Source organism: Sarcophilus harrisii, chromosome 2 (assembly GCF_902635505.1).
Source record: "Sarcophilus harrisii chromosome 2, mSarHar1.11, whole genome shotgun sequence".
NCBI lineage: Eukaryota > Metazoa > Chordata > Mammalia > Dasyuromorphia > Dasyuridae > Sarcophilus > Sarcophilus harrisii.
In genome coordinates, this window is record NC_045427.1 from 642131245 (window position 1) to 642203333 (window position 72089).

The window sequence follows — 72089 nt, forward strand, 5'->3', positions numbered from 1 at the left end:
CAGCCTCCCCACAGGAGTTCCCATATCTCTAACTTTGTCCATTTAACCTTGCTCTTGTCACATGATCAGCCCTCTTTTCTGGGTGAGTGTGTGTGTGTGGTGATCGAGCGTTTGTTTACATTTCTTCTTCCTAAGTTTTGATAACAGTGAGGTGATACTGCTCCCTGGCCCAGAGGATCAGGACTTGTGAATGGCTTCCTGATGCAGTGATAAGAGTATTGGGCTGGGAGTCTACTTCCACTCCCCAACCCCCCTTTCCAATTCCGAATCTGAGTCCCTACGAGTTTAGAAACCATGACGATGATGATGATAACTGAAGCTTCCTCCCCTCACCCGGAGATGCCAGAACGTGTCCTATATCAGCTCCTTTCAAGTCTCAGAACAGCTGGATGAGGGGAAGTATTTCTTTCCTTTGGGGGTTGGATCAGCCATCGTTCTGCAGCTTAAGTCTTAGTCTTGCTGCCCCATTTTCCAGATGAGGAAACTGAGGCTCCACCGGGTCACTTGTTTCTGGGCGGCCGGGACTAGAGGTGGTCTGGGTCGCTATGGCCCGGGTAACCTTGGGCAGGTGGCCTTCCCTCTCTTGGGGGCTCCGGTTTCCCGGCTTGGAAATAAGGGGGTGGAGCGAAGTCTTGGTGCCAGAGCCCAGATCCTGCGAATGCCCAAGGGGAAACTTTGGGCGGGCTGCGGGCGCGGGCGCACTGGGCATGCTCCGTGTCCCGGCCAGGTGTCCCGGCTGGCTGGCGGCCGGCGCCGGGCAGGGGGCGGGGAGGGGAGGAGCTGGGACAGGGGAGGAGAGAAAGGAGGGAAACGGGGAGGAGGAGGAGGAGAGGAAAGGCAGCGGAGCGGAGCGGAGCGGAGCGCCGCGGGATCCCGGGCGGACTGAGCGCGCGGAGCCCCCCCTCCGGGGCCCTACCTGTGCTCCCCCGCCCCGCCCCGCTCCCCCCTCAGTTCTCCTGCCTCCCCCTCCCCGCCCGTGCCCCGCCCCCTCACAGTTCTACCTGCGATCCCCCGCAGCCCCCCTCCCAGAGGCACGCGCCCCCGCCGCCGCCGCCGCGCTCTCCGCAGGACTGACCGGGCACCTGGCACCTGGCGACCGCTGCGGGCGCACCTCCCCAGCCGGCCAGGCACTGCCAGGCGGGAGCCGCTCAGCCCGAGCCAGAGGCGGGAGCGCGGACTCCCAGCCAGCCAGCCCGGCGGCCAGCCGGAGCGGACGCACGCCGGAGAGGAAGAGCCCGCGGCCAGCTTTGCCTCCCGGCGCCCGGGCTGAGCCCGTGCCCCCCAACATGGCCTCCGCCGCCGCCGCCGCCGCAGCCCCGGGAGCCCAGGTGAGCCGCCCGCCCTCTCGCAGGCACTTTGTCTGCTTACCTGTTGCTTCTCGGGGCGGGCAGGGGAGGCAGCCAGCCGAGAGGGGCAGGGCTGGGAACCGGGGCAGAGCCGGGGCTCCGGGGCGGGGGGCGGAAGGACCAGGCGGGACCCTCAAGTGCCAAGCGCGCCCAGTGCCTTCCGAGAGCAGGGGCAGGGCGACCGGGCAGCCACAGGGGCGGGGGGGCATCTCCCGCACTCCCGGGAGTGAGCTCCCGGACAGGTGAGGGGGGAGGAGCAGGACTGGACCCCTCCCCATCCAGGGAGCATCCTGGGGAGAGAGGAGTTAGCGCGAAAGGGGATCTCCGTCCACTATTTGCAGAGCAGAGACGTCCCTGGCGTCGGCCTGTTCCCAGGATCGCAGATCTCGCAAATAAATGGCCGAGCTGGGATTCGAACCCGGACCCTTGGCTTCCCGAGCCAAGACTCTCTCTTGGGAAGATAGATGGGTTTAAATGTCTCCGTCTTCCTTGCTGTGCATCCCGGGCTTCCCGGGGAGAAATGAGAAAGGGTAGCCCAGAGTGGATTTGAAGCCTTCATCTGCCCTGTGGCATCCTGCCTTTGCCCCCTTCCCCTGCCCCCTGGGCCAGATCGTGCCCTGTGTCAACCGGCGCTCCCCGGAGCCGCAAGCTGCATTTTAGGGGGCGCGGGGGAGGAGGGAGAGTAAAGAAAGTAGAAGGGAGACCTCCCAGTTTAGGAGGTTTCTGCGTACAGTTTTTGGGAAAATGAGCTAGCTGCTGCTTTCTCCTCCTCGGAGAAGAGACAGGCAGTTTTCAGAAGGGCGCCTCTGGCAGCGTTGTTTGCAAGCACCCCGGCTCGGGAGCTCTTATGACCTTCGGGAACTGACACAGTTTACCTTTGACTGTGGATGGAGCAACTCTCTTTTTTTAAAGCCCAGTCGCTGAGGGATGGTGTTGGCACTTTGGGAAGGAGCCATTCCTTGCTGTAGCTGTTGATAAGAAGAATTAACTTTATCAATTAAAAGATGCGACTGCCAACTGGTTACTTCTATTGCTACTTTGCTTCTGATACAGCCCCTCTGGTTTTGACTCTGTCGAGATCTGGCACGAGCTGACATATATATGTATATATATATATATATATATATATATATATATATATATATATATATATATATATATTTTAAAGGTTTTTATTTGTCAAAACATAGGTGTGGATAATTCTTCACCATTAACCCTTGCAAAATCCTGTTTTCCAATCCCCCCTCCCTTCCCCTACACCTTTCCCTAGATAGCAAGTAGTCCAATATATGTTAAGCATGGTAGAAATATATACTAAATCCAAACTATGTATACATATTTATACAATTTATACAATTATCACAAGAAAAAAAAAGAGAAGCAAAATAAAATGCAAGCAAACAAGAAAAAAGCAGGAAGATGCTATTTTGTGATGAGCTGACTAATTTTAAAAGAAGTGATTTTCCTCCCAAAAGGCAAAACAAATCAGTTAGTATGAGGAAATAGCAGATATGAACAGAGAGCAGGGTTAATTAAGTAAGACAGTGGAAGAAGAATGTTCATTAGTGGATTTTAGAGAGCATCTGCCTGTACTCCTTGTCTCATACTTTTAGGGAGAGCTACAAATAGCAGGGTTTGATCCCAGGACAAACTGGACTGCTCAGGGAACTGCTGTTAGGGTTTGGGATGTGGTGGTTTTGGTTGTGGGGGCAGCTGGGTGGAGTTGGTCTAGGGAAGATCTCACCTGGGGTGTGTCTTTTGAGATAGGAAGAAAGGGCTGGTAGATCTTTATTTTAACTCATTAGTTTTGCTAACTAGGTGCTTAGCTCTGTTTCCATAAAGAATTGTAAGTGATGTCAGCAACCCCTGCCCTACCTAGTTGTGGCCCTGTCCTAAGGAGGAAGGGATTTTCTGGACTGCATGTAAATGGAAACACAATAAAGTATCCAAAGAAAAGGAAAAAAAATCAAAAGAAATAAAAAATAAATGAGGAACGATAAGTAATATGAACATCTCTAACTGATCCCTGTATGTCTGGAAGTTGGGGTTCCAGTGTGTCTTTCCCACTCGAAAGAGCCAGTAATACTCTGCTGAAAGTTGGCTAGAAACTATCTCTTGGCTCTGTCTTGTTGAGATTCTTGTTTTACCGCCACGAAGAACAAGCAAGAGGAGAATCATCTTCTCTTGGGCAGAATCACAGAATGCTACACAAGCACCAAAGTTTCTGAAGAATCTGTTGAGGCGAAGTATGTCGACACTCTGCTCATTTATCACATTTAATTAGTCTCAAGCTACTTCTGGGTCTTCCAGATGTCTGCACTACAGTGGGAAACATGCCGACCACACATAAGCAGAGGTGCTTTGCTCTAGTCTTGAAAACTCTTGCTAAGCAATAAAGCCCATGGGACGTGCTTGAAAGAAGACCAAATTTGGCATTTTTCTAACATGAAGGGACCCTGGAGATCACTAAGTCTGGAAGCAGTATGGTTCCATTGTCAGTCAGAAGAGGTGGGTTCAAATTTCTGATCTTTCCTCTCATATTTATACATATATAAATACACACACACACACACACACACACACACACACACACATATATACACATATATATTGGATTGGAAAAATCACTTTCTGGGTTACAGTTTCATTATTTGTCTAATGAGGAGGTTGGACTAGATGGTGTCAAAGACCCCTTCCAGCTGTAGATTCCATCATTCTATTTAGTGTAGCCTTCTCATTTTACTGATAAGGAAACTGAGGCTCATAGAAAGGAAATATTTTGCCTCAGGTCAAAAGGTTGGTAAATAGAGCCAGGCAAACTTCCAATGATGTTGGGATGGAGAGAGCCATCTACACCCAGAGAGAGGACTGTGGGAACTGAGTCTGGATCACAACACAGCATTTTTACTCTTTTTATTGTTGTTTGCTTGCATTTTATTTTCTTTTTCACTTTTTTTCCTTTTCGATCTGATTTTTCTTGTGCAGCACAATAACTGTAAAAATATGTATACGTATATTGGATTTAGCATATATATTTTAACATGTTTAATATATATTGGATTACTTGCCCTCTAGGGGAGAGGGTAGGGGGAAGGAGGGGGAAATTTGGAACACAAGGTTTTGCAAGGGTCAATGTTGAAAGATTATCCATGCATATGTTTTGAAAATAAAAAAGCTTTAATTAAAAAAAAAAAAGAGCCAGGAAAGACAGTACTAGGACAGAACAACTAGGGTTCCATCCCAGGGGACTGAAAATACAGAGGGTGCTGACAGCACTAACATTCCTTCAGCAGTGGAGAAACAACTGAGCTTTGCACCTAGTTAGCAAGAATAATTAGTTAAAATAGAAAGCTACCAGATGGAAGCTTCCTCCTCGCAGCTGCACCCAAGGTGAGCATTTCTTTTGGCCTGGCCCTGCCCTGGCCCCTGTTCCTCATCCCTCTTGTGGCCTCCATGGACTTTCAGTACAAGATTATATTCCAACATCCTTTTTTGCACGCTCCCTTTTGTTCGAGGGCATCTCCTTCTACCCCATATATCATTTAAAAAAAAAAAATTACAGGAAAGAACTTCTTTTGTTGCTTGCACAAAAACATTTCCCAGGTCTCTAAATTGTTAGTCACAGCTTTGAAATCAGGATTTGAACCCAGCACCTGTGATTTACAATTGAGTGTTCTTTTCAGTCTACAAGGGCTTCCTTCTGGGTTTATAAGGAACTGCTACTCAGGAAAAGACAGAAATCGGTGTGTTCTTTTCTTCTTTATAAGATTTCTGTCTGTTCTGTTGGCAAGGCAGAAAATAAATATTTGTTTCATAAATGTGCACAGTAATACATTATGATGAGAACTCCTAGCTGCTCATGGGACACAGTGGCATTAGTGGGAGGCAGATGGGCATTTCAGAATGCGCAGAAACGGGCACAGGACATGTCTGTTTGCTGTTTTGGGAAGTTTCCAAGGGTTTCTCCTTTACCTTTTAGAATATCACAATAGTTCTGCAAGGTTGCACTCTGGATACCGGGCTGACTTATTGGAAATTGAAAGTGAGAAAGCCCTTTATTCATAGTGTGTCCATAGACACAGTGTTTTCTTACTTAGTGGCTCAGTTCGGTTTAATTCTGGCATCCTTTACTAAGTGCTCACTATATACAGGGACACAAAGATGGAAGCAAAGTCATTCCTGTCCTCAAGGAGCTTCCATTCAACAGACACAGGGGCCAGAATGTATGTATCATGCAACCAGATAATTCAGAGTCATTTCTGTAGGGAGAATCATCATTAATAAATAGTAATAAATAATTCATTAATAACTGGGCAATCAGGCCAGACCTCTTATAGGAGGTTGTGGCACATGTGCTAAACACTAAAGAGAATGGAGATTTTAAAAGGCAAAGGTGAAGAGGGAGGGAAGTCCAGGTGTGAGGGCAGGCAGCTTGTGTGAACAAAGGTGTGGAGGTGGGAGAGGGAATATCATATAAGCGAAATGAAAAGTGAATGGTTTCTTAACTCTGATTTTGATGGTAACTCTAGAAAGTCGGCCTTTAGACTGACTTTAAGCAACAAAAAGAGCCATTCAGATCTTATTCTAGAGTTGATATGTGGTCGCTGACAATTCTCCAACAGGGGAAGGATTTGGGAAGACTTCCAGGACTGATCTAGTTGACATCTAGCCAATTTGAGTCGGGGAGAAGTGAGCTGAAATATGGCTTCAAATGCTTATTAGCTGTGTGATCCTGAGCAAGTCGTTTCACCTCTATTTGCCTCACCTCATCTGTAAAATAATAATAATGATATCTATGAGATGATGATATATATGATGATAATAATAGTCTACCTCCCAGGATCAAATGAGAGGAGATTGTAAAGTGCTTAGCACAATTCCTGGCACATAGTAAATGTTATGTAAATGTTAACTATTATGACTGTGCTTTAGGAAGATTATTTTGGCAGCTGTGAAGTAGGTGTATTAGAGAAAGGCGAGAACCATTAGTCCAATAGTCCACAGAAGAGGTGTTAAAAAAAATTTAAACTAGAGTGTTATCTGGGTGAGAAGAGAGAAAATTCAGCGTGGAGAAAGGTGACCTTGGTTTCTCAAACACACTGCCAGTTGAATGAACTCTCTGGCAGGTTCAAGGAAGCTGGAAAGACTTCTAGGACTTTCCCCCATGAAGGTCAGATTCATCTGTTGTCTGAGACACAGCCCAAGTTCAGAGAAGTTTTATCGCTGTTTTTGCTGTAGGTTGGTGACTTTTTTGGACGACGACTATCTCAGAAGTTGGAGAAGTATTGAGGAAAATAAGTACTCGTGCTGACAATATTAATAAGTTATATTTACATATTGCCTTGTCATTTACATACTCCCTGGGAAATAAGGTAATAAAAATGATGGATATCCTTCTTTTAGAGAGGAGGCAACTCAGTCCCTACAAGATATGGGAACAGTTTATGGTCCTGTAGATGATAAATATTGGAGGCAAGTATTGTCTCCAAAAAAGTATTGTCTTTTGACTCCAAAGTCGATCACATTACTTCCCCTGGATTTTTGAGATACTGCAGATTTATTTGAATACCCAGCAAAATAACTATTTTTCCCAGAAAGAAATAATATTTACTATGGGAAGGTGGCTATTCTATGGAAGAGGGATCATACTTGGTCTACTTGATCCCAGAGGGAAGAACTGTAGGTAGATAGTTTGTTTTCTTTCATCCTATGCAGAGAGGTCTTTGGGAAGAAAGCCACTGCAGGTCAGCTCCTTTTGCAGCTTAACACAATCCCTGGCAACCAGCCAGAATTTAATAAAATGTTGTTAACAGACGGATCTTCTCTGTATCTTAAAATCTTAGCAAGTAGCTCGGGGCAGTGAGAAGTAAAGTGACATGTGTGACAGCATACAGCTAATGTGTGGGAGAGGAGAGTCTATCCACTAGACCCCATTGCCTCTTGCCTGCAAATAGGCAAACTGAAACACAATTTAAGGAAGCAACTTCACAACTGATACTTGAGACCTCCCCAAGAGGTCAAAAAACAAAGGCCCAATGAGCCTGTGATATGAAAGATTTCAGGCCCTAATTGGACTGGGGTACCTTGAACTCTGACATCTTGTGATTCTGTCCTTTGAGGTCTTCTAAGTGCTCCACTGGAAGGGAATTCTAGCTGAGGCAGGGTGGCCTTTGTGAGCACGTTGAATGTGTCTGAGCCTCTGAAGAGACCGCACCTGTGCTACAGTCATATAGAAGAGCTTTTGTGGGTTGCGAAACTTGGCCACCTTGCATTATTGAAGCCTCCCTTTCAGGAAAGAAGTAGGTTACTTATGATTTAATCAGTGACAGTGACCTTTCCTGGTAAACAGCTCCGCTGTCAGGCACAGAGACCCACACTCAGGTCTGAGCAAATCGGTGGCCAGCACGTTCTTGCTGATTAACTCTGTGGGACCTGAAAAGAGGGTCTGGTTTCCGAGATGCAATACTTACACAATGAAATTATGAGTAAATTGTAACTGTTTCATGTTTTATTTATGGTCTCTCTTTAGGATTAATTTTGGGAATTGCCAGGTTCCTATTTTTATGATTGAAAGGATTGTTTCCCTGCTTTCATGTGCTTCTTTTTCCTAATCCATTTTCTACAAAGCTGACAAATAATAATGGGCAAATGTGACCATGTTTTCTCCCCTCCCCCAAGAACCAAAACCAAAACCAAAAAAAAAAAAAAAAATCCAACAACAGACTTTAGTAGTTTTGAAGTAAGAAATGCTAACACCTCAGCTGGAATTCCAGATCCTTTACACTTTAGTCTAAACCCGACTTTTTATTTTTTCCTTAATTTCTTAAATTGCTATTTTTTGTTTTTACATCAACCTCCATTTCCTGTTGTTCTTCTTTCCTCCCAGTTCCTACCTGAAGGATGTCCTTATAAGAAAGAAGAAAAAAGAGGGAAAAAAAATAACTTTTTTTATTGGTGAAAGTGGGAGTCAGAAGGCCAAGGTTCCCACCTTGCCTCTCCTGTTTACTCTTCTGTGAATCTCTCTGGGCCTCAGTTTCCTCCCCTATAAAATGCTTGGGAATTGAACTAGTTGGCCATAGATAATATGCTCTATCCTAAAAAGAAATACATTGTACTTGGTATTCCATATCCTTGGAATTCTGCAGAGCAGAGAACGGGCCATGGCACGTTGGGGCCATGGGTGCCATGACTTCCCAACATTCAACTTCTCCTTTATGGCTCTTCTTTCCTTCTATTTGGTTGCATTCACTATCTGGCCTTATTTCACATGACTCCCCTTTCCACACAGGACATACCAGCCCAATTGGCCTGTTAGGTGTTCTCCTACCTCACCTGCAAATCTCATTCTGAATTTTTCCCACCTCCATGTATTGATGCCAAAAGTCTGTCATGCATAGAAAGCAATTCTCCCAAGCCGACTGTTGAGATCCTTCTCTTATGGATTTTAATAAAAGCTGTAATGCACCAAGCTAATAAGGCAGCCAAGTGGGTAGAGCAATCAGAAATCAGAAAGATTATGTAAATTTTCTACCATGTTATGTTTCAGAATTTCATTTCTGAGAACTTGCCGCCATCTATCTTGGGTCAACCTGTGTGTTAGGATGTCTTCCCAAACCAACAGTTCGGATGGGTCATTAACTAAATTCTTAAATACTTAATAGTTGTGTGATTCTGAATGGCCTCAGTTTTGCCATGTGTAAATTGGGGATCAAACTCACAGCTACAGTTGTGTAGATCATCTGAGATAAGTCTTACTGGCACTTAGCTCAGTGCCTAGCACACAATAGGTGCCTATTAAATGCTTAGTCTATTCTTTATTCTTTCCTACTCCCACAGTGGAAATGAAAAAAATTTAGGTTAATGACCTATCCGAACTATTGGTTTGGGAAGACATCCTAACACGCTTGCAAACAATACAAGCAGATTCTCCCTGTGGCTTTGATAATTCTGAGGGAAGCAGATTTCTGTGTTTTAAAGAAGCTTAGTAGAGTTTTCTCTGGGCTCCACAACAGACCAGCTGATTTAATTTCTGTACTTGCCTTGCTGTCAATTTTGTTCTTGGAAAGGTCAATGAAGTGAGATGGAGAGCACCATTTAGAACCTGCTACTTGACAATAAATAAGAAACTGATTGCTTAAATGATGAGAGATTTGGGGGGAGCAATGGCTCCATATTGGAATCCATCATGAGAAAGGAGAGCTGGGAATAGTCTGTCTAGGGCCTTTGGAATATTCTGAGACAATTCTTTATGGCAGGTTGACCCAAGACGGATGATGGCAAGTTCTCAGGAATGAAATCCTGAAACACAACATGGTAGGGTGGAAATACCCCTGTGTAGAGAGCCAGAACTCTGGAGAAGCATAATTGAAACAAGATGTTAACTCAGTGGAATTGATGAGATGATGGTTCTCTAGTTCACATATATACGTAGTATGATGATGCAATGGTTCTCTAGTTCATACATACTCAGCATATTGTAATGATGTAATTATATTAGGGTATTTAAACTGGGGACAAAATCAGACAGAGAGGAAGACTGGTTGAGACTGGGTCAGACTATGATAGACACAGACTGTATAAGAGACAATAAAAACTTTGGACTCTATTCTTGTCCATTCTTGTGGTGTCTATCCTGCTGAGATCAAGGTCCTTCAGGAGGACCTCGAGAAAGTTAGCCGGAACATTACACCCCTGGATTTGGAGTAAGACAACAAATCCAGTTCTTTATATGTATATACCCTTAGAAAATTTATAATCTTTCTGGGCCTAAGTTTCTCCTCTACAAAATAATAGGATTGGATAGGTGACCTAAATCCTCTGAAATAATGTTGCTCAGGAGGAGGAGGAGATACTTTATATCATCAGGGCTGGGAGATCACTTCCCAGATGACCACTTGGTTAGGATGTAGAGGGGATTCTAATTAGGGTTTTGGTTGGATTAGGTGGCCTAGAAGTCCCTTCCAACTCTGGAATTCTGTGAAATCTGGATACCATCCCAGAAGATGAGACTGACTTCACCCAAAATACAACCCACTATTTGCTGTTGTGTTTTTTTTAAAGACATGTTTAATGCAAATTAGGTCTTGATTCTTTCTCTTGAGAAGCATTGTTTGGATTAATTAGCCACTCTCTTCTGAAACTCAAAGAGAGAGTAGGCCTATAATAGCCAAGTTTTATTTTCTTCAGTTGAATGTAGCTGAGGATGACATCATTTTCTTTCTTTTTTTAAATCATTATTAGGGGATGGGGGAATTGTTCCTAGCACTTGTCTAAATGTATATTAGTAGGAACTGGTGATTAAATAAACATATTTTTGGAGCTTTGTACAAATATAAGATGTTGAATGTATTGTTGGTATTTTGTTCATCATCAAGGATTGCTTAGCAACCAAGGTTTTGAGACTGGACTGTTGTAACAGCTTCCTAATTGGACTCCCAGGTTTCAGAGTCTTCCTTTTCCAATCTGTCCTCCACATAGTGGTTAAAATCACCTTCTGAAAACCCAAGTCTGATTATATAATTCTCCTCTAAGATAAAAATAAAATCATCTTGATATCAATGTATTTACTTCTGAATTCCAACTTTATTATCTAGTATTCTTCTTTTTTCACTCTACCTTTTTGGTCAGACCAGCTGACTTGTCTTTCCCAAACTTGGCACTCCATATCTTTGGGCTCTGTGCCTGGAATGCTCTGCCTCTTCTTCTCAGAGAAATCCCTGACTTTTTTCAGGGCTGAAGTTGTGCCATTCTCTTTGGCAGGAGTTCTTTTTGTTTATTTATGGGTTTTTTTCAGTTGGGTGAACAAGAGTTTAATGCTGCACTTTCTCAAACGCTTGGATTCAGTTCCACTCAGGAACCATTTATTAAAGGCCTATTTTGTTTTGTTTTGTTTTTCCTTTTAAATAGTATTTTAAAATTACATATAAAACATTTTTTAAAATCTTTCAAAATTTTTTGAGTTCCAAATTTTCTCCTTTTTTTCACTTCCTTTATCCCTAAGACAATAAACATTTCGATATAGGTTACATATGTGCAGACATGTAAAACATTTCCATGTTAGTCATGTTGGGAAAGAAAAAAAAAAACAGAACAAAAGGGAAAAATATGAAAAATTAAAGAAAGTGAACACAGTATGCTTTGGTCTCTTTCATACTCCATCAGTTCTTTCTCTGGAATTGTATAGCAACTTTTGGGCTTGCCTCCAATCATTGTATTGCTGAGAAGAGCTAAATCTATCATAGTTGATCATCACACAATATTGCCGATATTATGTACAATGTTCTCCTGGTTCTGCTCACTTGCTTTGCATCAGTTCATGTAAGTCTTGCCAGTTTTTCTGAAATCCATCTGCTTGTCATTTCTTATAGCATGATAATTTTCTATTACATTCAGATACCACAATTTGTTCAGCTACGCCCCAATTGATTTGTCAGGAATTCTTAGCATAGGCTCTGTGGATTTGTTTAAATTGTTTTTTAAAAATCATCATGTTTTAACTTAATTGGTTTTATTTGTATCCTGTGTATTGTATTTTAGACAATGCAAAGCAGTATTCTTAGAAGGGGTACCTAGGCTTCCTTAGACAGCCAATGAAAGGAGTTGATCTATGACATACAAAAAAGTTAAGAATCTCTCTTATGGGATCTATTTGCTGATCTTATTAGGGTTTAATATCCTCTTCCTTCTCCAATTAATCAAAATTATATATCAAAATACTTATTGTGCTTCCTACTTTGTGATAACAAGTACCCTGAATGAAGCAATCCCTACTTGTATGAAACTTCCATTCTAATGGGAGAGATCTGTTATCATATATCTGATTATATACATAAAAGTAATTGTCAGGCACATTATCATATATTTAGGGATATAGTGTGGTTTTGTAGAAAACCGCATTGGAGTTGTAATCAGTTGGGTTTGAATCTTGATTTTTCCACTTATTACTTGTGTGATTTTGAGAAAGTCATTTTTTACTTATCAGTCAATTCTTTCATTTGTAAAAATGAAGCTATGATATTTCATTGATTTCTATAGAATGGAAGCTTTTTGAGAACAGGGACATCTGCCTAATGAATTTTTATTGGCTTAGCCTAGTTTGGTGACAACACTAAAAGCTGAAAAAACTGAGAATTTTCCTGGAGTCTGTATCCCCTGGGCAGATGTGTTTAGCAGTGTGTATGTTTGAGGATAAGGGAAGAACCCAAGTTTTTTGAAATGCTGTTGTCTAATAAGGAGATCTAGCACCATATGTTTCTGAACTTGGAAAGAGCTTTTCCTCAAAGTGTTTGGAACACAAAGGAACTATTTCATGAGTAACCATTTCTGTCTGGCAGACATCTGTCTGAATCCTGGCTTACCACAGTGAAGTCCTTCAGACGTTCAGCCTGGACACTTGGCAGATAATGTACTCTACCCCTGAGTGTAGCCAAGGCTGGAATACTCAGATGAGAAGGCTGGAGAATATCTTTCTCCTTTTCTCTCCTCTGATCTCATCCTGCTCTTTTCTCCTTCCATGCCTTTGTTCAGTCCTTACCCTCTAGTTGCTTGAATGTATTTCCTCTTCCTAAATATCTTCCTTTTAGTTCAAAGTTCAATTCTAGTGATTCTTCTTTTTCCCATGACTTTGAAATTTCTCTGTCCTCAAATTTTTCTTAGTAACAAGTTTAATAATGCTCTAAAAGTTTTTTGAAAAATTTGCTATTATTTCCAAATATCTCCCACCCCACCCTAGACAATTTGGAGTTTGAAGTGAATTGCACATTTATATATAAGTGAATATATAATAGAATTGGATGTCTAATTGGGCCAACTTCTTATCTGTGTGACCTTGGGAAAACTATCCTCCTTTGGCTTTTCTTCTCTTGATTTTGAATGAAGTGTTAGGCTGAGATGACCTCAAAGGATGACTACTTCTCAGGTGATAATGGACATTCTTTTTTATTATTATTATTATTATTATTATTATAACTTTTTATTGATGCCTGGTTAATTTTTTACAACATTATCTCTCGCACTCACTTCTGTTCCGACTTTTCCCTTCTCTCCCTCCACCCCCTCCCTTAGATGGCAAGCAGTCTCATACACATTAAATATGTCGCAGTATATCCTAGATACAATATATGTGTACAGAACCAAACAGTTCTCTTGTTGCACAGGGGGAATAGGATTCAGAAGGTAAAAATAACCTGGGAAGAAAAACAAAAATGCAAACAGTTTACACTCATTTAATGGGCATTCTTTTTGCAGTTGCTGGGTTCTTTCCTACTTTTGGATACTATAGTCTGTCCCTTTTGACTCCAAATCTTTGATCCTACCAACTTTAAAGTGCTATAACAATCAGTTAAAGCAAATTTATGCCCTGACAAAATTATGCCTGACAGCACAGACATTATTCTGTACCCAACTTTTTATTGAATGCACCTTGGAGACCATCTGGCTCAACCTTTCTAATCTAGGGTGAGCAAACTGGAGCTAAGTGACTTTCTTAAGGATATACAAGTAGTAAGCAATAGGATTGTGATGAGAATCCAAGTCCTTGTGCTTCCACTCTCCCTTGTACCATACTGCCTCCCCTGTTGTGGCCACCTCTGACCAAAAGGAGGGAATGTGTTTCATCATCCAGACTCTAGGCAGGGGTCCTTAAACTTTTGAAATAGGGGGCCAGTTCACTGTCCCTAGACTGTTGGAGGGCCGGACTATAGTAAAAACAAAAACTTTGTTTTGTGGGCCTTTAAATAAAGAAACTTCATAACCCTGGGTGAGAGGGATAAACGTCCTCAGCTGCTGCGTCTGGTCCATGGGCTGTAGTCTGAGGACCTCTATAGAGGATATGGTCATCAGTCATCACATCGAAGTGAGCATTGCTGTCATGGTGTATTGTTTTCCTTAAAGTGCCATTAAGGTGTGATGAATGTAGTGCAAAAAATGCTGGGTATCAGAAGACTTGGATTCGACTCCAGACTATGTTCCTTCAGAGCTACATGGACTTGGGCGACTCAATTTGCCCCCTAGACCTCAGTTTCTCTTTTTGTAAGATGAAGGAGTTGGATCAGCTCTTAAAGATCTCTTCTGACTTTATGAACTTGGGATTTATAAAGTCTCTAGGCTTTGAAGTAATCTAGTGATTACTGTGCAAAAGGAAACAATAGAATAATTGTTGGAGTTCTGCCTCTTAAAGTATTGTGTCATTTTGTTGGCTGTCCCCGAATAATTCCAATTTAGCTAAAGCTACCATAACAACCAATCACCAATATGTTTATTTGGATGCTTCTTATATACAAAGGCCTGGATTAGATGTCATCCCTGGAGGTTAGAAAGATGAGTATGAGCCTGTCTCGGTCTTCAAGGAGAGAGGTCTGACTTGTAAATACGGAAAGATCACTAACTCAAGGAAGCAGCAATGAGCAAGGACCAAATGTGGTAATATAAATATAACATGTGTTTCAATTTTTTTTTTGTTTTATGATTTTACTAGTGGAAATAGAAATAAAAAGTAAGTAATAACATTTACTTTTCCCTGAAACCATGGGACTTTTGCATCTGACATAAGAGTTAAACCTCTCATATATGTTGTCTCCCCCATTTTAATGTACTCTCCCCAAGGAGCAGGGGAGTCTGAGTTTTCTGTTTGTATTCCCAGCTGGCATTAACACAGTGCTTAGAACATTAACAAATGCCTAATAAATGCTCATCATTCATTTATTCGTTCCTTTCATTCGTTTTGGAATTCAGAGGAGAAGGCTGTGGTTGTACTTTGGTTCTATTAGGGGAAATACTCCAGGGGAAGTGTACCTAAAGCATTTCCTCTTGAATAAAGAAAAGGATTTCAATGAGTGGGCAAGAGCCCGCAGGAGAATGGTGTGGACAAAAATTGGGTGTCATGGAAGCTCATGGTAGATTGGTGAAATTGTGAGGAGCCCTATTTAGCTGGAGCTGAAGGCTTGCTTTGGGAAGTGAGAATGGTATAAAGCTAGAAAGAAGAGTGGGGATTGATTTGTAGAAACTTGGAAAGCCAGAGTGGAGTTAGGATTTTGTCTTCTAAGTTTCCAAATAGGGGAATTTACTTACTAGAGGGGGGACAGATGTTGGACTTTGACATAAGACGCCCTGGGGTGGAGTCCTAATTCTGTCTTTTATTGCTTATGTGAGCCTTTGGGGTTTAATTTCCTTGGCTATAAAGTGAAGGGGCTGGAGCAGAAGATGTTTGAGATCTCTTGGATCTGTTATTCAGTGCTTCCATCATGCTATGATTAAAAAGGTCTATCAGTTTTTATTTTTAAAAGATAAATCCTCAGATTGTGAAAGATCTAAGCAATCCTATCAGCTGAGAAGAAATGAGGAAAGCTTATAAAGGCTTAGGACTTCTTTTGACTACGGGGTGCCCATTCAGTCTAGGGTGATGCTCTGGGAGAACAGGTAGGTCTGGAAGGTCATTGCCAAAGAGGGCTTCTGTTCTTACATTGAATCAAACCTTCAGCCATTCCCTGAAATGAGTATGATTTTTCTACCCCCAACCCCCAATCACCCCTAGCATAGTGTTGCACGCTCAGCCTGAGGTGTTTAATGGAGCTTTACTTCAATGCTGGCTCACATATCTAGGGAGTGACTAGTACAAGACCAGTCTCCTGGGATCCAAGAGCAAAGAAAAACTCACAGGGGAATTCACCCTTTGGCATTTGTCTCACTCTAGGATTTGCTTTTCATTTGACTTGAAATATAGTCTAATGTGAGAAGGGAACAGAGCTAGGGGCGTGAGACAGGATTTAACAAGTTTGTGACTTTGGAAAGCAATTCTTTGTGGGATTGAATAGATGTGTCCATAATTTATAGCCCATGTAGACACATTATGGCCACGCTACATAAACAGCACTGTTTGTTAATTCTGTAGAGGTGAAATTGACCTTGAGCTCTATTCTCCTTCAAGCCAATCACCCAGAAAGGACTTTTGTATACTCTGTTTCATATTCCTTTACTTCTTCCTCCTCTTCATCCTCCTTGTCCCCTTCCTCATCTTCCTCCTCCTTTATTATTCTTTTGCTTTGACAAATAGACTTGCTAAAACATATATACACAACAACAACAACAAAATTTTAAAATCATTTATCAAACATTTTATTCAGTGTATGACATACTGAGTTAAGGAAGTTTCAGTGAGAAATTATACAATCATCCCTCCCCTTAAGAAACAATTGGTACAATGTCTTTGTACCAAGCTAATGAAGTTTATTCAAGGATAAATACCTTTGTATTTATCTTTGTACCAAGATAATAGAGGTTATTCAGTCCAGTGAGGGGCTGGACTCTTAGTTTCATTATTTTAGGGGAACTCCTAGGTGAGGAAACTTCTTTTTTTACCAATGTAGATTGAAACTGTTCTGAAATGTTGACCCAGAGAAGTACTTTGAAGGCCTAGGTCACTGAGAAATTGAATGATTTGTTTAGATTACACAGCCAATTCATGACAGAGTCAGAACTTGAACTCAAGTCTTCTTATTATTTTACATTACCACTCTTTGGGGCATTTACCAAAAATAAATTTGCTCCCATCCTGATGAAGAAAGTACAGAAAACCAAGAAGTAAAGGAATATGAAACAGAGTATACAAAAGATGCAACCCTAATCCAGACAACAAAACATAAACTTAATTTTTAAAAGTAGGATTCAACATGAATCATCTATTAACAAGTTCACAGATCCACCTGACTATTGAGTATGGACAATCCACTTTTCTTCAATCTACTTTGTTACGGTGTTCCACTGGATTGATCCAACAAGTGGAATTTACCTGGCCAGACTTGATCCAGGACCTGGTACCTGAGGTTCAAGATTAGAATGAAACAACATTTAGTCATAGAAAGGACATTAATTTAGCAACTGCAGGAAAAATATAGTTGTAGGGGAGATAGCCTTGAGTCAGTTGAATAAAACTTTTCCTGGTGAGCCAGTCACAAATCTGAAGGGATTGCTCAAGCTCCCTGTGTCCAGGCTATTTTGTATTTAGGAATCAGGAAGCTTCCTTGATGGTCTGTATGACTTCAATATAAGAAGAAGAGGCAGCTATGGTCCAGTGATAGGGAGCTGATCTTGAAATCAGGAAAGCCCTGGGTTCAAATTTTTTATTGAATCACAGAATCTCAGAATTGAAAGGACACTTTGGTTCATCTAATTAAATCCCAAAATGAACGAGAATCTCTTTTACAATATTCCTGAAATGTTAACATCCAGCCTTTAATTAAAGAACTTCTTCATAGGGAATCTGCTTTTCCAGAGATAGCCCATTCCACTGGTGGATAGCTTCAATTTTAAGGGGGGTATCCTTACTGGTAGTGTGACCTTGAGCCAAAGTCTTAGGTCCTCAAATTGTTGCTGTGGTGTCAAATTCCCAGGACTGCTAGAACCAGATTAAAATGTAATTGGAGGATGTTTAGCAAAATGCACAGAAATACGATGCAATATAGATAATGCTAATCTGTGGTCTTCTAAATCAATATGCAGACAAAAGGATTCATTTTTATTTGAGTGGGGGAGAAAATATCAGGCTGTATTGATAAAAGGAATTTTTCTCAAACAAGTTTCCTTTATCCATGAAATCACTATCTAGTTTCTATTCTTTTTCTTAAGGAAAATTATTCACCTAACCTAGCCTACCTGACGGGCAACTCTTGAGGGCAATTTCTCCTATAACCATAAGGTAATTTAAGGAGGAAGAATCCTTATGCCTGGGGTAAATCAAGTGAGATCAATCTTAGCTTTACCTTTGCGAATGTCTGGCTTTAGTCCTTCAAGAAGATTATGAAATCTTAGATGGACTCGTTTTCTTGAACAGATTTTGAATCCAGAATTCATTTTAAATTCGTTTATAAAAGTCTAAGTGGAAGTGAACATGACACACTTTTCCATGCTTCTTAAAAAGTGCTTCCATCATGCTATAATTAAAAAGGTCTATAAGTCTTTATTTTTAAAAGATAAATCCTCAGATTGTGAAAGATCTAAGCAATCCTATCAGACTCCATTTCAGCTGAGAAGAAATGAGGAAAGCTTATAAAGGCTTTTTATCATGCTTTTTAAAAGGTTCAGTGAATGCTTCTATTTAACTTCTTGGCTTTCTTTCACATCCCAGCAAAAATGCCATGTTTTATATAAACTTTCCCATCCCCTTTAGTTCTACTTCCTTCTCTCAACTATCTCTTAATTTATCGTGTATGTTTTGTTTGTAAATAGTTTATACATTGTCTCCCTCTTTAGACTTGGAGCTCCTTGAGACCAAGGACTAACTTTTGCCTTATTTTGAATCCCCAGCATTTAGCACAGTGCCTGGCACAGGTTAGCTCCCCAAAAAATGCTTATTGGCTGACTGGATGATTATTGGTTTGGTTAGGGAATGAGGTATAGGACTGTAATGGGCAGGATAACTAAAGCCTCAGGGTACTGAACTAAAGGAAGGCTTAGGGCACTTTCAGTACTCCTTCTGTGCAGAAATAAGAGAGCTTAGAACCTAGTTAGCTGAGTAATTAGTTACAATAGAAAACTACCAGATGGCAGGCTGGGATGACCTCCATTGCTTTTGCCAGGTGCATTTGAGGCAACAGAAGAAGGGGAAGCAGATGGGAATATGAAGGACCCTGACAAATAGAATATCCAGAGGAGGAAAAGCAAGAAAATGAAGGACTTTGAGATTGCTGTATGAAGGGCTTTGAGATTGTGTTACAAAGAAAGGCTCAAAGAACTTAGAATGTTTAGACTGAAGGAGGGAAAAGGTAGGGGGTACTTGATATTGTCTTTATGAAATTGAGGAAGTACGTATGGAAAAAGAGATTTTTCTGCTTGGTTCCAAGATAGAACCAGGAACAGCCAATGGAAATTACAAAAGGACAAACATGGGCATGGATAAAACTTCCTAAAATTCAAGCTATCCATCAGTGGAATGGGCTGCCTCTGGAAAAGCAGATTCCCTATGAAGAAGTTCTGTAATTAAAGGCCAGCTGTTGACATTTCAGGAATATTTCAAAAGGGATTTTAATTCATATTGGGTTGAATTAGATGAACCAACGTGTTCTTTCAATTCTGAGATTCTGTGATTCAATGAAAAATTTTTTTAATTGACACCTGTGAACTATAAAAACAATCACTAGTTTTCAAGGAATTGGAATAAAATGAAATACATTTCACATCCAAAGAATGTTGCCTAGACTTTAATCCTTCTGTGATGATTCTGATGCTTGCATTGCTTCAGGGTCATTAATAGGAATACCAATTATAATTTTACTATAGATTTATGGAAAAGCTTTGCCAGATGAGCTTGTTGTCTGAACGTCTGCCAGATTAGCCAACGTTTATACATAAATGCATGTACACATGTTCTTCCTTTCTCTCCCTTGAACTGAATGGAGAATGAAGGTAGGAGGATAATAGTTTCTTGTTAACCCCTTATCTGTTCAAAATCAGTAATATTGACAATCTCTGGAATGCTGAAGAGAACAGATGAAGGAACATGAGAGCTAAAATTAGGCACTTGAAAGTCTTCTGGCTCAGAGATTTAGAGTTGGAAGGAACATTAGAGATCTGGCATGTGGAAGAGAGGGAATAGACATGTTCTGTTCAGTCCCAGTGGAGAACACTGGGAGCTCAGGGTGGGCAAATTTAGTTTTGATAGCTGGGAGAAACACCTTTCTAATTTTTAAAGCTATCTCTAAATGGAGTGGGCTACCTGAAGAGGTAATAGGTTCTTTCTCCTTGCAGGTAGGCAGGCAACAAGCACTTACTATATGTCAGGCACTGTGTTAAGCACTAGGGATAAAAACATAAAAGAAAGCTAATCCTTGCCCTCAGGGACATTCAGTGGGGCAAGATAATGCATAAAAATGAGTTGAAAAGGAGAAGGAAGGAGTAATTATTTGTATAGTATCCACCATGTGTCAGATGCTGTGCTAAGCATCTTTTTTTTTAATCTCATTTGATCCTCACAACAGCCGTCCACGGTAGACACTTATTATTATTCTCATTTTACAGTTGAGGAAACTGAGGCAAACAGCATTTAAGTGACTTGACACCGAAATCTTGATATTCAGTAATGCAATAACAGCTACTCTACTCATTTGCCTTTGCGTCAGACCAGCTGAGATGACTAGTTACTCACAGAATTGGACAAAATATTTTAAGATTTCAGTTTCAGTGTTGTACTGATTATATTAAAATGATTTTGATGAAGTGGTCTTGTAGTTATACTCAACTGTATCTAAGAGGCATCCTCTAATTTATTTGGGGGGCTATCATTAGGTGTGTTATCCAAAGGGAGATCCTGCACAGTCCTGGATTCCCTTCCATTTCTTACTGAGAGGACTAAGCAGTTCTGGAATTAACATCAGAGAACATTGAATTGGATCTGAACCTCTGAATTTGATTTTGCAAAGCTTCCTACTGAACTGGTCCAAACCTTTGGTTCAGGCTGGAAAATTGACCTAGATCTTCTACATAGGAACCCAAAGCTTATGCATTCTGGTAATACATGTGTTAAGCCATGACATTCATTCATCAATCATTTCTTTATTAAGTACTTAACTGTGTTCATAGAGAGCATTGTGCTTGGTTTTTAGAGTGGACAAATTTCAGATAAAATTTGCTGAATGTTTGCCAGTGTGGTAGTTTCCAGGACACTCCAATGTCATCAAAAGGTGGTTGTGATATGTAGTACCAGTTAGTGGTTAAGTTACTTTGAATGCATATTTAAGTTAAGATTTTGAAAATTTGCCAATAATCTGGCTTCAGGAGGGGAGGGTATATAGAATAATTATGCCCTGTATAGAATAATTATACCCTCGGTGTCTAGGCTATTTTTAACTTTGGGGAAGTTTTGTATTTTTGACAATTCTGTAGTTTTTCAGTATGTAGTGACTTTGTCTTGCATTTAGGATATTTGTTTTTAGTGTAAATGAGAATGAAAAAAAAATTATCTTGACTTTTGATGACCTTGGTATCAAAGGACTCACCCTGTTTTTTATTCTTATTTAGTTGCCACAGAGCATGGATTTCTCAAATAAACATCTAAGTACTGTGTCTGACAATCCTTTTCTTCCTTCCCTTCTTTTGTCACAAAAAGGTAGGACTCTGTTTTAGATTCATGGTTATTTCTGAAGTTTTCTTTGTTTAAACAAAAGTCAAAAAAATGCTCTGGATCATTTCATTTGATCTTTAGATAGGATCTGGTTTTCCTCCTTCTGAGTCAATAGCTAATGAAGCTCATAGAAAACTCAGTGAGAAATTTGTCCACAAAGGGAAGAAAAAAAGATTGTGTCTGGTAATTTGATTTCATGTCATCTGTCTGTGAGCTAGAACAATATTATTCTCTTTTCTCCAATAAATGTTTCTTGTTGTAAAAATGATCATTCACAGATTCACAGTTGTGAAAATTCTCTTTCTATAATTCAGTTTGTCATTCAATTGTTTTCTTTATTCTTTTTTTTTTCTAGGGAACTTTAGGTTTCCATCCTAAACCATGCATTTTTTTTCTGATTTCATAGCTTATCTCATATCATTGGATGGTTTATCTATTTCAGACCCTGAATTGATCCCTTTGATAAGTTGTATTAATTATTTGGCAAGTTGTAGAACTGACATCTCAAAACTTATTTTTTTTTTATTATAAATTTTACCTTCTTTCGATTTCCCTTTCTTTAGAACAGTGAGAACATATTAATAGCATAAAGGGAATTTCTCATTTGAAACCCTGAACCAAGAATATGATATTTTCTATTGTGTTGCAATAAAGATATAAATTTTGTAATGATTTTTTTCTGGATATTGATGTAATCCATAATCATTATTGCTCCTTGTGATAATAACTAGAAACATATACTGTTCCCAATAAGATTGGAGCAAACATTCTGTAGTTGCTTTAGGTGATTCAAAGGGGTTTGTAAGTTGTTTTGGTGAAGACTCGTCAAATTCCTCAACAGGCCCCCCTCCATAGACTTCAGTAGTGATCATATAAATGGCAGCACCCAACAAAACACGTGTGACAGAAATGTTGACATAAGGAAACTCCGGGCCATGGACAAATGAAAGACCTATATGTGTTTGTACCACAAGATATAATACTGTATCTACTGTATTGATTTCAGAGGGGGAAAGGGAGTTTTATGAAGTGAGATTTACAGATGTCGCCCTTTATAAACTTTCAGTTTCATTTGTTAGAAATGGTTTCAAGGTTCTTCAGGCTGGCACCATTAAGATTTATGATTATATAGTCCGGACAACCTTCTATTAGAGAGATTATTACATGTGCTACACTATGTGAAGTCATACTGCCTGGGATCAGATTCACTAGCAAAATCACTCAGTGTCCTGAGAGCCCGCCCCACCTCCCCAGTGACCAACATCATCTCTAACTCTAGGGCTGTTTTCTAATTGCCAATATAGATTTAAGGAGCTTAGTCTTGAGACCTCAGAAGCTTCTCAATATAGATTTAGCATTTTGGTTACTATATGTAGATATTTATTGATGAAATGTAGCCTTTAGTGTTTTAATTGAATTTGGAGATGCTGTCCAAGAACAATGGACAGAGCACCAGCTTTAGAATCTGGGGATAGGATCTGAATTCTTGTTCTGCACCTTGGACAGGTCTAGGATTGATTTTTTTTCTTGTAAAGGGATGGGGGTGGTAAGAAGGGGAGAGAAAGGAGGGTGATATTAAGTAGTCTTAATACTCCTTTATTACCAGCGTAGTGGCTGGTATAAGATGATACTAGAAATGCTTTGCTATTCCTGCCGCCTGCAAAATATAAAAATGCTTTAGAAATCCACTCCTCCCATGATTCTCTGCGAGATATGAGAATAGTATGTACTACATTGTTCTATCTTGTTTAAAACATATGTACACACACATAAGCTCCCCCCACATACATGTGATTACTTAAATAGCCTTAATCACTAGGAATGGGAAGGTGGATGAGTCAGAGGATTGAGCCGCCTTAAAAAAACGCTGACCTCTTTTCCTCTATCTCCTGCATCTCAATTTCATTTTAATAGTTTAAAATGTGAAGTCCCAGTTACTCAGAGAATTGCAGGGGCAAGGCAGGGGGGCTGGTTTTGAGCACTCTTATAAATCAATGTCTGGGTAACAAACTACTTTTTAAAAAAATGTCTTTGTTATCCCTGAAACACTCAGGGGCTCAAGTTACAGCAGGGCTTCTGTTATTAAGCCTTGTTTCTCAGAACATTTTTCAGCTCTTGTCTGAATGGGCTGCCAAACCCAGCCAAGCTGTTCCTTACCACCAGAGCCCATTTTGTTCTTGCTGCTGTTGTTATTGTTTTTAACATTAATTTTCTCTCAGTCAGAGATATTGTAGCTTAATGGATAGCCATACTGTCTGTCATGAAAACTCATAAAAAAAAATATCAGTTAAGATATGAGGGAGGAGATGGAAGTGGCAGAGACTTGTGGAGAGAAGAATAGTTTGGGAAAGCCTTTGTGAGGAATGAAATGGAATCAATTAAGGAGGAATAAAAGAAATATCTTACTTCGGTGAAAGTTCAGTTGAAATTAGAAAATAAGGATTATATTATAACATAATAAAATTTATATAAGAAAATATAATTTATAAGGATTTATAATTTATAATATATAAGAAAATTTAAAAAATTCTAATTAAGTACGGTTAGGTGACCTCCAATTCTGTTCAGCAACATGGGTTCAGGAGCAGAGGAGATAATTTAGAAGCATAATCCTGGGCTGAGATTTGGTAGGTAAAGGACAATAGGACAAGGGATCAAGAGATTCAAGAGTAGAAGGCAGTAAAGAGTTGAGATGGCAATTATGAAGTCAGGATTGGAGAAGAGGAATTGAAATGGCAAGACAAGGGATAATTACCTGAGAAAGTCCTGAGGAAAAGGATTGGAACTTTTGGTGAAGGAGAAGAATGAATTTAGGAGGAATGAGGGCTAAGGAGTGATAGAAAGCTAAAGAGTTATTGTCAGATAGAGGAATATCAGAAGTTTTCATTAGGATTAGCATGAACATCTTTATGTGTGTCTGAGATATAGTTAAAAAGTCAACTATGAGATTTAAGGTGACAAAAATCAGGAGTGAATTTCAGCATGGATGCTATAGTGTATTAGAATAAGGACAGGAGTCAGGGAAGAGGTAAAGGATGGTTTAGATCTATGTGCTTAACTCCTTGAGGAAAAAAAAAAAGAGAAAATGGTTTGGCAGCTAACTGGACTGGGGGGAGGAGAGGTTTGAGGTTTTTGATACTGGGAATTTCAAAGGTGGGAAGATTGCTAATTGATGGTTATAAAAAATTGATGCTAGATGGATCAGTAGGAAGCAATGAATATTCTGATCCAGTATATTAGGGGTATGGGTGAAGGTACAGCCTGGAGAGGGCAGCCAGGAATATGGCATCCTCAGCAAGGGGGTAAGTTTCAGGGAAGGCTAGCAAATAGAAGGAGTATGGAGATAAAGATGATCCAGAATGAAAGGAAGCTTGTATCACAATATGAAATAGGAATTCTAGAGGGCACGGTGGGAGGAGTGGATATATTCCAGAAGGGCGGTAGGGTGGAACAGGTTGGGGGTATAAAAGCAAGATGTGGGTTTGGGGATGGAGTTCTTTTCTGTGGTTTGGGAATGGAGTTTTCTTCTGTGGGTGTTGACTCGTAATACAGGTAAAGGGAAAGAAACAGGTGCTGGGAGATTGTTAGCTTTAGTGATTGTAGTGGGTGGTAGATGATAAAGTTTCTTTGCTTGGGCGTGGACCTTTTCTTGATGATCCTTGCCAAACCTCACTCTCATTGGTCTTCCCAAAAGCCTGCTCTCAAAGTCTTTCTGGCCTGACCTTCCAGAAGCAGCACTTCTGCTGGCATTGCCTTTGTGAATTTAGGGACCTCTCCAAGTATGTGAATGAGGCCCCTAAGGATTTCTTCGCTAAAGACTTCTTTAAATGGCTCTGATATCTGACTTTTTTCTTTGTCCCATTAGTAGGATAGTAGATGCTTAATAAAAGCTTTTTTTTTTTTTTGTTCAAGGAAAGGTACTGAGTTGAAGAAATGAGGGACTTTCTAGGTATGAGGCACAGGCAGGGCAAAGGGAGATTGACTGGTGGTTGTGATCAATGGCATGGGGGGCAGTGTGGCTTGATGTGTGTGTGTGTGTGTGTGTGTGTGTGTGTGTGAAAGAAAGAGAGATAGAGAGATACAGAGACAGAGATAGAGAGACAAATAGAGAGAGACGGGGAGAGAAAGACGGAAACAGAGAGAAAGAAACAGAGATAAAGACAGAGACAGAGAAACAGACAGATGAGGCTAGAAAAAGTAGTAGATGGTAGGTTATGAAGGGCCCAGGTAAGTCTGAGGAGCTCCTAATGGCAATAGTAAACATTGACAGACTAGTTGGAAATTTCCAAGTTCTCAGAGCACTTCCTCTGTGTTCTCTCATTTGGTCCCAGCAGCTCTGTGATGAAGATAATTTACATGTTAATTTATTCATTTTACAAAAGGGGACTAAGCTCTTGCTCAGTTACACAGCTGGTTAACTGTCAAAGGTGGGATTTGAACCCTTCTTCCTGACTCCAGCTCCATGGCTCTCTACCCTACCCTGCCCAGGTTGTTTCCAGAGCAAAGACTTTAATTCAACGAAACGCTGAAGAATTCACATCAAGTTAGGCAGGAGTTGTGACCCGCCTTAGTGAAAAGAGCACAAACAGGTCCTCAGAATATTGACACTGACAAAATAATTGTCTGTCCATGCAATCCTAGGTAGGAGTAACATAGCCACAAATCCTGCCCTAATCTCCTTGCCTCCCATTCTCTTTCTCCTCATTTTCTTGGTCAACTTTACCAGGTTCTCTCTTTTACCTCAATCAATTTGTGTGATTTTGTTTGAATTCTTAACCTTTCTATGCCTAGATTTTCTCCTCTGCAAAATGGAGATAATAATAGTGGCTATCTTGGTTGCTGTGCACTCAGATATATCAAAAGAGGAATGATCTCATTTGATCTTCCCAAAAAACCCTGGGAGGTAGATGCTATTATTATCCCCATTTTACAGGTGAGGAAACTGAGGCAGAGAGACATTATGTGACATGCCACAAGTAGTAAATTTCTGAAACTGGATTTGACTTATTGTTGCCTCATTTACTCACACACATATTACAAGCACTTTGAGAATGGGTTTGTTTCATTTATCCCCAGCACCCACAGAGCTCCTTGCACATAGTGTGAAAAGACTGAACATTTATTAGGGATGAAAAATGAACTTCTGTATATAAAGAAGTTTGCAGGTCATTATAGGTAGTCTGTAGGCACTTAACCTGCTTTCCTCCTCTAGTCCAATTTTTATATCAGGCTCATACTGTCCACATCTGTGACGATTATGTTAGCACCCAGGATACCTTAGAATCAGCCGAAGTCAGGATAAGAAAAGTCCCTGGTCTTTATTCTTGATCTTTAGGGGTAGAAGTGAAGGGGATGGAAGCAGGATCTCTGCAACCTCTTCTTCCTCATCCACCACCAAAGTGCCTCTGGCTACTCTTGCTCCACCCCCTAGTCTCTCCTGCAATTCTCTGTATACCCCAATCATCAAGCCAGCACAGGATAGTGGGAAGGGCCATTCCCCAAGCACATGCCCATAGAGTGTTGTCCAGTCAATAATTACCCTAAGTGCTTGAACTGACTTCAGTGCAAGGACTCAAGAGTTTCAGCCCTCTACACACATCCTGTGTCTATTCAAGAGATATATGCTACTGGGTAACCTTTATGTTCATCTCATTGGATAATAAGTATTCTTGATCTATTAATTGTTCTTGTATAGGCTGATTTTTTTGAGTTGATTATAGATCTAATTTAGAATACTGCACAGTAGCAATTTTATTTTTTTATTGCCCCTTTTTCTTACTATGACATTTTTATTAATGCCTTTAGTTTGAATCCTTCTATTTCTGCGCTAACTATTGAATGGTAGATACTTTGGTGAGGGCTTATGAACTTCAGCTTTTAGAGTGTGACTACATAGAGTTCCTTGAATCTGGAGGAGCAGAACTCAGGGGCACATACCTTTCAAGGTGAAGGTGATCCTCAGGTTTATCTGCTGTGAGCTAGGTGAAATCAAGCACAATATACTCTTTAAAGGTGCTGAAACACCTGCCAGAATTTCCCATATATTACTCAACATAATATTAGCATAGTACCCAAATGTTTATGTTTAAAATAGTATATGAGAATAATTATAAAATATTGTTATTATAACATGACTGTTCAGACATCACTTTGATTTAGCTGAAAGGCCTGCAGTAAATTTGCTTTTGAATTTTAAAAGCAGCTACTGTAAAAACAGATTTATAACAGTTAAGTGCACACTCTGGGTTGGATAACTTCCCTCTTCAGGGTTGTTTTCAGCTACATTGTTAGTTACTGATTATGATGACTCCTTTTAATGTCTTTCCACTCCTCTGTCTCACCTCTTACTCTTTTTCAGTCTGGCTTTGCACCTTGTCACTAAACTGAAATATTTCTCCCCTCCAAAATTGCAAATGATTTCTTAATGGCTAAATCCAATGACTCTTCCTCCATGATCACCCTTCTCAACCTTTTTGCTGCATTTGACATGGATCATTCTCCTCTCACATTCCTTATCTTAAGGTCTTCGTGATTGGGCCCTCTTGATTTTTGTACTTATGTGACCATTTTTTTTATCAATTTCCTTTCTTGGTCCACCCTGTTGTTCTGGGTATTCCCCTCAAACTCTGTTCTCAATCTTCTTGTCATCTTTTGGTATGATCATCTCTCTAGTTGGCCTCATTAATTCCCAGGACTTCAACATCTCTATTCAGATCTCATGTACATATCCACATTTATATGTAAATGCATGTGAGGGAATGAATGCATATTTATGTATATGTGTATGTATATATCATGTCATGTCATCTCTACCTCCCTCTGTACCTCTTTCTCTCTCTGTATTGTCTTTTTCTCCTGTCTTTATCTATATATTGAGATAGAAGATAGTAATAAAGTTAGAGCTAGACTTAGATATACAGATATAGATCCAGCCCCAAACTATCTCTTGGACTCACATCTTGCTGACTGACTGTCCTTTTGGCATCTTGAATTCAACATGTCCAGAACACAACTTAGTTCTGGTCACTGCCATATTTCTCTCAAGGGAAGCCCCATCTTCTCATTCACCCTGATTGTCAATATTACAGTCATCCTAGATTCTCAACTGTCCCTCACCTTCCCTTTTTAGTCCATTACCAAGTCTTTTTGATTCCCTTGTGTCCATCTCCTTTCCCTCTTTGTGCAAAGCCATTTATCATTGTAGTCCAAGTTATTGGGCTATTGAAGTAGCCTCCTATTTGATTTCTCTGCCTCAAGATTCTTCCCTTTCCAGTCCATTTCCTGTTCAGCTGCTTGTGTTATTTCTAAAACACAGGACTAAAATACATGACACTCCCCTGCCCTGGAAACTGAAGTGATTTCTTATTACCTTTAGGATAAAACCCAAATACCTTTATTTGGCACTTTATTACACGGCGCTCTTCATGAACTGATATAATTCAATCTAAGTGGTCTTATTGCTCCTCACACACATCCTTTATCTCCTGCCCCCATGGCAGTCTGTCCCCTTATGCCTGGAAGGCACACTCTTTCCTCTTAAGTTTGCAGCTTCCTTCAAAGTTCAGCTCAGGTTGTGTCTCCTGCAGGAGTCTTTCTTGCTGCCCTTACTCCTAGGCCTTCCTCAGCCAAATCTTAGATTAATTTTGTGCATAATTATCTGTATAAATGCTCTGTCCCCAAGAGAATGTAAGCTCCTTGAAGGCAAGGACTTTTTCCATTTATGTTTGTGTATTTCCAGAACCTACTTACCTTGAGCTATCCAATTTTCAGCCCCCAACACAATGGTCATTCTTTCTTACTGCTTAATGTATGCACTAGTATACACTAGGTGCTTCACAAATTATTGTTTTATTTGTTCATTCTCCAGTCCTTGCATTTAAAGCAAATTGGGGTTTTCTGCCTAACATGTTAGTATGGTAGTCATTTGAGTTGATCCCCACGTACAATCCAGTTTACTCTTGCACGTCCTTTCCTCTCATTATTACATAGTTTCAGAGTCATCTTCTGATACTGATGGATTTGTAAGATTGAAATTTTCGCTGGGAACCATTTAGTAATATAGACAGCCAATGGCTTCGAATGACGCCTCATTTATGCTTGTACTAAGGGCTGACTGGAAGATTGAGTTTCATTCTGTCTCAGATTTTTTTGTCTAATTTCACGAGCCTAACATACATTAGTTTTATTGTAAGATGATAATATTTCATAATGTCACCTCTGATGGGCCACATTTCTTTCTAGTCTGATTTCCTAACTTGTCTGATTTGAGCCATAACCCGATGAATTTTTCAGTAAGGCATCAAAGACTGTGCACAGGGCTCAGATGTGGATGTGTATAAAGCAAGAGTAGTTAATAACTAAGAAAAGGCCCAAGGGCTACACTGCCATCAATCAGTGGGCAATTCTTTATTCAATTTTAAGGATTTAGTATTGATCACATGTGGTTTTACATTACCTTAAACTGTCCCTTCTAACAATGAATAAAAAAGAAAGGGATGGGGAGGAGTGGAAGGCAGGTCAGCAAAACATTACTTAACAGATCTGATAGTATGTACAATCCAGGAGTATTTATTAAGGTCCTCCAGTGTGCCAGGAACTGAGATATGGGCTAGTGGTGCCAAAATAGAAAGAGTTCTTACCATCGAGGAACTTAAGCCATCTAGGAAACAAAACATGCACAAGTAAAAGCAAGGTAATATCGGGAGGGAAGCATTGGCTTGGGGGAAGGAAAAACCCGGGAGGATTTATTGAAAGTCTTGAAAAACAACAATGATGACAATAACTAATATTTATATAGTGCTTTTCAAAGTGTTTACAAATATTGTCTCATTTGATCTTAATGGCAACTCTGAGGGATAGGTGCTATTTACAAATGGGGAAACTGAGACAGACAAAGGTTAAATGTCTTCTCTGGGGTCACACAGTAAGTTCTGAGGCTGGATTTTAATTCAGATCTTACTGATTGTAGCCTCAGTGTGCAATCCAATCCTCCATGATAAAGATAGAGATATGGATTATTATCTAAAAGATCTACTCCATTGGATGAAATCATATATACAATGAATTATTGCCTTAAGTGTTCTTTTTGATGAGTCACTTTCTGAACTGATAATCATAAAGTCATAGGTGAAAATCTGCTTCTTCTTCTTCATCCTCCTCCTCCTCATCCTCATCAGCAATAACAGCTGCAGCAGCAACACCACCACCACATACACAGGGAATCATCAGGCTTTAATGTTTTTCTCTCTATGAACCTTTTTCAGTGACAATTATCAAATTTGGGAGGGGGGAGGGAGAGTCTATCCTAGATTTGGTTTTTCCCTAGATTTTTAAGAGCAGTAGAAGGTTTTCTTTGAGATCAGGAAAAGAGATCAGAGGATAGATAGTACATTATCTTTTCCTGAATGGATTCTTTAATTTTTGTAACAACAATAAAGATGAACTCCCGAGTTTTCAGATGTTATAATTTACATGTTAATGTCCAGATTTTATTAGCTCAAAAAGTTCAATTGATTGTATTTTTAACAATTATTTTAATTTTTTCTTGATGCCTTTTAAAAATAGCACATTAATTTCTGAATATATTAATATTTCTTAAAACTCAGTGCTGTATAATGCTAATATTTGAGCTGGAGAAGAATTGAGAAATATATCTTCTTCTCTTCATTGCAGAGATGGGATATTATGGATATGCACCATTTCATTTGTTGACAGGTACAACAGATAGTTTAATTTTGTTGAACTCATTTCTTTTAAAATCTTTGTGCATTTCATCTTTTTGTTCTTTCCATTTATTGTGCATAATGATTATGTGTATATATATATATTTTTTTTTTCATTTTGCCTACTTTCTGTATCAATTCATATAAGTCCAAATTGCTTTCCAGAATGGCGACTCAACTCAACTGATAATTTATTTGTGTGCTTTTCTTCCCTGAAGGTCACAGGTTTTGTAATCAGAGGATGTGTGTTCAAATTCTGATTCTGTTGAAATTGAGTAAATCAGCTAACTTCACTGGTCCTCAATTTCCAGATATGTAAAATAAATAATTTGACTAGATGACTTTTAAGATCCCTTTAAATCTATAATCTTATTATTATTCCATCTTTTGTCATCCTTGACAATTTGCTGGTAACTAATTGCTTTGGTTTGTATTTTGTGATTTGCAACAATCTTGGGCAGTCATGTGTTTTAGAGAATGACACTTAAGACTTAGCCTTAGATTATTTTTTCTTTTATTCTCACATTGTAATTACTCACAATGATAGCATTATATTGTGAAGTTTTTGTAAAAAATGGAAGATTGGCAAAGTCTGTCATGGGATTCAAATGGATTTAGAATCTGGAAAGTGTAACAACAATGTCCATTCTTCTGTATTCGTTCTCTTTATTAATACTGACTTCCTTGAGTGACCTTTGGTTTGCTCTTTCCAAAGCTTCTTTGTGATCTGCTTTCGGGAAAGGTCAGTAGGGCAAGGTTGTTAAAATTCTTAAGGCTGTATATTCTTATCCCTATCATCATCTATATACTTTCCTATTAGTATATAGATTTTTGGATATTCTTTTTAACTTTTTCCTAATTATATATAGCTTTACTAAAATACATACTATAGAAACATTTGAATAATGATATTTTTGTGTCTTCACTGAAATTCTTTGAAAATTCAGGCAAAAGCTGACTACCACTGCCATTTCATAGACATTTATTATTGGTATCCATATTGAATTAGAATGGAGTGATACATAGGATGGTTGAAATTTAATTAGCATTTTCTTGAACTGGCATGCAAAACGAAAAAATGTTGACTTTGATGTAAAGTGATGAGCCTTTGTTTGAAATGCTGTACTTGGGATATGTTTATGGCAATGATTCCTGACCTTTGAGGAATTTTTACAACTCATTTTATTGGTTTTGAATGTTCTTTCAACCAGAGGATATCTGTTTCTATTACCCAGTAACACTGCTTTCCTGGCTTAGTGGAAAAAACACTATGAGAGTAAGATGTGAGTACAGAATTAACAATTATTTTAAGATCAATCAAAAAGGATTTTTAAGTGCCTTGTTTGGGTCAAGAATATGCTAGAAGCTGAAAATTTTTTCTGGATTTATGAGTTTATTTTTTATTTTTTAAATTATATTATATTATGTTATATATTATATATTATACTTATTTTTTCTGGACTTATGAGTTCATTGGTAGAGAGAACTCCTCTGAAAGAAGAATCCTTTTATCAGTACAGGTCATCTGTATTTTATATCATCATATTTTATGATCATTTAAAAATGCATAGAAGAATATCAGGTATTTTTTATAACTAGCTAGGGAAAGAATTCTTAACCACAACAAGTGAAAGAGACTGTGGCAAAGATAAAATAGGCAGTTTTGATTACATTGAATTGAACAAATTCTTTACAAACAAAATCAATGCAATTAGAATAAAAAGAAAAAATTGCTGATTGGGAAAGAATGTATCAAATTATTTCTGATAAGGGGCTGTGATTGTATATGTGTGTGTTTGGAATTAATAGAAAATATATATTTCTGCAATGGGGAGTGGTAAAAATATGAAGAAACATATCTTTTAAAAGACTTAAAAAGTTAAATCATATTTCCAACATAGAATTCATCATTTTCCCCCCAACCCTTCCCTTCTTCCCAGCTTTCCCTTTGAGACTGATTCTTCCACTCATCCAGGTTTAAACTTTGGTGTCATTTTAAAATCCTCACTTGGTACCCAAGACTTTTCCCAAGTCTTGTCATTTCTACCTGCACAGCATCTCTCCTATATATCTCCTTTTTCACTTCTTACAGCAACTACTCTGTGCCTATCCTATTGCATTCTTATTGGTCTTCTTACCCCAGAGTTTTCCTTATTTCCATCCATCATCTACTTTGCTGATAATCTTCCTACTTACTAGTTGCTTCTTACCTTTCTAGTCTTCCCCCATTTTTCTTTCTTCCATACCCTTTATAGTTGTAAAGTGTATCCAGTAACACTGGATAATTTACTGTTCCTTCCACATCATACTCCATCTCTTGAATCTGCCTATTCCTGGACTCATTTCTATCTCTTGATTTCCTTCAGAATTCAGCTTTAATCCCATCTTCTACAAGTAAGTCTCTTTCTACTGTATCCTCTCTCTGAGATTACTTCCCATTTGCATTGTATATATCATGTATCTCCATAGTTGTTTACATATTGTCTTCCTCATTAAAATATGAATTCTTTGGGGCAAAGACTGTGGCTTTTGCTTTTACTTAGTACAATGCCTAGTACATAGTAAGTGCTTATTAAGTGCTTGTTGACTTTATGACTGATATGAAACATTGCTCCAAGTCACTAATAATAAGAAAAATGCAGATCAGAATAACTCTGAAATTTATTTCCCCTTATGTCCCCAAATTGGTGGAGACGACCAAATATGGGAGTGGTTAAAGATAGGAATATTTGATAGAGCTGTGAATTGTTTAACAGTTCTGAAAGGAATTTGGAATTATGAATCAAAAGTAAGTGTTTGTCTTCTCCGAGATCCTATTGCAAGGCATATACCCCAAGAAAGTCAAAAATTGAAAGACAAGCCCCTTTTATACCAAAATAACCACATCATTTTTTGGAATGCTAAATAACTAGAAACAAAATAGACAGACATTGAAAAATGGCTAAACAAATTGTGGTACATGAACTTGATAGAAAATCATTGTATCCTAAGACATGATGAATATGAGGAATTCTAAGATGCATGAAAAGACATATAAACTGATGCAAAGTAGAATAAACTGAAAAATGAAAACAACATCCACAATGATCACTACAAGGTGAATAGAAGAGAATAGCAAACTGACTCAATACTGTGCAAGTATGATCATAAGCTTCAAAGAAGAAAACAAACTCTCATATTCTTTATTGCAAGAAAAGACTGTGGATGGGAAATTTTGCATATACTATTAAACTAAAGTTAAAGATTTTTCTGTTCCCTACCTGCTTCTCTTTTAAATTCTTTATTACTGAACGTATTTCTCTGGTTAGGGGACAAATATATGCAAAACCAAAATATTTTTTAAAAATATATACAATTTTTTTTAAAAATAGAAAATATATTTATTCTCATTCCATTTAGAATACTTCAGATTTGATTTTGGTTTAGGGGAAAAGAGACACTTAGATTTCCATCTGACTATAATAAAATAATACATATTGTATACTTAATAATATCTTCTGATTAGCTAAGTGGTCCAGTGGATAGAACATTGTGCCTGGAGTCAGAAAGACTTTTCTTTCGGAGTTCAAATCTGGATTCAGATACTTACCAATTGTGTGACTTTGGGCAAGTCACTTCATCCTGTTTGCCTCAGCTTCCACATCTATAAAATGATTATCTCTGCCAGGAAAACTCATGACTAAAAAAAAAAGTTCACAACAATTTCTAGTGAATTAGTTATAGAATGTACTTTTCCTTCCTCAGGAGTTTTCCCTCTATCTCTAGTTCTCTCCTACTCCCATTTTTTGGTACTGCTAAAGCTTCCTAATCAATAGACTGAACATTACTCTGATAAAGTGTATTCCTCAAAACCAATTAAAGCCACTTCATAGAATGATAATAAGTCTCCAACATTTTTCTGATGTCCTTTGTCTAACTCTCTACAAGTCATTTTATTTGATTTAAGTAAAGGAGGCAGTCTTATTGTAGATAATAAAGTGTTTAATTTTTCCATTTTTCATTTCTGATAGATAATTATATAGTGGATCTAACAGTATTTGAAGAGAAATCTCTATTAAGCCTCACTGTGTACGTTTCTGGGAATTTTAATCTCAAAAAGACAACGTTTTCTTCCTATCCTGAAAGGGACTAATACTATCATGAGTTTAGAATTCAGCAGAGCTTAGTTGAAAGAGTCAGACTGGGGAGTTCAGACTTGATTTTGGTTTTGGGGGAGAGAATCACAGCATCCAATCTGGGGGTGGGGAGAAAAAAGAGGGAGGGAGGGAGGAAGGGAAGAGAAAAGGGGAAAGAGGAAAGAAGAGTGAGGAAGAGAAGAAAGAGAAAAAGGAAGATGGGAGGAGGGAGAAAGAAGAGAAACACAGAGACACAGAGACAGAGAGAAAGATGAGAGACAGAAAGATAAGAAGCAGAGAGATGAGCAATACACTCATACAGAGATAGAGAGACAGAGAGAAACAGAGACAGAGAGTTCCAGTAAATAATGGGAATCAAGAATTTCTGCCATTCTGGCTACTGATAGTGGAACTTTGGCAGCTCTCCTAAAGTGCTGGAACAGTGTTACCTTTCCTGGTCTCCTGGATTCAGTCCTAGTAATTGTGACCTTGAACAAGCTACATAAACTTTCTAAGCCCAGTTTCCTCATCATAATCATTCACAGTTATTGTAAAAATTCTAATGAGATAATGTACATAAGAAGCATTTTAATCCATAAAGTTTGTAGAAAAGGTAGCTATTCTTCCATTTCCTTACCAGGTCCTGTGTTAAGGAATAATCTGTGAATACATATAATAATGTAAAAAGGTAAATCTATGCCTCTTGTGTCATTACACGGATCTGGAAAATTTCCTCATGTTGTAATTATATTGCAGCTGATTGAACAACTGGACCTGGATGTAGAGTTCCTGTTGGTTTTCTGGAGGTCTCTGGACCGGCTTTCATTTCAGTTGAGTAATTACCACAAGAATGGCCAAGTGTTAAAGTCCAAATTCTTTATTTTCTCCTTCAAAATCATGTGTCCTTGCTTGGGGTTTTGGCTAGATTTCTTAGAGGTCCATCAGACAGGCCTTGGTCTCAATGGGGGGAGCAGGAGGACAGGCCAGCCACCATGAAGCTGATGAAGATGGAATGAATCTCTCTGAGTCCCAGGGCTTGTGCTTCAGCCTCCAGCCACCACAAAGGTGGACGATGGAATGAATCTGGCTGAGTTTGTTCCAGTTTTATACGCTCTATTCTAATTACATTATCATGGGTGTGAATCTTGTGGAACTTTATTAAGTACTAAGTACATGTACTGAACTAGAGAATATTAAGCACCATGCTAAATTAGATAACCATTGTCTTATCAATTCAACTGAGTTAGCACCTTGTAAGAATCCTTGTTTCTTTTGATCTCCGTCACAGGCTAATTGTACACTATTTCAAAGTCCGATTCTTTTTGTATAGCAAAATAACTGTATGGACATGTATACATATATTGTATTTAATTTATATGTTAACATATTTAACATGTATTGGTCTACCTGCCATGGGGGAAGGAGGGGAAAAATTGGAACAAAAGGTTTTGCAATTGTCAACGCTGAAAAATTACCCATGCATTTAACTTGTAAATAAAAAGCTATTAAAAAAAAAAAAAAAAAAAAAAAGAATCCTTGTTTCAAGTACAAGAGTTCTGGCCCATAATACCTGGAAGCTTCTTTGGGAAACTTCCATTCACTGGTCTCTTGGGAAAAAAATAACATTTTTAAAAGAATTTTTCTGTTATAGGTTGGAGATCATATGCCAAATTCCATTCTAGGTATTTGCAGCAAACTTAGAAGAATTTTTATTTTAAAAATTAATTTGATGTCCCAGAATAGAAATATTCTAAGGATGAGCCATACATAGCAATAGGAAATAGACTTGTTGTATGGACCTCTCAGATGTTGAAACTCTGTTTTAGTAATGCAGCTTAATCCCTTTTCTGCAATACATAGCCTTAAAGAGCCATTGAGAATACAAATCACTTTCCTAGGATAAAAGGGCTAGTTAGTATATTCCATACATGGAGCTCAAACCCACCAGTGGCATATACCAGCTGACTTCCTGCCCCTAAAGCCAGCTTTCTGTCCACTAAAACAGTAGCTTAAGAAAAGGTGCTACTTCTCATGCTCGTCCGTGTGAGGAATATTAATTATATGGAATCTATGGTGAAAATGAGTGCATCCAATCTCCAATCTCCATCCTTTATTCACCTGCTAAAATAATCTTTCTTAATCCACAGGTTTGACCATGTTTTTTCCAAGATTCAGAACCTTCCATGGATTCCTGCTACTGGTAGTTTAAAATAAACCTCATCTTGGCACTTAACTGCTCTCTGACTGGACCCAACCTCTCCCTCCTACCTTATTTCATTTTGTTCTCTACCCACCCCTATATCTCCGGAGGGAGTAGGGAGGAAGAATATTCTTTTAATCAGAATCTGAGGGTTGACTTTCCTTAACCTTACCTCCTATTGGGAAGTCCATGTGCACCTAGAATGATCTACTCAATATCTGCAAAACAGACATGAGGTGGGCTTTGTAGGGAAGACCCTCAAAGTTGGGAAGATCAGGAAAGTCTTCATGTAAAGACTTAAAAGAAACTGAGCGGGGCTGGAGAAGGTGGCATGGGGGGTCAACCTTTGTCAAAGCACAGAGGGAAAAGGAGGTATCATATGATTGTAGAACTACATTAGAGACTTAGTGCGATAATTGAGAGTTGAGCTACTTATTTATACTACATCGGAACTGGAAATTAATACAATTCGGGAGGCTTCTTATCAGGAAAAATAAGAATGCTTTGGGACACCTATAATTTTATTATCCATTCTGGCTTCTTACTGGTTTTGAAAAGTTGTTTGGCAATAAAGTATAATAAGTAGATTAGACTTTTTCCTTAAAAAATAACCATCTCCAAATTCAGGGGCAGAGAAGGCAGAATGCAAACAATTAAATTATAAGTATTATTTGTTTAACTATTACACAAGATTACATAACTGCTTTTGTCCTTCCTCTACGGCAGCTGCAGCTCCTCCGAGGGCCCTACGTGCAGCTGTGCGGCTTTGATCAGGGCTGCCAAGAAGGCTCATAGGGCTTGGGACTTTATTTAAAGCCCGTTTTGAACAAGTACTTCCTAATAACGAGGGATTAAGGGGTGTGAGTCACCAAGAAAAATTGTTTCCTTGTAATGAACACTATGATTTCATTCTACTTGAGGGTTTTCTTCTGGCAACAGTTTGCCCTAGAGACAATGGTTTGGGGAAAATGGGATTTAACATCTGAAGGGACCTTAGGGTCACGGAGGGTACCCTCAACCCTTCCTGGTACTGTTGGGGAAACTAGAGCCAGAATGGAGAAATAGTTGCTTAAAGTTTCATAGGTAGTCACAGAGTGAGTCCAAAGCTGGTCCTTTGACCATCACCCAAATATCATGTTTCCTCTTATTATGAGAACAAAAGAGGAGCTTGTTATCAGTCAACTAAGGAAATGTATGTAGCATGTCAAACCACAAAGTCTCTGCTTATTCCTTCTCTTCCTTTTCCACTCCTTTTACATTTCTCTCTCCCCCTCCATCTTTCTTTCTTCTTCTCTCTTCCCCTGCCCTTCCCTTCTCTCCATTCCCATTTCCTTCTCTATCTCTGTCTCTCTCTGTTTTTCTCCCTCTCCCCTTCCTCCTCCTTTTTATCCTCCTCATATTCTGTCTCTTTTTCTCTATACCTTTCTCTCCTTCCCTCCCTGTCTCTTTCCCTCTCTCTCTCCCTCTCTCTTCTATTCTCTCCTCTTCTGCTTTCCTTTCCACTCCATCTCCTTCTCCTTTGTCTATCTTTTTTCTGTCTATCTCTGTCTTCCTCCATTCCTCCCTCCACCCCTTCCTCTCTCTTCCCCTCCTTTCCCCTTTCCTCTTCTCCCCTCTCCTCCTCTCCATTTTCTTTTCCTGCTGGCTCTTTCTTTACTTCCCCTCTCCTTCTCTCCTCTTCTTCCCCCTCCTGCTTTAGGTTTTCTTCCTTCTCTTCCTTTCCCTCTCTCTTCCTTTTTCCTCTTCTCTCCCCTTCATTCTCTTACCCCCTACTGAGGATGCATGTCTTTCTCTCTCCCTCTTCCTCCCTTTCTTCTTTCTCCCTACTTTCTCTTCCATTTTCTTCCTCATTCTCTTTTCTCTCCATCCTACTTTTTTCACATTGTTCCCCTTTATTGTGCTTTCCATTAACAATTGCGGCTGTCCTTTTGCATGTTGCTTCACTGCTCAGTGGCTTCAGTCTAAGGCTTCTGACCTTGTCTTTAAAATATATTTTGAAAACTTTCTTTTCTATTTTCACCCTGGGCTTAAAAAACAACCAAAAAAATCTAATTACATAATGACCCATTAAATACCAGTTGGGCTGATTGACGTGGAATAAAAGAAGATGATTAAACATTTATAGCTTGAAATGGTTCCTGGGAGTTGTTAGGAAATGGCAATAAGCTCATGAATTATAAAGACTGTTATTTGTCCAGTTCAAGTGTATAAGACATGAAGTTGGAAGGCAGAGGTGAGCCTTTGATGAGAGAGCCTTATGCCATTTACATTTTACAAAGTGAAATTGCACAGAGTTTTATCAACTACCGAGAGGCAGTGTGGACCGTGGCTAAAGTGCTGACCTCTCAGTCAGAAGACCTGGATTCTGAGCCATGACTTTGACAAATATTGGCTGTGTAACCTGCATCACATGGCTATATAAGCCTGTTAAGTGTAGAAAAGGGGAAGATCTATATTGGTAGAGGGAGTAGCTGACTCTCTATCCTAATAATATCATTGATTTGGTCAAAATAATGAGTAGATATCACTACTCCGAGTCATAGATTGAACAAACCTCAGGTTTTCAAAAGTGACATAAATTGATGTAAATATGGTCATTTAATTTTTTTTTCAAAAACTAATTTATTATTGCAAATATTTAACCTATATTGTATTGCTTAATCTCTCAAGGAGGGAGAAGTAAGGGAGGGAAAGAGAAAAATTTGGAACAAAGTTTTACAAAAAGGGATGTTGAAAACTCTTTAAATGTATTTGGGAAAATAAAATACTATTGGAAATTTTAAGAAGTTTTCTGATCTGCCTGTACTTTTCTAGACATTTTATGTTTTTATGATGTGAGATTGCTCAGATTTTTTTTTTTTAATGGAAGAACGGCTTGTGATGTCATTGGAAGGCCTTGAAGAAAAATCCAAATTAGAAGGTTTTTTTTTTTTGTTCTTACTCTCTGTTAGTATTAGCCCCTTCTCCATAGCATGTGGCCAAATGTGAGCATAAGGTACCAAATGAGGGAACTGAACTCAGCCCCACCTGCCACATATTGACTGCATCTCCTCACCTCTCAAAGCACCAGATGACTCTCTGTGGCTAAGTTTCTCCCTGGGATTTCCTTACACAAAGAAAATCATAGTCTAAAATCAAAACATGTCGTATGTGGATATATGTGTTTATCCCTAAATAAGAACTAACAGCAATAGGTGGAAACATTGATTGGATTTTTTGACATGATGTAAAAATAACAGAAACAAACAATAAGGAATGATTTATACAAAGTGAAGAAAACCAAGGTCAAATTTTAGGAAAAATGAAAGGTAGAGTTTGGATTAGAAAGTTCCAAGATAATAGTGAAAAGCAAAACTCTCGAAGAACTCCAAATCCTCCAGTGACCAACAGCTCCAGATAATCTCCCCAAACATGCAAGAGAACCTGGGTTTTTTGTGTTACTTGATATCACAGGGAAACCCAGTTACAGAAAGTGATTTCCGCACCATATCACAGTCAATACTTTCTTTGATAGAGAGGGGAATTTGTTCTTCTCATCTGTTTATTTTTTACTTAATTTAATTAATCATTTTAATTAATGCCATTTGTTAAGCACTTAATAAGTAGGTTGCAAAGCACAATGAAGGTATTAGGGGAGATCCAATGTTAAGACAAGGCAGTTTCTTTTATTATGGAGCTAAAAACAGTAGGAAATAAGACTCTATCAGATTATTATTAAGAATTTCATAAGATAACATACATATAAATATATTTCAAATTATTATGTGCAAATTAATCAGCCCACGAATAAATATTTATTAAATGCCTACCAAATGCTGAACACTGTGCTCAGTGCTGGAGTTGGTACCTTGGTGGTACTTGCACCCAAGGCTTCCTGTTTCCAAGTTTAATGACCTGTCTACTATGTCATGCTGTAAGGAGTTCACAGTGAGTAATTGTTTTCCCAATGTAGCAATGGATACCCTCAGTCAGTCAAGTAGTATGTATGCTATGTCATGTATTATGCTGTGTTACCATGAATAGAATTCTGGGTCTAGAGCAAGGAAGATGGGTTGAAATCCCAACTTAGACATTTGCTAATGGACCTCTGGGCACATCGTCCTTCCCCTTCAGTTACTTGATTGGCAAAATTCAGGAGTTGGACTCAACTGCTTTAAGGTCACTTCGAGCTCCAAATCTTGAGTTCTGTCATCATTATTAAGCCATAGCTTCTGGGTCTTCAAAGAGAGTAATTTGATCATGTGGAAAGTGACTTGGCTTTTGATTGGGGAAGAGTGGCCAGGTGACATGATAGAACATTGAACATGGGACTTTGCTTGAAATCAGGAAGACTGATCTTTCTGAGTTTAATTCTGCGGTGTGAACCTGGGCAAGTCACTTAACCCAGTTTGCCTCGGTTTTCTCAACTGTAAAATGAGCTAGAGAAGGAAATAGCAAACTCCTCCAATATCTTTGCTAAGAAAACCCCAAATGGGGTCATGAAGAATTGGAAACTACTGAAAACAACTAAAACAACAACATGCATCTCAGAGAATGAAGTTGGAAATTTATTTGTCAGGCAATAGGGAGCTTTTGAATGTAGGAAGACAACATGATCAGTGAGATAACTTGTGACTAAATTTCAATTTTTGACATTCTCAGGTGTATTTTAAGAGGACCATCTCTAAATAGGAGAACCTGGCAGTTGAGTGAGAGACTTTTTTGACAAAAGATAGTTAGAAGGTTGGTTGGGTTTGGCATTTGGAGACAGAAGCATGCCCTTCATCAATGAAGATAAAGATGAGAAGGCTCCTTTTCCCCTTTGTATGATTGTAGCTGAGAAAGGGACACAGTCATTGGAGTAAGGTGTGGGAAGCTGCTTGGAACCTGAGAGTCTCCGGAGAGTCAGCCTTAATGCTTCATTGAAAAAGTTAGTGTTCTTTTGTGCACAATTTTCAATCCTCCATAACCTCTTTCAAGGCTAAAGTTTTCAGGTGTTTTGAATATCCTTGTTTCTTTGAAGCCTGAAGTGACCTGGATAGAGGCTTGTGAGCTCAGTGTTAGAATTGAAAAACAGAAGTCTATAGGACAGCCGTTTTTAAAAAGAAAAGGAGAGGAGAGGAAAAGAAGAAAAGAAAAGAAAAGAAAAGATGGCATTCTTGCTATCATCGACGAGGTGAGCTAGTTTGGCTTTAGCACTCAAAATGTGGTGATAGTTGTTTTTCCAGCAAATATTTACCATATTAATTGAAATCTTGTATTTCTGAAATTATTTCATCCTAAAGGCATTTATTAAGTTCCTCCTGAATGCCAGGTGTTTCTAGCTGGAGGACATCAGGAAAGACCTTATGTGGAAGAGGGACCTTTAGCTAGGGGCACCAAAAGGTTGGCATGAGGTAAAAGAGTGTTTTAGGAATGGGCAGAGGGAAAGTAAAGGCACATAAATGGGAGATGGAATGTCAGCCAATAAACCAAATTGCCTGAAGTAAAATGTGCATGAGGAGAAGTAATGCGAAAAAAGCCTGGAAAGATAATGAATGACTTTAAATGCCAAATAAAGATTTTTAAATTTTTTTTGTTATTACTTTACTTTTAAAAATATTTTTATTTAAAGTTTTGATTTCCAAATCCTATCCCTCCCTCCACATTCTCTGAGCGACTGAGTAATCAGGTAAGCAATATGCTGTTATGTAATATATTTCCACATTAGGCATTTTGTACAAGAAGACCAGGATAAAAGAAAAAAAAAAAGTGAAAATAGCATGCTTCAGTCTATATTCAAAGAATATTACTTCTTTCTCTGAAAGTGGGGGATAGTATGCCTCATCATTAGTTCTTTGGCTTGGATCATTGCATTAGTGAATCATTCACAATGCTGCAGCAAACAGTATTGCTAGTACTGTGCATAGTATTCTCCTAATTATTTACTTTACTGTGTATCGGTTCATGTAAATCTTTCCAAGTTTTTCTGACATCCATCTGCTCATCATTTCTTAAAGCACAATAATATTCCATTACCAACATAGCTTGTTTAGTTATTCCCTAGTTGATGGAGATCCCTTCAATTTTCTAATTCTTAGCCACCACAAAAAGAGCTATTATAATTATTTTTAACAAATAGGCCCCTTTTCTTTTTTTATGTTTTTGGGACATAGGTATGGTATTGCTGGATCAAAAAGTATCCATAGTTTTATAGCATTTTAGGCATAGTCCTAAATTGTTTTCTTGATGGTTGAATCAGTTTATAACTCCATCAACAATGTATGGATGTTCCAGTCTTCTCACATCCCTTCCAACAATCAACATTTTCTTTTTTTGTTTGTTTGTTTTATTAGCTAATCTGATAGATATGAGGTTGAACCTCAGAATTGTTTTAATTTGCATTTATCTAACCAATAGTGATTTAGAACATTTTTTATGTCACTTTAGATAGTTTTGATTTTTTTGAAAACTGTCTGTTCCTATTTTTTGGCCATTTGTCAGTTGTGGATTGAGTAGTATTTTTATACATTTGATTTAGTTCTTTATATATATGAGAAATGATGCCTTTATTAGAGATATTTAATGAAAAAATGTCAGTTTTCTGCCTAGCTTATACTTTTTGTTGCATTGGTTTTGTATGTGCAAAACCTTTTTAATTTTGTCTAATCAAAATTATCTATTTTACGTTTTGTAATGCTCTTTATATCTTATTTGGTCCTAAATTCTTCCCAACCCACAAATCTGACAAATAAGCTATTCTATGCTTCCTAAATATGCTTATGAAATTTCCTTTTATGTGTAAATCATTTACCCATTTTGAACCTGTCTTGGTATATGGTACAAGATGTTGATCTGTACCTAGTTTTTGCCTACTTTTCAGTTTTTCCACTTGTTTTGTTGAATAATGAGTTTTTTCTTTGTTGGATTTGAGGGTTTTATCATATACTAGATTACTATATTATTTATTGTAGTTCAGTTTGTACCTAATCTGTTCCACTGATCCCCCCTTCTATTTCTTATCCAGTATCAGATTATTTTAATTAATTATTGCTTTATAATACAATTTTTTAGCATTGAGAATAAGTTTTATTATTTATTATATTAATTTAAAAGCTTTTTTTATTAAAGCTTTTTATTTACAAAATGTCTGGGTAATTTTTCGACACTGACCCTTGCAAAGCCTTCTGTTCCAAATTATCTTCTCCTTCCCCCATCCCTTCCTCTATATGGCAAGTAGTCCAATGCATGTTAAATATGTTAAAATGTATGTTAAATACAATATGTATACATATTTATACAGTTATCTTCCTGCACAAGAAAAATTGGATCAAGAAGGAAAAAACTGGGAAAGAAAACAAAATGCAAGCAAACAAAAACAGAAAGAGTGAAAACGCTATGTTGTGGTTCACACTCAGCTCCCATGGTCCCCTTTTTGGGAGTAGATGGCTCTCTTCATCACTGAACAATTGGAATTGGTTTGAATCATCTTATTATTGAAGAGAGCCATGTCCCTCAGAATTGATCATTTCTTACAGAACAATAATATTCCATAACATTCATGTACCATAATTTAGTCATCCATTCTCCAATTGATGGGCATCCATTAAGTTTCTAGTTTCTTGCCATTACAAAAAGGACTGCCACAAACATATAATAGAGTTTGAGATCTAGTACTGCTAGACTAATTTCTTTTGCATTTAAAAAAAAAATTGATTCCTTTGATATCCTTGAGCTTTCATTATTCTAGGTGAATTTTGTTATTATTTTTCCTAGCTCTAAAAAATAAATTTTAATGGTTTGATTGGCATGGCATTAGGTAGAATTAGGTGTCATTTTTATTATATTGGCTCAACATACCCATGAACGATTAATATTTTTTCAATTATTTTAATATGAATTCATTTGTGTGAAAAATGTTTTATAGACATCTTTATATAATTCCTGGGTTTGTCTTGGCAGGTACACTCCCAAGTATAACATATTACCTACAGTTACTTTAAATGGAATTTCTTTTTCTACTTCTTCCTGCTGGACTTTGTTAGTAATATATAGGCAAGCTGGTAATTTATATGTGTTTTTTGTATTCTGTAACTTTGCTAAAATTGTTCACAATTTCTAGTAATGTTTTAGTTGAGACTTTAGAATTTTCTAAGTATGTTATCATGCCATCTGCAAAGAGTGATGGTTTTGTTTCCAATTCCTTTAATTTTTTTCTTCTCATTGCTACACCTAACATTTCTAGTACAATAATAAATAATAAAGGTGATAATAGACATCCTTGCTTCACCCCAATTGTATTGAGAATACTTTTAGCTTTATCCGAATTGCAAATGATGCTTGCTAATGGTTTTAGATAAATATTTCTTTTAATTTTCCATAATAAATGGAAAGCTCCATTTATTATTATGTTCTTTTGTTGTTTTACTAAAAATGGTTGCTCTATTTTGTCAAAGGCTTTTTCTGCATCTATTGAGATAATCATATGATTTCTATTGGTTTTGTTCTTGATATAGTCAATTATTTTTATAGTTTTCCTAATATTGAATCAGTGCTGCATTCCTGCTATAAATCTCACCTGGTCTCACTATATGATCCTTGAACTATATTGCTATAATCTCTTTACTGATGTTTGATTTTAAATTTTTGCATCAGTATTCATTAGGGAAATTGGCCATAATTTTCTTTCTCTGTTTCGGCTCTTCCTGTTTAGGTATCAGCACCGTATTTTTGTTGTAAAAGGAACTTGAGAATTTCTTCACGTATTTTTTCAAATAGTTTATATAGTGTTGGTATTAATTTTTCTTTAAATGTGGGGTAGAATCAACTTGTGAATCTATCTATTCATGAGAATATTTTCTATAAGAAGTTCATTGATGACTTCTCATTTTCCTTTTCCAAGATTGGTTTAATTAAGTATTTTATTTCTTCTTCTGTTAATCTTGGTTATTTACATTTTTGTTGATATTTATCCTTTTCATTTAAATTGGCAAATTTATTCACATATAATTAGTCAAAATAACTCCTATCAATTGTCTTAATTTCCTCTTTATTGGTGGTAAATTCATGCCTTTCATTTTTGATAATATTAATTTGATTTTCTCCTTTCCTTTCTGAAATAAAATTAACCAATGTTTTATCTATTTTATTGTTTTTTTCCCCATAAAACCAGGTTCTGATTTAATTAATTAGATCAATGGCTTTCTTACTTTCAATTTATTAGTTTCCTTTTTGAAGATTTTAAATTTGATGTTTAATTGGGGATTTTTCATTTCTTCTTTTTCTTGGTTCTTTTTAATTGCATGTCCAATTTAATAACCTGCTTTTTTTCTATTTTATTGATGTAAGCGATAAGTATAGCTAAGTTCCCTTAAATACCTTTTGGCTACAAGCTATAAATTCCAGTACGTTGTCTCATTGTTGTCATTTTCTTTAATGACATTATTGATTGTATGATAAGTTCTTTGACCCACTTATTTTTTAAGATTAGATTATTCAATGTTTAATTAATTTAATCTCTCTTTCCATTGTCCATCACTGAATGTACTTTTTATTGCATTATAATCTGAAAATTATGCATTTGCTATTTCTATTTTTCTGCTTTTGGTTGTGAGATTTTACATTCTAAGATATGGTCAGTTTTGGGGCATCTACCCAAATATAAAGATATATCCCTTTTTATTTCTATTGAATTTTTTTCAGAAATCTATCATACCCACCTTTTCCAGAACCGTATTTACTTTTGTAATTTCTCTCTTATTTATTTTTAGTTAGGTTTTTCTAGTTCTGAGAGGGGAAAGCTGAGATTCCCCACTAGCGTGGGGAATTTCCTCCAATAACTCATTCAACTTTTCCTTCAAAAAGGTAGATCCTGTATCATTTGGGGCATAGTAAGGTCCACTTTGGGCCAGCTGAGTTGCCTATGAAACTTCCAGGTAGGGAATTTCCCCCAACGATTTGGTAATGATGAACTGGACCTTGGGAGAGAGATGAGGACCAACTGTGGAGATTTAAAAGTCATTTACATAGAGATCTATATCACCTTGACCTGAGACCATGGAAATATAAACTCCATTCCATAATATTAAAATGAGAAAGGATAAAATTTATAGGCATTTAAAGGAAAAAAATAGGGCTAGAGACTGTGCCTATAATTATTGGTATAGGGAACGCTTAGATGTGAAACATCTAATAACTTAACTTCTAGTCTAGCCAAGTAGAGCATAGAGTATAAGTGACTTGGGTCACAGAGATAGTCTGTCATTGGTGGAAGCTGAATAAAGATTTGAGTAGAGGTTTGAGGTTGACTTCAAGTCTTAATGAAGACTTGAAAAGGAAAAAAAGAAGAGAAAGACAGAGAAACAGACAGAGAGAAGCAGAAAGGCAGAGAGGAAGAATGTTTCAGTTTGAATTCTGACAACAATCAACCCTTTCTCTGGGGATGGATAGATTTTTAATCATGAATCCTCTGAGACTGTCTTGCATCATTTTATAACTGAGAATAGCTAAGTCATTTATAATTCATCATATAATATTGCCATTACTATGTATGGTGTTGTCCTCGTTCTGTTTATTTTACTTTGCATCAGTTCATGTAAGGCTTTCCAGGTTTTTCGGAATCATCTCTAGATACAAATTCTTTGAAAAACATGTAGCACAAAAAAAATAAAGTAATAATTCCTTGAGTGTCACTTTCAGGGCTACATTCTTTATTAGAAATTATAAAGGCTATAATCTACAGAAAAAAGTGTGGTATATAAAGACTCTAAAACATATTACATATTTCTTATTGAGTCATGAATTTATACTATAGTAACACTGACTATCACCTGGAAGTCCAGGTGTGTTACATTTCATCCCTTCTCCAGGGTTCTCTGGCTCCCTTAAGAGGGAGATAGTAGCTAAATTACCTGCCAATGATTCTAGCCCTCATTGATGATATTCCCCTTTGTGTGTGTGTGTGTGTGTGTGTGTGTGTGTATGTGTGTAAGGGTCCCCTGCACCACAGTTGCATTTAGCCAATAACAATCAGATTAGATTTCACAAGGGAATATTTACTTTAAATTTTCAATAACAAATGTATAAACTTGATCCCTCAACACTTGGACCTTAATTCCAGCTCTACCCCCAATACCACCGCAATCCCTGGAGAGTGGAAGGGGATTGATTAGTTAGTTTCATAGTTTAGCTCAGTTTTTATAAAGCATAGTTCCAGTTACAAATCCAAACTCCTCCTTGGGCTCAGGTCCAGTCATCTTGGCTCCTCGGGGCTTCCATGCTAGCTTGGCTGATCCTGCATCCCAGTAGGAATCATGGCTTTGAGGTTCATGGCTCAAACTCCTAAGTATAATGGAGGATGCTACCTGAATCTAAAATGAGAGGGACAAATGGCACAGAGCAAAGAGAGACTCTGGATCTTTTTCTTGGAGCCATTTCATAAAAAAGAGATCAGGGGAAGGAAGTTCTTTTTTATCCCGTTACTGGTTCATGATGCCATCACTGTGGGTAAACTGTGATCAGCACCCTCTGTCCTGAAGGAAAAAGTGAAATTGTCCCAGTCCATAATCCACTCGGCTATGCAGCCAATAGAAAGAAGTAGTGCTCATTTATGTGGTAAAGAAATGTAGAGAAACAGGGTGCCTCCATGTTAGGCAACCTGGGTATGCTCTAACAGTGCCCTCCTCTCCACCTTACATAGGGATTTGGCAATATTTGTTCCAAGGTTAGATAAATGCAAATGTAACGGTCCAAAATTATAATTTTCAGGTGCACACAGACACCCATATTATTATATATTTTCTATGAAAAGAGAAGCTCCTTGAAGGTAGGGAATATGGCATTTTTCATTTTTCACCTAGGATAGTGTTTACTAGGAATTTAATAGATGTTGAATTGAAATTTGTTGAGGTTTTTATAAAGGAAAAATTTCATTTCATATTCTATCTCTTCATGTTTTTGTACATATCCTTATTTTCAAACTAATTTTAGTCAGGTACTGTGATATAATGAAAAGCACACTACTTCTGGATTCAGAGGAACTAGATTTGAATTCCACTTTGATGCTTTCTACCCGGGGAAGTCATTCAATTTACTCATTTGTAAATTGAGAGGCCTTACAGGTCCCTTTAGTCTCTAGTTCTATGAGCCTGTGATCCTATGACATTTTAATAAATTTATTGTTGAGTCACAGTGATGGCCATTCCAATTTGGCAGAGAAGGGGAGGAGACTAAGCTTTTTATTAAGCATCTGTTAGGTGCTAATTATTAACTCATTTGATCCTTACAACTCTGGGAGGTAGATACTGTTATTATTTCCATTTTATATCTGAGGAAACTGAAGCAGAAAGAATCAAGTGATTTGTCCAGGATCACCTAGCCAATAAATGTCTGAAGTCAGATTTGAATTCATATTTTCCTGACAGCAGGTTCAGCACTCTATCTACCATAACTTGCTGCAGTAGACAGACAGTCAACTCCAAACCTCTACCCAGATCTTTATTCATCTTCCACCGAATGACCTCTAATTTCAATTTGTCTTTGGCTCAGTGGTTGATAGAGATCCAGCACCAGCTCCTGAATGTATTTCCTTGGTTCTTCATCACTACCTTTCATGCATTATCCTTGTGATTGAGATCCTTGATTAAACTCTTCTATGGTACCTCAATATGGTGTGTCAGAACTACCATGATCTCAAAGGCTCCGCCCTCTATCTAAGCTGGGAGGAGGTTTGCATGTGGCCCTGATGCCAGATTGTATGTCTGAGTGGATTCAAGGGCCAGCTGTATTTTAGGGAAGCTAAGTACCAGGTTGAGTGTTGGGTGAGCAGTTTTTTGTACACAGCAATTCTCTGAGACCACTTACTCTCCAGACGCCAGAGGGGCTGTGATTTGTGTCTGGTGGGAGTGCCTTCCTCAGTGCAATCACAGAACTTTGTTGGCTTACAGTAGCTTTTTTGTGGTTTGCTTAGCACATTTCAGGCCTCCCACCTGTCTGCCCACTCCTTCTCTGTCTCCTTTGCTGGCTGCTCATCAACTCACCGCCCCTAAATGGGTAATTCCTCAGGTTCTCAACTCTGGATTCTCTCCTCTTTCTTTTCTCTCCCTCTTGTGGATCTCATTGTCCTCTGTGGATTCAATGATCAACTCCCCCAGTGACTCAGACATCTCTCTATCTAGACCCTGTTTCCTCCGTAAACTTTCTGCTCCATAAATATCCATTGGACCTTTCCAAGTGGGTATCCTGGAGACATCTTGAGCTCATTATTTACCCCCTCAAATGCATTTCTTTTTAGATCTACCTCATTTCTTGGTACTATTCATTCCTTCTGTTTTCCAATTTCATCACTGTGATTACTGCTCTCAGCTCCTTACTCTTTCTTCATTGACAAACTCATTTTAAAAATATTGATGTTTCCATGCATTTTATTTCTCACATCCCCTTCCTTTGTTCCACTCACACAGCCACCATCTTACTTCAGATCCTTTTCCTCAAATTATTCTAGTAGGTTCCTCATTAGTCTTGCAGTCTTCCCCTCCTCACAACCCCTTCAAATCCATCAGCTTCAGTGACAATATATGTATTTTTTAAATGATAAATTCCAGTTTATAAATGGAATGTTATAACTAAAATCAAACTAAAGACTTTTTGAACACCTAAATGTCTTAAATGATGCCCTTGGAAAAGGCTCTTGGAAAAGGATCCTTTCTGAGTTGTTATTTTCTAACCATCTCTCAAGTTTGTCTTTTTTTTTTTTTTTTTCATTCATCTAAAGGGTAGAGGCCCTTCTCTTTGTGACAACAAGTCACTCTAAACCTGTAGGGAACAGATTGGGATGACTGGTTATAGAAAACTGATCATTGAGCTGCTTCCTTTAAATATACAGCATTTCTGTCTATGTATGAAATGATGTGGTATAAAATTGGGCTTAAAACTAGGGGACCAGACTCAAAGACAGATTCAGATATCAACTGGTCATCAGAATTTCATGATCCTTATCTATAAAATGGGAATAATATTTGTAGAACCTGTCTTTTAAGGTTGTGAGAAAAGTGCTTTGCAAATTGTTTGTATGTAGTTTCAGAAAATTCGCTAAACTACTATTCATAATAATTTTTCAATTAAGATTGAGATTTTAGAGAAGGCTGTAGGACAGCTTAACAACTGATAATAATGAATAGATCTTCACTTCTGTTTGCTTCAGTTTATTCATCTGTAAAATAGGTAATCACATATAACATTGTGAAGATCATATGAGATAATATTTGTAAAGCACTTAGCCACATACTGAGTGATGTAGTAGATAGAACGCCAGGCCATCTTCTCAGTTCAAATGTAGCCTCAAACACTTACTTGCTGTGTGATCCTGGCCAAGTTACATCACCCCATTTGCCTTAGTTTCCTCATCTGTAAAATGAGTGGAAAAGGTAATGGCCAATTACTTCAGTATCTTTGCCAAGAAAACCCCCAAATGGAGCGATAGAGAGGGGGTACATGATTGAACAATGCCAACAAAATAGCTACAGTGACAGCTAGCATCTGCATAACAATTTATATAAACTTTGTGAGGTCCTTTACATATGATTATTGTATTTGGTCATCTCAACAATCCTGGGAGATAAGTGCTATTATTACCATCACCATTTTTCAGATGTAAAAACTGAGGCTGAGTGGTTGGGTGATCAGTTTTGTAAATGTCTTGCTAAGGTCTTCCCTATTCCAAGTCAGCTCTACATTATATAAATCCAACTTATAAATGAATTATTGTTAGTTATTTAGGCTGATATTAGTAATAGTTAGTATGGAATCTTCCGCTACCAAGGCATATGAACCCTTGCTTTAAAACTTTGGTCTTAGAGAGTGATCTGGGTAGAGCAAGAGGGCAAATGACTTGTCCAGGAACACACAATCAATTTGTATCAGAATAAACTCAGGTCTTCCTAACTCCAAAGCTAGTTCTCCATATATTGCTCTTGGGTGATGATGTTCACCTATTACATATATTGCAATATATTACATTACTGATGTGTAGAATTTAGGGGAATTTGATTAAGTCATAGAATTTTAGAATTCTTAAGGATCTCATAAATCTTGCATGCCAAACTCATCCAAAATATGGCAGTGCCCACCTAATTACTGCTGATCTGGAATCTCTCTTTGCCTCTGCTAGGAAAGTGCCATAATCTGACCATTATCTCTCTTCCAGGGAAGGTTTAAGTAGGGGTTGTAATGTAGAAACCATCTCAGAGCCTTCTCTGTACCAGATATTTACCATCTGGCTCTAAGGGTACATTTAGAATATTTGAAAACCACCAAGCTTGCCCACATTCCCTGGCAAGGACTGAAGGCACTTCCTAATGAAGCATAAATCTGTGAGTCTTGTTTCCCCAATGACACCAGAAGCTCCTTGAGAGCTGGGATCAGGCCTTACTTTCTTTGGGATCCCTCTTCCTTCTATCTTTATTCCCAGCTCAATGCTTAACTTCTCAGTGAATGCTGAATTGAATTAAGTGGAATTAAAATTTTTCCAAAGTCTATGGCTGCGCTTTTTCTTTACCCACTTGTGAAAAAAAGACTTTTTCTTCCCATTCAGTAAAGTGATCACCTCCTATTTTCTAGGTAAAATGATAACAATTTCTCATTTCTCTCAAGGATGAAAGAAGGGTTGAATCTCAAAGCTTCTTCAGAATTGGGCAATAAATAAAAATTAAACTTTGCATCTTATGCCTGAGATTCTGTTAATCAGCATTGGGCATAACCAGGCTCGTAATTTTCCCAAATGCCTTTTGGAAGTAATTAATACTTTGAGGGCTTTGACATCAAATCGTAGGGGAACATTAATACAGAGTGAAGCAGGTGACTATTTAGGACATTTCAAAAATAATTTAAAAGCTATCTTGTGGAATGGGTGCATTTGATGACATGGTAAGTTTTGTAGCCATAAATAGGCACTGGGATCATTTCTTCCCTCTAATTTATTGGACTGTCTTAATTCAAGGGTACTCTCAGGGAACTATTTTGGCCCTTGGCAGGTTTTTTTTTTCTTCAGCTCATTTATTCTTCTATTTCTAAACACTTTGAAACTTTAAATGCCTGATTTTACATAAACTTACACCAGAACCATCTGGTGTATCCAAGTGATGGGCTGGTTCTCAACTTGGTTTATTAAATGCCTGGTGTTTGCATGTTGGGTTGAACATTTAATTCAGAAAATATTTATTTTAGCATTTCTCCTCCAGGACAGTGGCTATTGTATTTCCTTGAGAGTTACTCATGCCTTGTGATTTTTTAAAATACGCCTTGCCTTCCTTCAAGACAGCTAATTTAATCTCAGCATCCCTTTTTTGTAGTCTATGTGAAAAAATAACCTCATGTATAATTTTTAAAAGTGCCTCATTAAACAGTCTGTTTTTTCTTTGACCTTAATAGAGAATTATTAACCAAATATATTTGACGTTTGACTCTTGACATTTTGTTAATGCCAACGATGTGTCTGGGTTAGAAATTCTTCAAAGATACAGAGCATGTCCTTATGGGGAATTGGTATAAAACTGTGATGTCTAAGGGGTCTAATTTTATATCCTCAGCAATGGGAGAGGAGAGGTTGTATAATGAAATCAATAAAGTGGGCCTTAAAATCTGGAAGACCTGATTTCAGTTCCCATCTCTGACTCATGCTGACCTCTCAGTAACCCAATCAGCTCTGATTTTGAGCTGCAAAGCAGGTGCAATCTGAATGGGAAAGAGTGTTTCCTTACTGGGAGTTCCATATACCAATGAAATCACAGTTTCCTCCTCTACTCCTTCTCCCCCTCCCCTGCTACCTCATGACCAGAGAAAGAAGCAAAATGATAGATTGTATTTCTTGTTCCCTTTTTTAGTTCCGTATTTGTTACCCGGTGAGTCAGACCAGCTTTTATCTCTTGTTCTACTATTATAGAGACAAGAGTCCATGCTTGGTAGAGAGACAAAAGAACATGAAACCCAGAACTTAAAAAGGTTATTTATTCCTAAAGGCGTGTAAGTTTCCTGTAAAACTCCCAACAAAGCGGGGGAGAATCATCATTATTTTTTTTTTAGTACTTGTAATTTGTTCTCTGATTATGTGGACTGTTCTTCAGGGAACCTTGTAGGATAAATTACTAGAAACGGCTGAGTGGTGCAGTGGATAGGGAGCTGGGTCTGGAGTTAAAAAGATCTGCATTCAAATCTTGCCTCACACACTTCCTAGCTATGTGATTGGTACTGGCCACAGTGTTTGAATGCCAAATGTATGTTTGCCTAAAAGACTTTTTCACAAAGAACTCACACGATACGAGTATTCATGTGGCAGTCAGAAGAGGAGATATAAGAACACATTCGACATCTCTCTGAAGAATTTTGGAATCAATTATGAGAGTGTGCCAGTGTGGGGGCCACTGGCACTGGACCACCCAGCTTAGGGAGCCCACATCAGGCAGGTGCTGGGTTCTAAGAGTCAAGCAGAGTTTTAGTTGCTCAGAAAACCCAAACCAAACCAAAAACATGAGACGTGTAGATTTTGACATCTCCGCTCCAAATGTTCGGACTTGTGTCTGACCTGTGGTAGAGCCTTCCAAGCTTGTATTGGTCTGATAAGCTACAGTCAAATGCACTGTAACTTAATTCCTATGGAATGATGTCATTTGGATTCTCTTTGAGCGTGAAGGACAACAACCAATCAACCAGTTCTGGGATACTGGACCTCTGTCTGTTTCAGTTTCTTCAATTATAAAGTGGGCAATAATAACAGCAACTAACTTCCAGAATTATGAAAATCAAATGAGATAGATTTTGTAAATTCTTTGTACCTTAAAGCCCCATATGTTTTTTCTCTCAGGATCCTTTCGGATCTTGACTCTGTTATCTAATGTGCTAATTAATTATCTTTCTCATCTTTGTATCCTCTGCAAATCTGATGATATGCCATGGATCATTGACTAGATTGATAAATGGTCCAGGGCCACAAATCTTTAGGATACTCTACTGGAGAGCTCCTCCTACACTGACATTAAATCACTTACAGATACTTTGGACAGCTGGCCACTTTAGAACTCATCAGATTATAGTGTTGTTTCATCCCAACTCCTCAAGCTTCTCTACAAGAATAATATGAAATATTTCATCAAGTGCTTTGTTAAAGTCAAATTCATATCCATGATGTTCTCCTTATCCAGAACTAGAATATGTCTTAAAAGTCACACTGCCCTAAGTCTGATCTTTCATTTTACAGATGAGGAATAGAGGCTGAAAGTACAGAATGTAGTAAGCAGCAGAAATGGGATTTGAATCTGTGTGACACTGCTTGTTCCTTCTAAACATTGCTCTCAAAACTGATCTCTCGAACCAGAGAGAATCAGTCTAATCCATCTGCAGGGGAACAGAGCTTCAGAGAATTGAAGGTACTTCTCATGCTCTCCACCCCCATCTTCTCCCTTCCTTTTTCTACCTGTCTACCTTAAGTCCTTTCATCATATTGATTGGCTTCTTCTGGGCATCTTCTAGTGTCTTCTCTAAAATATGGTGCCTATTCAGAAAGGCCTGGAGAGACTTACACGAACTGATGCTGAGTGAAATGAGCAGGACCAGGAGATCATTATATACTTCAACAACAATACTAGATGATGACCAGTTCTGATGGATCAGGCCATCCTCAGCAACGAGATCAACCAAATCACTTCTAATGGGGCAGTAATGAACTGAACTAGCTATACCCAGAAAAAGAACTCTGGGAGATGACTAAAAACCATTACATTGAATTCCCAATCCCTATATTTATGCACACCTGCATCTTTGATTTCCTTCACAAGCTAATTGTACAATAATTCAGAGTCTGATTCTTTTTGTACAGCAAAATAATGTTTTGGTCATGTATACTTATTGTGTATCTAAGTTATATTTTAATATATTTAACATCTACTGGTCATCCTGCCATTTAGGGGAGGGGGTGGGGGGATAAGAGGTGAAAAATTGGAACAAGAGGTTTGGCAATTGTTAATGCTGTAAAGTTACCCATGTATATATCCTGTAAATAAAAGGCTATTAAATAAAAAAAAAATATGGTGCCTAGAATTAAGCATGATATTCTAGATGGAGTGTGATGAGGGAAAATACATTGGGGAGGGGTAGGTCATTTTCTTATTCTGGGATGTTATGTAGGCCTTTCTTAATATAGCTTGAGATTAAAACAGCTTTCTAGAGTACTCCACCACGTTCTTTTGTATTGAGCTTAACAATCCACTAAGACCCCCAGATCTTTTTTAGATGAAATGATTCTTGGTCACTCTTCCTTCATTTTCTACTTCTAAAGTTCATTTCTTTTAATATAGATTTAATTCTTTATATTTAGATCCTATTAAATTTCATTTTACTAGATCTGGCTCAATATTCCAGTTTGTCAAGATCTCTCTGTCATCTGGTATTTCTCCCCGCTTTGTGTTGTCTCAAAATGTGAGGCAATCTAAGATTTGACCTAAGCCACTGATAGAAATATTAAAGAAGCTCAGGGTTTAGCCCAGAGTTCTGGAATACTCCGACATGTTGGGTAGTCCCTTTACAAAGGATTTATGTGAGGAGATGGAGAAGATATATGTAGGAGGAAAAGATGTGGCTGCTTGGCAATTCTGGGTTGCCATATTAAGACTACAGACTGACTGAAAGTTTTAAGTACTATTTAATGATTACCAAGCACATGTCTTATCTTCCCAATAGATTTTTCTCAAGGTGCTTGCAAATATTTATTTTTGTGTCTTCCATGGCGATGTGTAAATTGTAGCTATTTAATAAATATCTACTAAGTAAAGCATAGAGAAAATCTTCGGATTGTACCATTATAGACTTTTGAGCTAGATCTCAGAGGCCATCACCAACCCTCTCATTTTATTGATGAGGAAACATCTACTGAGAGGTTAAATAATTTCCCCTGGGTCACATAACTTGTCAGTGACTGGGACAGGTTTGGTACCTCGGTATTGTTGATTTCTGGAAGTCCATCGTTCCTGGGTTCTGAACGATGCTGCCTCTAGATTCTATGGGTGATAATGAACTAATTAGAAGAATCTTAAAATAATCTTGGATTAGACTTTTTTTGAAATGTCAGTGTGGTGCCAGCCTAGCCTAATTATGTTAAACTGAATTAGAATTTCATAGTTAACTTAATTATATAAACCTTTGAAAGAGCTTTATTAAAGTCTATATAATAGACTTTAATAGTAGTATTGAGCCCTTTAATAATTGGGTTGATCCTAATTACAATCTATTGAAGAAATGGTCAATTTAATCAATTTCTTTTTATGAATAACTCAAAGCAAGTGGTGTGGAAATAACTACAAAGGTTGAATGTATCTTATTTCTAGTGAATCACCATCACCAGTAAGGTCTGATTCCACACATCATTTGGATGATTGCTTTTCAACATTTCTTGCTATTTTTCAGAATATTGTTCACCAGGCTGTCATTAAATGTTCTTCCTCATTGATTTTGATGTGAGTATAACCATTGGCCAATCGATAAGCATTCATTAAGTACCTGTTGTGTGCTCACCCTACATGTAACCTCTCCCCATACAGGGCCCCTTCCATCTTTTTTCCTTAATTGACAAATTTCTATTAAGTGCTGTAATGTTCTTGGAATTGGAATTTAAAGATGAAGAAGAAACAAATGTTCACCCAAGTTCTGCATGAACACGGCTCTCTTCTGCAGTGCTGTCCAAGTCACCACTTTTTTTTTTTTTTTTAATAGCCTTTTATTTACAGGATATATGCATGGGTAACTTTACAGCATTAACAATTGCCAAACCTCTTGTTCCAATTTTTCACCTCTTACCCCCCCACCCCCTCCCCTAGATGGCAGGATGACCAGTAGATGTTAAATATATTAAAATATAAATTAGATACACAATAAGTATACATGACCAAAACGTTATTTTGCTGTACAAAAAGAATCAGACTCTGAAATATTGTACAATTAGCTTGTGAAGGAAATCAAATATAGGGATTGGGAATTCAATGTAATGGTTTTTAGTCATCTCCCAGAGTTCTTTTTCTGAAGCCACCACTTTTTAATCTTATTTTATGGAATCTTATTTTATGCTTGGCCAGCCTTGATTCCTACAATTGCAATCTTCCCCCTGAGCTTGAGAACACTGTCACAGCAATTTCCACCCTTGCTCCTAGTAGTTCCTAGTCCCCAGTCATGAGACTGGGGGTTAGTTGTGATTTGGGGAGCAGTACAGAATAAGACTATTCCCTCTTCCACATGACAAGGCCTTCAGGTGTTTGAAAACAACTATCTCCTCTTTGGGCAGCTAAGTGGCGCTGAAGTGGCTAGAGCACTTGGCTTGGAATTAGGAAGATCCATCTTGAGTTCAAATCCAACCTCAAATATTTACCAGTTGTGCGACTCTGGACAAGTCACTTCACTTGTTTGTCTCAGTTTCCTCATCTGTTAAATGATCTGGAGAGGAAATGACAAACCACTCCAGGATCATTGCTGAGAAAACCTCAAATGGGGACCTGAAGAGTTGGACATGACTGAAAACAATGGAACAACAGCCAACGTCATCTTTCTCTAGTTACATATCCCCTGATTTCCCTGACTGTTCATGTGCAGTAGAGCAGAACAGCTTGATTGAAGCACTCCACTGTCTGAATATGTCAAAATATGTTTTATGTTACAAGTATGTTTTTTAATTTTTAGTAGCATTTCGTTTTTCCAAATACATGTAAAAATAGTTTACAACATTTATTTTGCAAGACATTATGTGCCAAATTTCCCCCCTTTCTCCCTTACCTCCCCCTTCTCCAAGACAGCAAATAATTTGATATAAGTTAAATATATGTAATTCTTTTAAATATATTTATGTCTTTGTCATATTGTGCAAGAAAAAGCAGCCAAAGGAGAAAAAACCATGAGAAAACAAACAAATAAATAAGCTGAAAATCCACATTTAGTCTCCATAGTTCTCTCTCTGGTTGCAGATGGTTCTTTCCATCAGGAGTCTGTTGCAATTACCTTGAATCACTTCATTGTTGAGAAGAGCCAAGTCCATCACAGTTTGATCATCACATAATCTTATTGTTACTGTGTGTAATGTTCTCTTGGTTCTTCTAGCTTCACTCAGCATCAGTTTATATAAGTTTTTCCAGGCTTTTCAGAAATCAGCCTGGTGACCATTTCTTACAGAACAATAATATTCTATAACATATAACATATTCAGCCATTCTCCAATTGCTGGACAGCCACTCAGTTTCCAGTTCCTTGCCACTACAAAAAGGGCCACCACAAACATTTTTGTCCATGTGGGTCCTTTTCCCTCTTTTTTTGATCTCTTTGGGATACAGACCCAGTAAGAGATACTGCTGACAAGTATTTCTTTAGTACTTCCTCCATACAAGACCAAAGATGAGTATTTAAAGAAAGATGTTTATAAATTAGAGACTTTTCTGGAGGCTGCGAGAGCGGCAAGGCATAAGTAGCTAGAAGCCACAGGATGTTTTGACCAGCCTAGCTGATGGTCTCCAGGTATATCTCACCTCACCTCTTTTTAGAATTGCCTTTCTGTGGATGTCCAGATAAGTCCTCCTGCCCCACTGTTTTCCTATACAAGAATATTATAATTCAAGTGTGCCTGCATTCACAGTGTCCCAGTCTGCCCCACTGTTTTCCTATACAAGAATATTATAATTCAAGTGTGCCTGCATTCACAGTGTCCCAGTTCTAGAGGCCATTTGATCCCATCCCTTCTTTTTATAGGTGAGGAATTGAGGTTGAGAGAGATGATGTTTGGAGTAAGGTTCCCCAATTCTAAACCCAAGATCACACAAATAAAATTGGCAGCAGATTCAGGATTTGAACTCAGTGAAGCCAAATTCATATTGTTTTTCCCTCCAGACTACACTGCCTCCAATTGCAGTCAGCCCTCACTGGATAGCTACTGATTCCATTGTCATAACTTGGCAAGCTTTAATGCTCATCCATGATTGGTTATGGTGGAAGGCCTGCTTCACATTGGGCCATGCCTTAAGCTTTTTATTTTATTTTGTGGGAGGCAAATAGGCACAAGAGCTATGATTTCACTGACTCATGCCTGGAATTCACCCCTTTATATCCTTTTGTGAGGGACAGTTGCTCCCAAGCTGTTCCTGGTGAACTTCCTGGTTGGTAAGTGCTCTGTTGCCTGCTTGACTGCCTTTATGTCCCATTATTCAGACACCTGAAACACTGAGAGTGGGTTTGAAGGTGTATATTCCTGCCTCAGAGACTTTACCTGATAAATTGATTGATAAGCTTTGTTTGTATGGGTCCTGCTGATTGCTGCTCCTTGGAGGCTGTTATCTTCTGTGCAGACCTGTGGGAGGGGAGGAAGCAGCAGCAGTCAGTCTTGTTGGCTGAAAGAGACTGATGTCATTCAAGGAGAATTGGAGAAGCAAAGTGGCCCATTGTAAAGGTAACTAGATCTTGAGTCTTGGGTTCAAATTCTGGGTTCAAATCCAACTTGTTTCATTTGCCTTGGTTTCATCCTATTAATCTCCCTTTTTTTCTTCTGTAAAATAAAGTCACACTCAAATGATTTCCATGTCCCTTTCTGGCCCATTTCCTCGGATCCTTTAAGTTATAGGACAAATACAGGTGTGAGTGTGGATTGTTTTCATTATACATAAAATCAATGGTTTAGTTTAAAAAGATGAAGTAAAATAAAGGGTAATACCTTATTTTTATATCTCTGAGAGGAAGGTCTCTTGTCAGTGGAAATTCTGCTATTAAAAAGCATTTAAGAATAAAGAAGAATTAGGACATTTTTGAAAACCACAATGGTTTCCATTTCTGGCTCCTGTATTCACCTAGGAAAATAGTTTCTTTCTAGTTCTTAGTAAAATATATGGGATTTTCCCTTTTATGACTTCTGATTTTTGTTCACAAGTTATCTTCTTCTGACAGATCATTTATCTTCTCTTATGGGTGGTATTGTTGCTGTTCTTTTGAATGAGATTTGTGATTTCATTAATATAGAGAACTCTTAGTAAGGAAATTGCCTCTACTAATGAAGACCAGCTGTCATTGCTAGTCTTAAAGAGTTGTCTGGGGGCAGCTAGGTGGCACAGTAGATAGACTAGCATCCCTGAAGTCAGGAGGACCTGAGTTCAAATCTAGCCTCAGACACTTTATCTTCCTATCTGTGTGACCCTGGGCAAGTCACTTAACCCCAATTGCCTCTGGAAAAAGAAAGAGTTTTGGGGGGCCACCAAAAAGCTACATGGCTTGTCTGATATCACACAACCTGTGTGTGTGTGTGTGGGGGGGAAGATTGGAGTGTCAGGGAGGTGGGACTTGACCATAGGTTAACCTGACTGAGACCTGTGTCAAGCTCCCCCTGCCTCTGTTTAATCCAGGTATTAGTGCCCATCTTATTATTTATTTTATTTTTGTGGGAGGCAATTGGGATTAAGTGACTTTCCTAGGGTCACATAGTTAGTGATTGTTAAGTGTCTGAGGGCAGACCTCAGGTCTGGTGCTCTGTCCACTGTGCCATCTAGCTGCCTATCCTTGAACCCAGGATCACTCATTCTTATGAAAATTCCCACCCTTGCATTTAATTCATATTCCAAAGGATTAGAAAGAAGTACCATCTTTACACACATACACACATGTGTATATATATGTATGTATATGTGTCTATATAGACACGTATACATATATATACCAAATATATCTATTTACAGATATATATGTATATACAGTATAGATATATAACATTACATACATATACTTAGGCAGAAAATATGATCTAAAGGGATTATTATGCAAGAGCTATGATCAGAAATAGAGACTATATGTTCATGTAGTGATGAGGAGATATGTAGGTAACCCAAATAATGCGTCAGAATCAACAAATGATCCAAAATGCTCATTCAAATTAGTATTTTGAGAGGATCTGAAATGTCAGAAATGGGAGAATTTTTCCTTCCTCCTGAATAATTCTTGTCCACGTTTATCTTCAGATGTGTTCACCCAGCATCCTGGGTTTGCCTCTAGTTTTACTGAAAACATTTTTAAAAATTGATATTTTTTTATTAAAAAATCACCTAGATTTGTCCTCATGCCCCCATCCCTCCATCTTCCCAGAGAGACATCATTTATATCAAAGAACATTTTTTTCTTCTTAAAGAAAAAAGAAAAAAGACTTCCTCTCTATCTTTTGACATTATGTCAGGTTCTATGGTTGCACTCAGACCATCTAATCTCTTATGGCCCAGGACTGGCCAACCTTTGCCTCTTATCCGAGAGCATCTTCTAGGCTGTACTGTCACACATAATCTGCTGCTCATTCTGGCCTGGTGACCAGCCAGCTCTCTTTTCTGGCTCTTTGGCTCTTTGATGATCCCTTTGGTGCTGCCTTTTGCATGTGATTCCTTTTGTGATGATGTCCTGCCACTGCTTATGTCCACCATTGCTCTTGGTGCTGCCTTCCAGGTGAGCGGCAATCGTGCTTACATGGAGACAGTGAGATTCCCCGAGTCCTCACTATACAGCATCAGCAGAAGAATTCTGGCTTATAGAAGACAGTTTGTTGTTTCAGGAAAAAAGCTGGAGTTCACTGAAATGATTTCCCAAATGTCACTCAGGTCTGTTTTTCTCCCTGCCCATTATTAGATGCAGTTCATTGTCCTCTGTCTAAGATATATGGTCCAACTCCAGGGACTATCTATCCCCCTGCTCGCCCTAGAGCATTCTGGGCAATTGGTTACCCCAAAGTCTTAGTGTAGTAATAACTTCTTATAATTTGAAACTACTCTAAGACTTTTGGAAAAGTCTATAATATCTATCTCTATATCCATGTATACATGTGTAATATAGTAACATGTGTATGTATACATAGTAATTATACATATGTGTATTATATAAATATATATGTAGTAAAGTACCTCGTGTGTATAAGCTATAATATACTTAATACTTAAGCAGCATAAGATATTTACTTTGGAACCTCTTCTCCTTGCATTATCATTGTGGTCTGGGGGTACTCATGGATATCAGATTGGGGTTGGGTTTGTGGGGGATTCTATATCATAAACAGAATATCCATTAAACAAAAGGTTTCATGGAAGCTGTGGCTACCACCACATAGTCACCCCATCTCAATTTTATCAAATAATCCTATCAGTCCTCCTAGTTCCCTTTCCTAGAGATGGGTGCCCACTGGTGGACATCACTGGAAATTCATAAAATAGAGGATTGTTGCTATTTTAGAAATCAATTAATCAGGAAGCATGTATTATATTCCTAATAGTATCAGGCATTCTCGATACAGGGATTCCTAAAGGAGAAAACTCCCTCTGTCAGTGAAGGTCAGCACCTTCTCTACAATACATCTTCTAGAGTTGACATGGCCATGGTCACACAGTCAATATATATTAAAGGCTCTGGGGATACAAAGATAAACATAAAATAGTCCCTGACCTCAGGGAGCTTATATTCCATGAGGGGAAATGTAAATATACAAATTTAAATGACTAAAAATATATTGGGAATATTTGCCTACAAAATCATACAACAGTTCTGTGATACAGTTGGAAATGTGGCGAGGCTGGATAGGAGCTTCTCTGTCACACATGCTGCATGTGGCTAACAGTGTAAACTCAGACACCTACCAACCTAGAAACGTTCCGAGGATGGACCCAGAGGTCAAATGTATGTTTCTTCTTTGAAGACCAGCTTAGCTAAATTTGGAGAAGCCCAGAATCCTTTTGTCCTTAAGGGTAAGATAAGGGAATAGATTTTTTTTCTTTGTCCACAAAAATTTTAAAACATCTTTTAGGTTCTGCAGGGGCTGTGATATAAACTGATGCAGGAAATCTATATATTGATAAAAATCAGACAATTGAATTTGTATATTTGTGTGACAGTTGGATGGAATAGTAAATAGGGTGCAAGAATTATCAAGTACATCTGTTCAAAATCTGCTGAGATCACTTAATAAAATCACCTAACTTTTTTCGTCAGTTGTTTTTTTCATCTGTAAAATGGAATAACAGCAGCACCTCTCTCTCAGAATTGATAGTGAGGGTCAAATGAGATAATATATAAAAATCTCTATGCTATTTTTGCAAGTCTCTATGTTAATACTAGCTATTGTTATGCATGTGTGTACATATGCATGTGCATATGTGTGAGAGTGATCCTTGGAATTATAGAATCACTATCATTTAGAATCACTGGATCTTTAGCATGTATGAATATATTCATTCATTGAGTGGCAGCCTGCAAAAAGCAAATCTGATCATGCTGATAGCACAGATTTATTTTATGCTTTGAGATTTGCAAAGTGCTCTATATTTATTATCTGAACTGCTGTTATCACCTCCATTTTGCAGTTGAGGAAACCGAGGCTGAGAAAGGGTAAATGATTTTTCCAGGATCATACAGCTAGAAAGGGAAGCCAATTTTGAACTCAGTTCTCCTGAGTCCATGTCTCATGAGCTATGCCATACAGTCTATCTTGTTTTTTTTATTAGAAAACCTATAAACAAGAAAGTCCTTATCACCCCATGTCTTTCTCCCCTTTGCTTGCCAATAGTTTTAAAGTTTATTGTTCCAAGCTCAGTTTTCTCTCTTTCATTCTCTCCCCTCTCTCTGACTTTTCTGTTTGCTCTTTCTCCTTCCCTACCCTGACACTGCCTCTAGCTTTTCTTTAACTAAAGATGAAGTTTGTACAGCACTCTGTGGATTTTCAAGTCTACTAAATTATAGATGACATTTTTTCCTTTAAAGTCTTTTAAATGATGCACATGTAGCAAATGCGTGGTGAATTTTGTAAAAGACTAATAATGATTTGTCCTTACAGCAGGCATAATTGCTAGATTTTTAAAGAAACAAACATAAAAAAGATTATTTCAGAAGCTTCAGTGTTTGATAAATATTAGCCTAGTTTTAAAACTCTGTTTTTTTGTTTTATTTTTTTCTATTTGTATACCTATTCACTCTTTATTTTCCTAACTCTTTTTAATCTCTAAGTCAAATCTTTTTTTTTCCTTTTCCTTTTCCAATTTCCAATTCTTTGAAAATATTCTTCCAACAATTGTTATAAAAAGGAACTGTGAATTGGTACAGTCATTGTAGAAAGCAATTTGTGATAGCGCAAATGAAATGATTATAATGTACCTATACCCTTTGACCCAGAGAATCCAGTGTTAGGCATAAAAGATAAGAAAAAAGCCTAAACATGTAAGAAAATATGTATAGCTTGTTTTATGTGAGCAAGAGACAGGAGCAAAGTTAGGTACCCATTGACTGGGAGATAGCTAAACAAATTATATGAATATAGTAGAGGAAGTGGGAAATATGATGACAACAGAGAAGCCTGGAAAGACCTGATTGAACTGATGCAAAATAAAATAAGCAGAACCAGGAAAACAACATATACATGACAATAACTTTGATGGAAACAACTATTATCACAAAACAAGGGAAACTGAATGTTGAAGAAGTATAAAAAACAAACTTGAACCCCTCAGAGCAATATGAGATACCTCCCTATCCTGTGTTTCAGCGACTGCAGAATATTATATGTAACATCATATTTTTAGTGTGTTAGTTGGGTTTGATTTTTCTTTAAAAAGAAAAGAAAAAAAACTTCATTAGAAAGGATGGCTTTTAGGATAGAAGATAGGGGAAACTGAGGCAAGTAAAGAATATCACTGAAAACATTAAAAAAAATGTTCTATTTTTCATCTATTGAGATGATTGCTTTATTCTTCCTTTGTGATTCTAGTCTTTCCAGGTATGTTCTCAATCTCTTGTTCACAGGTTATTTTATAGAATAAAACTAGTCTAATTGTGACAGAAAGTTAAGTTTCACTTTTTATGCCTAAATCTTTTATTCTTTATTGTAAATAAGAGAAGGAAGGGATGAAATCTAGTTTGAGATTCAGAAGGCTTGAGTTCAAATTTTGCTTATTATATTAGCTCTGTGATTTAGGACTAATTGCTTCAGTTCTCTGATCTTCAATCCCTTTGCCTATAGATGGAGATTTTAAAAAATGAGTCTGCTTCTCTGTCTCACAGGCCATCCTCAGTCTTGTCTGTATGTCTATCTGTTTCTCTGTCTTCTCTCTTTAAAACAGAAATTCTTTATCTGAAATCCATGAACTTTTTTCTACAATTTGATAACTGTTTTTCAATATAACTGGTTTATTTTGCAATCCTTTGTACAATGTACTTTTGAGACACTGTGCATTATTTATTTATTTCATTTAAAAACATTTTCCTTATAATATAGTTTATTTAAAAACATGTTTTTTTCCAGGCTACAAAAGTTGTCCAGGATACCAAAAAAAGATTGAGAACTCCTAATCTAAAATTAACCATGCCAATATTATTGCTCTGTAAGAAATGACAATCAGGATGATTTCAGAAAGGCCTGGAGAGACTTATGTGAACTGATGTTGAATGAAATGAGCAGGACCAGGAGATCATTTTATACTTCAACAACAATACTATATGATGATCAATTCTGATGGACATGGCCATTTTCAACAATGAGATGAACCAAATCAGTTCCAATAGAGCAGGAATGAACTGAACCAGCTATACCCAGCAAAAGAACTCTGGGAGATGACTATGAACCACTATATAGAATTCCCAATCCCTCTATTTTTGTCTGCCTGCATTTTTGATTTCCTTCATAGATTAATTGCACACTATTTCAAAGTCTGACTCTTTTTATACAGCAAAATAACTGTTTGGACATGTATACATATATTGTATTTAACCTATATCTTAACATATTTAACGTGTATTGGTCAACCTGCCATCTGGAGGAAGGGATGAGGGGAAGGAGGGAAAAAGTTGGAACAAAAGGATTTGCAATTGTCAGTGCTGAAAAATTACCCATGCATATATCTTATAAATAAAAAAGCTATAATAAAAAAAGAAAGAAAAAAAATTAACCATGCCTTTTTTGGACATAATATTTGAAATTTTCTTTCTTCCATGCAATTGGTAGCCCAGTCCCTTAGTGTAGTTGTTTTTTCTACACTTCCAATATGTACTTAACACATCAAAAGTATTCAAATATGAATTCAATAAATTACTTCTTTGTAGCTATGAATAACAAATGATATATATATATATTATTTTTCAGTATATAATTTTTTTTCCTTCATTCTCTGTTTCTGACAGTAACAAGTGAGTGCTCTCTCTTCATTTTTCCTTTTGACACAGAAATATAAATCTTGAGCAACCATGATGGCTTGACTCATGACTCATTGGATCTGATGAAATTTCCATTTTGAATCCAGTGATCCTTTTGAGTTTTAGATGAGCTATAACATTGTTGAATCACAGGGGCAACTTCCGTGAATGTAGTACCTTTAGTTTTTCTAATCTGAGATAACAGTCTTGAAATTTAAAAAATTGTGAACTATGCAGCTAAAATAATGACAACAAAAGTGAGCTTTTAAGGGGAGAGCATAAGCTCTCAAATTAGATAGCCTGGCTTCAAATTCCATATTTCCCACTTATTGCGTGTGTGACAGTAGACAACTTACTTAATCTCTCTGGGTCTCAGTTTCCCTATCTACTTTTTCTAGTCTGAGGCACAGTCTTAAAATTTTTTTTTAAAAGTGTGCTACTGTGAACTATGCAACGAAAATAATAACAACAAATGTGAGGTATTAAGGAAAGAGCATAAGCTCTCAAATTAGATAGCCTGGCTTCAAATTCCATATTTCTTACTTATCACCTGTGTGACCTTGGACAGCTTAATCTCTCTGGGTCTCAGGTTCCCTATCTGTCAAATGAGGGAGTTGGAATCAATAACCCCAGAGACCCTTTCCAGTTATCTGATCAGTATTTTACTGGGGGGGAGGGGGGGCGGGAACCCGGATGGAGAAATTGGGATGATTTACCAGTAGAGGGCAGCCTTGTTTTATAATGGAAATAACATTTTCCCAATTCCCACATGTAAATAAATATGGCCCATTTTCACAGTTGGTATCCTTAGACTGTTGCTAAATTACTCATACTTTTAGTCCTTTCCTTGTATTTTTAGAAATCTTTTTCATTTAAATAATAGGTGAGAAATACCATCTATGATTACGGTGTTAAGGTGCTGGCAAAGGGACCTTAGGGATCTATTAGTCCAACTTTGCCATTTCTGGCAAAGGAAACAATAGCTCAGCCCCTGGTCATACAGCCATTAGAAACAGCAGGCCAAAGTGCTTTACCCAGATCTCCATAATTGATTTGCTCTCCCTATCTTTCTTGATTAAAATCATCTCCAAAATGTCACCAGGTTAAGTTCTGGAGTTCAGGAATTAGGGTGGTCTCCATTGTGTTTGACCTTGGAGTTTTTGATGATCAAAATCAAAAGGCTTGTTATTAACCTTTTTTAACCTTTGAAAACTTTGCTATGAAATTTTATGAGCTAGCTGGGTAGTGGGATGGATAGAATGTTAATATAATGTCAGAAAGATCCAAGTTTGGACCCTGGTTTCCAATTCTTGTTGGTTATGGGACTTTGGACAAGTCAACTTCTCTCAACCAATCATCACATCCCAGATAGGAGGCAGTTGGGTAGTTCAATGGTTGAAGTGCTGGACCTGGACTCAGAAAATCCAAATTCAAGTTATGTTTCAGACATGAACTGTGATCCTGAGAAAGTGACTTTATTTGCCTCAGTTTTCTCATCTGTAGAAGGAAATGGCAAACTATTCCAGTATCTTTGTCAAGAAAATCACAAATGAGATAGTGAAGACTTGGATACAAGTAAAAAACAACTCAACAATAACAACAAATGACAGTTGTTGTGATAAGTGCTAGGCATGCAAATATAAGAAGAAAAGGAAGGAAGGAAGGAAGGAGGGAGGGAGAAGGGAAGGAAGAGAGGGAGGGATGAAGGAAGGGAGAGAAGGAGGGAGGAAGGAAGGAAGGAGGAAAGGAGGGAGGGAAGGAGGGAGAAAAGAAAGGAAGGAAAAAAAGGAGGGAGGGAGGGAGGGAAGGAAGGAGGAAGAGAGAGAGAGAGAAAGAGAGAAAGAAAGAGAGAAGAGGAGCTCCTCAGAAGCTTACATTCTAATGGGGGAACACAAAACACAAAAAGTCATAATACATACAGAATAATTTCAGGTGTGGAAGACAGTTTTGGAATAATAAGAAGTAAATTCTTATATTTTGTTCTCTGTTTTCTACATCAGTTAGTTGCTATAAAACACATTACAGTGACAGTTAGGTGGTACAGTGGATAGAGCACTGGTCCTGTAGTCAGGAGGACCTGATTTAAATTAGATTTCAGATAATTTAATACTTCCTAGCTGTGTGACTCTGGGCAAGTCACTTAACCCCAATTGTTTCATCAAGATAAAAAAGAAACACTTTAAATTTTCCTTCTATTTTGTAATCCTTTTTTACTTTATTTTTAATATTTCTTCTTGTCTCATGGAATCATTGATTTCTAGCTGATCTACTCAAACTTTCAGGGAATTCTCTGTTTAGACAAGATTTGATACTTCTTGTGCCAAGTTGTTAATTCCATTTCCAATTCTTTTTTCTCCATAACTCTCATTTTTTTCCATTCCCCCCCTCTCCCCAGCACTTTCATTTTACTTATATACTCTTAGAAACTCTTACTTCATCTCTTTTAGGAATTCTAGTTGAACCTGTGCCCATATTGAATTTTTCTTTGAAGTTTTTCATGTCTTGAATTATTCTTTTCTGGATTTATGTCTTAAACATCTCTGTCATCACAGTAACTTCCTTGTAGTAGAATTCTCCCCTCTCCCCCCCCCCCCCCCCCCCCCCCCCCCTTTTCAGGCCACTTCCTGACTTTGAACTTGATGTTAGGACTGGACTCTGTTGGAAGGAAAGTCTGGAATGATTCTGTGACTCCTTTTTTGATATACTGAGTGTTGTTATTCCAGCATCTCAGAGACAGCTCAGCCCTAGTATCTGAAAGCGTTCTGTGCTCCTAAAGTGAAGGATGTGGAGCAAAGTTTGATTGCTTCCCATTTCCTTCCTCCTTTCCTTTCCTTCCTTCTTAATTTGAACTTTAAAAGTTCCTGACCTGACTCCAAGTCTGAGTAATAGTAGATTCCTCCTGACCTCAGTCTTTATCATCCATCTGAAAGGAGGAAGTTCTATTGATTCAGATTTCATACTCTTCTCTGACCTGGATGTCCTGCCCTGGTTGTTTTTCAGAAGACCACAGACTAGACTAGAAGCTAGAGATCCAACTTTGTTCTGCTTCTAGGCTCTGAACCAGACTGCTCTACTGCTGTTTATTTGGGGGCTTATTTCTATCTCTGTATACCACCTAGGGCTTGTGACCACACCTTATCCTGGAACTCCACATAAGTACAGGCACCCTCTTCAGTCCTCTCTTCTAAATCAGTGACCTGAAGTTCAGTAATTGGCAACAAAGCTGCCCAATAAGTCCACCGTCTTCCTCTGGGCATCATTGAGGTGTAAAGCTATAATTTTAAGTTGATGAGCCTTGAAAGTGGGCCTTGCAAGCTTTTAGGGCAGCCAATTATGAGGGCTCAGCAGTGCCCAGCATATGTTTAAAAAAAAAAGGACAGCTAGGTAGCACAGTGGATAGAGCACCATACCTGAAGTCAGGAGGATCTGAGTTCAATCTAACCTCAGACACTTAATATTCCCTAGCTGTGTGACCCTGGGCAAGTCACTTGACTCCAATTACCTCAGCAAAACAAATAAACAAGCAAACAAAATCCCTTTTTTTTCTTAAAGTGGGTATTTTCAGGATTTATAAAAGCAGTTAGAGCATAGGTTCAATGTTACTGATGTGTATTTACTGAGTGTGTATGCAAGACATCCTTCAATATTGTTTAGCTTTGAATATCAATATGAATGCCATGATGATTCCTTATTAGTTTTAAAGTCAAAAATTCTTTTTTTTAAATTGAAGCACAATTAGGTAGAATCAGTTCTTTCCCAGGTCACTTTGTTAGATGAAGTTCTTTCTTTTTTTTCTTTCTTTCTTTCTCTCTCTCTCTCTCTCTTTCTTTCTTTCACTAGCCATCTTAGTGGGATGCCTTTTTCTTATTGATTTTTTTTACTCTTGCTATTTAATGAGCACTGAAGGCATCACTCATAATTTTAATTCATCCATAAAGCATATTACTCCTTCCATTATCTAATCTTAGGAAAGAGGCCATGCATGCATGGCTTGATGGGAAAATTTTTTTTTCAAGAAGAATCTAGCCCCAGCAAACAATTTAAAATGTTTTAAGGCTCTTAAAGCAATGAATTATTTTCACAAATCTTTTCTCAAGCACCTCTTTGGGGAAAAAAAAATATGAGGACCTTTCAGCTACTTCTAGTGACTAGTTTTGATCTGTTCCATGGATGACTGTGCCCCTCCTCCTTCCAATGGTTTGATGACAAGTCTTATGGTGAGCATGCTCTCTGTACCTAGCAGGGCTGCTCCTCTGATAATAGATGGTTAGCTCTTAGCTAGATTGCTTTTGAGAAATCTCTGGGCACTCTCAGATTCTAAATTGCTTGTTGTATATAAGCCTATCTCTTTAATACTAAAATTAACACTCTACCAGTGATACTATATGATTGGGAATTATGGGACAACATGATTTGCCTAATGTCCTGAAATAT

The 72089-nt window shown here is 37.9% G+C and overlaps 1 pseudogene; it reads right to left on the minus strand.

The window, feature by feature from the left end:
* Nucleotides 1-21774: 21774 nt before the first annotated feature.
* On the minus strand, nucleotides 21775-22781 carry LOC100925904 (annotated as a pseudogene).
* Between the last annotated feature and the right edge of the window lie 49308 nt (nucleotides 22782-72089).